Source organism: Bidens hawaiensis, unplaced genomic scaffold (genome assembly GCF_021521415.1).
Source record: "Bidens hawaiensis isolate Kalapana, Puna unplaced genomic scaffold, B.hawaiensis_p1.1 tig00025633_1, whole genome shotgun sequence".
Classification (NCBI taxonomy): Eukaryota; Viridiplantae; Streptophyta; class Magnoliopsida; order Asterales; family Asteraceae; genus Bidens; species Bidens hawaiensis.
The window spans coordinates 134,116-206,204 of NW_027494105.1; the positions used below are offsets into that span (position 1 = coordinate 134,116).

Consider the following 72,089-nt stretch of genomic DNA (forward strand, 5'->3'; position numbering starts at 1 on the left):
GTTTTCTCTTCTAAAACCTCGTAGCTTAGATCGATCACATCAATTTTCTCAGCTAATTTTGTTTTTAAACTTTTAACGTCTTTTTCACAAGCTTTAATTTTTATTTTATAATTATTTTCTCTTGTCTTTGTGAAGTGATGATCTTCTTTCAAGGTTTTAAATTCGGCATCCAATTTAACATACTGATCAGTAATTGTAGCAAGCTGTTCAGACAAGTTCTCACATTTAGTACAGATAGGTTTAGTACATACCTCGGAGTTCTGGTCATTAGCCATGAAAGCTTTTTCATTTTCAGCAGCTTTCATACATTCTTCAGCTGCAACCTTCGCCATGTGTGCCTGTTCAAAGAGTTCTCCAGAGAACATGTTCCAGTTGTATTCACCAGCATCAGACATCATGGCATTATCCCTATTGTTATTTCCACTTTGCTGTGTAGTCCTCCCCTGACTACGTTCTACATGTACATTAGTGCACTCCTTTGCAAAGTGTCCATTTTGTTGACAATTGTAACACCTCACCCTTGACTTATCAAATCCTGGCTTTCCACCTACGAACTTTCTGCCAGTCTTCTTCATGAAACGCTTCACTCTTCTGACTATCATCGCCATCTGCCACTGCAGATCCATCTCCTCCAGATCATCAGGATCGATCTGGTCATAGTCTTCTTCCAAAGCAGCAGGGTCCACAATCTTCCCTTGTATGTAGTTCTCGTAAGAAGCAATAAAAGATGCATAGAGTGCAAACTGCTCTTCAGCAGATTTGACACTCATTGGCATCTTAGTGTAGTTATTGCTTGAAGCACTGGGAGAGAAACTACTCTTGGATGCTTGAGGTTTCGAAGCACTTGATCCTCCAGCAACAAAGCAAACATCACCGTTCATGTTTACTGACACATTTCCTTCATGAGAAGAGTTAGAACCTGACTCTCCTTTGGAGTAGTAAGCAGCAGATTCAGACTTCGAACTTGAGCCTGAGTTAACTTTGGCACCATACATACCAGGGTCTTGAACCTGATCCGTTGGTGTCTCTTTACGAACCATATTAAGCTCAAAGGTTCTGAGCTTGTTTACTGCTGTCTCCAAGTCATAATTAGGAAAGTCTTTGTCTTCCCTCATTAGAACAGTGTACATTTCCCACTTTGGTGGGAGAGCATCGAGAAGCTTCTCAACTATTTCCTCCTCTCTGTAAGCAATAGAATAGTTGTTCAGCTCTGTCATTAGATGATAATATCGGGTGATAATATCATCGAGCGATTCGTTCTTCAAATACTTGAAGACAGAGAACTGGGTCTTTAACAGCTTAATCTTCGAGGCACGAATACCCACGTTCCCTTCGAATCTATTCTCAAGAGCATCCCAAAGCTCTCGTGCAGAAGTGTACTTCCGGAATGTATGGAGAATCTCCTGAGGAAGACCCATAGTAATTGCAGCATGGGCCTTGCTCTCGGCCTCATACATCTTCTTCTCTTCTTCCTCCATCTTGCTGTACTTCTTTATCACATCCCGACCTTCGTATTCCATTGTCGGTGGAATATATCCATCCTGGATGCACACCCACATCTTTGCATCCTGGTATTTAATATACTGAATGAACCTATCCTTCCACGCCACAAAGTCGGTTCCTTTTATCAACCTTGGGGCCTTAGTAGCCGACCCCGCTTCAACTTCCATTTTGACTAACTCTGAGATGTTAATTGACGACATCTTCTCGAAAACACGAAAAACCTGAAAAAAACAAAAATTCTTCCAAACAGTACTATAGGCGAAGTTAAGGATAACTTCGCTTAAGTGTTAACTTCGCTGGAAAATCCTTAAATTCGCGTGACTTGGCGAAGTTGAGAATAACTTCGCTTAAGATAAGCGAACTTAGGAGGTAAGCGAAGTTGAGGATAACTTCGCTTAGGCGAACTTATGAGGTAGGCGAAGTTGTGGTTAACTTCGCTCAACCTTATATCTTCGCCGAAACCCTACTTCCAGTGACGGCAACTTCGCCTGAAGAACAACAACTTCGCCCGAAGAACACTGAAAATATTCAGATCTGTTTTCGACGATTTAGCAGTTTCCGGTCGGTGTGACGGCTTGAATATGACTGTATAAGGTGAGTATAACACAATATCAACGAAAACGCGTCCCGCGAATAGGTCAAACGAGACGTTTTCTACACCCGCGTGAAATCCCGAACCACACAATCGAGCCAAAGCTCTTATACCAATTGTAGGTTCCCGGACGGATCTTACACGGGATATCGCTATCTACGTAGGTGCGGAATCCCTGCGTAGGTAGTTACGAGCGTAGAATACGTAAAACAATCACACGCGATACAAACGAACACGTTATATATTATCACTTGAAACACGTCTATTACAGACTCGATCTTTCGTCTATAGACTTACTGAATTACACGTGATTAACCAAAACTCTCACCTACTAACCATAACCTGTAGGCTATATAAATACACGACAACTTCGCCTCAGGCGAAGTTGTCAGTAACTTCGCTCGTTGAACAAGTTCGCCTAGGCGAACTTGTCAACAACTTCGCTTGTTCAACAAGTTCGCCTAAGCGAACTTGTTGACAACTTCGCTTACATACATAAACATAAACTTAAACATAATTACATTACAGACTCGATTACAAACGCTAGACTATGAACTACTGACATTTATGTACCAACATTACCCGGCCAGAAACTTCAATCAATCCTATGGCATTGTGAAATCTCTAATCGGAGGCATTAGCAGTTCAACTATAGGGACAACGCCAAGCGGAGGAGTCGGTTTCAACAACAACCCGTGAAGACGAAGGTCTGCAATAAGACTTTATAACTCTCAATTTTTTAAAAGAATAAATTAGCGTATCAAGTCTTGCTTACTTTCTCCTAAGCTAAGTGAGAAAGGATTGCAGGCTAGATTCAAGGTATGCGAGTTTATTGATTCCACTCCGCTTTCAAGCAAGATTGGGTGAGTGTTCGGTGGAACCGAATCATGATGCTGGAGTAGGAGGTCTCTTTACTGGTTCCTGCGGGTATTCCTGGGACTTTGTTACCTGCTTTACTAGCTATAGCCCTTGTTGCTGGAATGAAACGAAGCTTTGGAACAGAATTATGCTTCTTGCTAGGCCCTGATGGCCGTAGGAGGCCTTCCAGTTTATCTCTAGAATGGCGTAGCCAACCATCCTATTTGATCGTAGGGCGCCATCCTATTAGTCGTAGGTTGCCATGCCTTTGTATGCTATAAGGGCTACCATCCTGTTCTGCTCTCTTCCGTTTGAGGGCGTCAGGTACCACCGTGCAAGCTTAGGACCCATCCGTTTACCTCTTCTGACCGGGCCTCTGTCCTATTCCTTTGTTCTGCTGCCCGAGCTCTCCGTTCCAACTACTAGCCGATCCTCTTTTCGTTGGTACCGTGCCGGCCTCCATTCTGCTGCCCGACTAGCACTGTTTGATTAGTTCATCAGTCCCCCCTCGCTGCCCAAGTTGTAATGACTGATGTAGACATCGGAAATAGCCTATCAAGTAGACAATTCTCTTATACCCCCTTGTCTTATTCGATTATTGGGTTATCTACTGTTCGGTTTTTATTCTATTGTCTAAAGAGTGCACTTCATGTACTGCGTAAAAGTTCTTCTCTTACGAGATTTCGAGTTGGATGAACAGATCGAGCAAGTTCGAATTGACGTAACATGAAACCTATTAGTCCGAAAGCGCCGTGGAGAGCAACAAAAGTCCACAGACCGCCTAATTGACACCAACGAGTAAAATCTCCCTGTGCTTCAGGACCCCATAGTAATAACAAAGAATGTGCTAAACTATTAGCAGGAGTAGAAACTGCGGCAGTTAAGAAATTGCAGCCTTCCAAATAGGAACTGGCTAATCCATGGGTATACCATGAAGTTACAAAGGTTATACCCGTGAACCAACCCCCTACGGCGAAATAGGCACAAGGAAAGAGCAATAGGTCGGACCAGCCTACAAAAACGAAACGGTCCCTACGTAACCAGTCATCCATAATATCAAACAAATCATTTTCGTCGTTGGTAAATTTACCAAGGGCTATAGTCATCGTAATCCTCCTATTCAACTACTTCGACCATTTCCGTACACCTCATAGTATTTTCGGGGCGTCCAAAGAGTCGATCATTTCTGCATGATTTTTTTCTCGTGCACTACCCCTTACAATACAATCCCTTACAATACGATGAGAGACATAGTCGATGCCAGTATAGCTGTAATTTCACACTTGAGCTTTTCCCTTCGAAGAGTTGATCTTTCATTTCAAAAGTGGTATCTCCCCAATGGAGAAATGATGCTAGCCCTTTTTCCTTCGATGAACTGATATTTCATTGCAAAAGTGATAGCTTATATAACTGCATTTTGATACTTTTTTGAAGACGAGAAAGAGTTAGCAAAAGCACTTTTCATCTTCGTCACTTCGGGATGGGGGGGGTGCTACCCTATCTCTCGAGTAGTAAGAGTATGTGAAGCCTCCTACTACTAAACAAAATAAGTATACTACTTCGTAAGGTGCCAGCCAGTTAGTTATACCCTTTCAATAAAAAAGTTCAGTAAGTCAGTTTTATCTTTCGCTTTCAATAAAGAAGTAAGAAAGTTCGACCTTTGTCGGCTAGCTAGGAAGGGTAAAAGCTAAAAGCAAAGTCCCCGTAACTGCCTGCGAATGAAGAGCGTTCCGTTCTTGCCAGTTCGAGTACGAGACTTCGGTGTAGTAGTACTATAACGGTTTTGACACATACTAAGGACTCCTTTTGTAAAGCAACTTATTGTGCTTTTATTCCAGCCAACGAAGTCCTTTGCTGGGGGCAGAGCGCGTCCATTCTTTTTTAGTCGAGTCAGGAGATCCGCTGCTCAGTCGTACAGCTTCCGTCAAATCGTGAGTTCGGACTTTAGCCCTTGATTCGGACTAGCAATTAGGAGATCGTCCTCGGACAAAGAGCTCAAAGCCTTAGATTTCATGCCGACTTTGGATCAAACCGCTTTCTTTGGCAGAGCACTAAAATCAGTAGAGACACAGGGAATATGGCAGCTAAAAAGATCTATTTTTGTGTGAAACATACTTGTCTGATCCATTTGAGGAAGACTTCTCTTCTTCCGCTGTGAACAAATCCCCGGCATCATGATCCGCTGCTCAGATGCATCTATAATAACGAACAACGCTTCCGCAAGCCATTGGGGGAAATCCCAGAACTTCCATTTTCTTTCTTCTACACTAGGAACATAGCCGCGGTTGTCGCTTCGCTTCCTTTGCCACCGGCCATCAAGATCAAATCAGAGCTCAAACCTAGATTGCGTGAGATCTTTAAACGAGGAAATTCAATGATAGAGCAAGCGCGAGCCGAAGAGAAAAAGAGCTCTTCCAAATCGAATAAAGAAGGGGTCCGGAGGTCCGACCAGACTACGGCTACGGCTCCGAGTGAGGAGGGGGCTATCTAGCTTCAATCGAGATCACATTTCACTAGGCAATCCAGTTGCCACTTCACTAGCAGCCGCGAAGGGCGAAGGAAAGTCAGTGATAAGCAAGAAGAGAAGAGAAAGAATAAAAGGTAAGTCCCGAGAAGTACTTCACTTAGCCTTTCTCTAGTAGTGAGGAAGTGAGTTGGAAGTCCTTATTGTTAAGCGTGTAAGGCAGGAATTTATAGTTATTATCCCCTTTGAAAGCAATACAAGATAAAGCTAGGAATTAGGTCAAAAGGAGAATTGAAAGGAGGGTCTTCCTATTCCCGCTTATGACGGCATATGCCGTATATATGGCCATCACTTATATTTATCGGGTGGGTGGGCGAAGGTATCTTCTCTCTTCTTTCAAGGGGTCTCCTATATAAATCTAGCCCTAAACAGGCTAGGTTATTTCATAACCGCAACTTTTCCTCCCTGACTTTACTATATTGACTCCCGAACTTTTTCTTTTCAAGCTTGGCTCGCTTACTTGCCCGAGTGAGTGGGCTTCCTGTACTGCTTAGTTGAGACTCACCTTGTCACTGACTGTGTTCGCTTAACCTCAGAAATAGCCGACTACTTACTTCAATTGCTCCCTGCTCAAGGGCTTGGGTCAGAAGTGTATTGCTACCATCCGACCTCGAGACTGAACTAAGGCAATCCCTTCTTTGCTTAGGGGTTTGGTTCGGGTTCAGTTTTTTGCTTCGCTTCAGCCGGTCAAAGCTTCCTACAACTGGTCTTTCTGGCTTACTTGGTTGACTTCAAAACTTCAACAAGGCTTTCTTTTTCCTGACCGCTACGCGTCTGGCTTTAGTTAGTCCAACCATCTTCATATCGAGGGGTAGACAATAACTGGATATATGAGATAAAAGAAAGAAGTGTTATGTGAAAGAAAGGGCAAGTACTAACAAATGATACGCATACACAAGGGAGACACCTTTCACTATACCTGAGCGGAAGAGCTCTTAAGTTTCGTTTTGCACCGACGACTGGAAAACTCATTCTAACAGTAATGATTTAGCATCCTTTGGCCCCTTTCACCTTCTTTGCTCAGGGAAAGCCTCTCAGTCCTCCCATAGAAGAGTAGGCGAGAATGGCACTTGTGCCCAGAAGTCATTCAAACTAAAACACCGTTCGCCAACTACTCTACTATTGATCACTCGTTCAAAAGCGGAGGACGAAGCGAATGTAGAGGACACGGCAGATCCCCACAGGGAAGGAAGATGGACTGGACTCACTCTCATTCATGGCATGGGCAAAAGAAGCCCTAATGACTTTCAGTGAAGATATGCTTATACGGCGAAGTCAGTCACAAAGTCTATGTTCGTATACTTTCACTCTAAGCCGACCATCCAAAAAGGATGTGCACAATTGATCATTAACCGCAGTCTTCTCTTTTATCTCCCAATGTGGGGAACTTTTTTCGGTTTTTTTCTCTTCAGCACAGCACTCAAGGGTGATGCATGGCGTCATTACTGAATCCTTTCTTTGACCTTTCTTTTCTATAACGAAAAAAGCCCTCCTCTCGGTGATGTGGGTGAGAAACCCAAAGCAGAAAAAAACACACCTAGATGTGATCAAGTTATACATAGATTGGTGATCTTCTTTGGTATTTTAGCTTTATTTAAGTTTTATACATTTGAGTAGTTAATATTTTAATTTTCTTTTGCTTTATTAAATTCTTTTGCGTTCACATTGATGGAAACAAGTTATATATATTTTTTTCACATCATCACATGTGTCACGATTTGGTCAAGCTTCAGTGCAATTTGGACTTACTATTCATTTTGTCTAGTCAAGATTTGTAATTTACGCATAGTTATACTTATCCATATCTAAAAATAATAAAATGACAAAATATGTATTTAATTACATGGTTTGGTATGACTATTACAAACTTGCAACACATGACTTCTATAAAATTTGAGGAGAGTGGCACTAAAATTTTCATAAGTCCAACTTGTCAAATTTTATATCTTTAATCTGTTTCCATATCATAATAAAATCATATAGTTGGGAAGCTTCTAACCCAAAATTTTCCAAATTTTTTCCATAGCTAAATATAGTTTAATTCCCTCCTAAATTTATATTCTTTTATAACTTTTGGTCAAACAAATAACTATAATATGACTATAAAATGAAGTTGGTATTGTTGTATATGTCATTAGAAATTGCCAAGCAACCACATGCTTAACTTTAGCTTTTCAAATGTTGCAATGACTTTGTAAAGTCTTTGTTGAATCATTTTTTAATTGCTACATGACCAAATTTCATATATATGTTCTTCAAGTAAGACCATCCGATACATTCGGGATCAACTTTCATCTCTCTTCACCATGGCATCTCCGTCTCAGGTTGAGATCATCGATAGTGCGATGTTTTGCAACACTGAATTCGCATTAGCGTATTTTGATCCTGACCAAAAGTGGTTGATACGAAAACACTTGCTTTCTCTTCACAAGGAATTTTCGTTCTTATATCCCTCAATTGACACGTATATCCACCATGATGGAACCGCGGTAAAGTTATTAAAAGTTTATGGCTACCTATATATCTCTCACTCGTTACCTTTGATTCATATAAACATTTGGGTCCATGAGCACTACCCTCATGTGGCACCTATGGTTCAAGTGCAAACAGACATAACCAACCCAATACGTCCAAACCACCCGTTTGTGGACCCTTCGGGCTTGACCACCTCGTCGTATTTACACACGTGGGTTCCTTTCAGGCACGATCTATTAGGCCTTGCACACAACTTGGTAAATATATTTTCCTTAGACCATCCTTATGTTGTGAGTGCGCCTCCTAGCATGTCACACCCCTCATACGTGTCAAAAATGGAATGTATGGATCGACTTTGGTGTAGGCTTCACTATGAAATCATCGGGTTGAAGGAGAACACCAAAGATGAGGTAGAAAAACTTGCTTCTCTTCAAGAGGAGATGAGGGCGCGTGTTGACATAACCGACAACTTGATCATTGGACTGGACCATGAAAAGACCGAACTAAAGCAACGAATCAAGGAAATGATAGAGGCGGCGGATATCTTGGTAAACTGGTTAATGGTCAATAAAGTTAACTTAAGCGTAACTACTGGTGGGAGAATTGAAGACGCGTTTGAATGTGTAGATGTGATCTCAACATTGAAGATGGAGTGTAAGGCCGAGGAAGAAGCTTTGGGAGAGTTGATGTTTGTGCTCAATGATGCTTTTGCTAAAGGCGTTATGAGTCACGAAGCATACTTTAAACAAGTTCGGCTTTTGGCTAGGGAGCAGTTTTTCGCTCTGGCCAAACTCAATAAGTTGAACTCGGAAGGGTCCTCAAATGTGAAGTTTCTTGCTTTGTAGACTCTTTAAAACATATGTGCATTTAACCTTAAAGAACTCGTTTATCTCCTAGAGTACATCAGCCTGTATGATTGCTCTTGAAATGAATCATGTAACTAAAGGAAACCTTATCTTCTAAATTCAAGTGTAAATTCAATTTTGGTTAACTAAATACTTGAATAATGCAATTTCAGCGTTATAATTAGTAAATGTCGCTCGATTATAACAAAAAAAAAGTTACTCGTTTGGTCTATTATGCGCTTTAGAATATGCATATATAATAACAATGTAAATATGAAATAAAACTAACTTTATCACCTGTGGATGACCAACTTTATTTTTACTCGGTTCATAATCAGATATAAGGCTGTAAATGAGCAAAGTCTTGTTCATGTTCGTCCATTATCAAATCTATATGATAAGATTAGAAATGTCATTAAAAGGTACTAAATACCTTTAATAAACAAACGAACGAACATGCCTTTTGTTTGTGTTCGTTCATTTAGTTATTCGAACGAAGTTCTTTGTTCATGTTCGTTCATTTATTAAACAAACGAACATAAACAAACTTCCCATCGAATAGTTTGCTTTGATTTGTTTATAGCCCTAGTCAAATATGTGTCATGATTATAATCACTCTTCTTATATGAAAACAAGTTTTCAATGGTCAACTGAATTGACCCTGATATCAACACTTTATTGATTATTGCTAAAAACAAAATTGAAATTATAAAACATGAATAATAACAAAACATATATGTCCAAATCATAAGTAGAAGTTAGTAATATTGTATATGTCATTCGAAATTTCCAAGAAATTCTTAAGAAACATATTGACATTGACCTTGGGAAGTCAATGATAAAATTTTTACGTATGTACAAAATACAAATACTTTAGTGAGCAAAACACAGATGTACGGAACTGTCTTTCTACAACATGTGTTATTATCCTATGAACTCAAACAACAATGCATAATTAAGGACTTAAGGTGGATGGCAGAATAATGACTTTTGGTCGGAGGTTATCATAACTCGTAAGAGTTCTTTCTTTGCTCAGAGTTCGTGGTCCACCTTGCGTTACTACCAAAAAAAACTTGTTTTAATTTCGTGACTAGAGGGTCAGTGACCCCCCTTGGTACTAAAGGAAACACAAATTTGATTTCAACGAGTAACATAAATCTGTTTCAACGAGTAGCGGGTAAACGAGCCAAGCCTAATTTGTCAAAGCTCGGTATACAAAGTTCGGGCTTCTTTGTTAAATGGGCATTAAACTCTATTTCACTTTTTATAGTGGAACGCTGGAACATCTATTGAAATTTGAAAGAATCAACTATAAGTTATTGGAAAGTATTTTAGAGCACACATAACTCAAATAGGTGCTCCAGTTCAATAACTATAACGTTTAAAGCCCACTAATTTTGAGGCGGTTGTGGGCCTTGGATCAAGAGGTCATGAACCCAAATGATCACGTTCACTGATTTCGTTTAGAACCCATATTCACACAGCAACAAAAGTTATAAATCAATGTTTTTATAAATTATAACCATACAATTTTTTTGGATGCTTTTAAATCTTAAATAATATTTTAAACTTCAACTTTTAATATTTTTCATAATTGTTCTTCGTCTTTACAATAACTGGAAACTCGTTAGAGAGTCCATATGCTTAAAGCTCGGTGGACACTATTTGATACTTAATGTTACTATTAAAATAACCAATATAGTATAGAGTGAATATAATTTATGAGGAACACCAAGGTTGTAAAAGTCGTTAGGTGGTCCTAGGCGGTTGACTGGGGAGTTGCGAGTACTCGGGAGTAGTCGGGGATTACTCGGAAAATACCTAAGGAGTACTCGGCCGAGGTGGGGAGTACTCGAACTAGACGGGGAGTAATCGGCCGCCTACTCGGGAGTTTTACAGCATTGGAACACTAGTATATGTTACCTTTAACCTCATGACCCCTTTCGTTTTCGAACAACTTACACTAATAATCATTTAATAGAAATATAAGCATAAAACAAAAATGTAAATAGTCTAGAAAACGGACTTGGCTATTCCAACGCCATTTTGCTATCCACACGCCCGACCCCATCTATACAAGTCCATTGACCACTTTATACCTTATGAGTAGCATTGGGCAATACAAGATCCAGTTTGAATTATACGAGTCAACCACATACGAGTAGTGTTAAAGACAATACAATACCAACTCGAAGGACCCAGGTGGTTAGTACGGGAAAGCATATATAAGAGTGGTACGGTAATCTGTATAGGGATGGTTGGAAAGTCCTAAGTTCTAATTTATTGAATTATCAATGTCTAGATTATTAGTTTATTATTATTAATCCTAGTTTGAATTGTATTGTATTAATATGTCACGTTTTATATAAACACTATAAGTTATGTTTATTTAATGTTTTTTTTTTCGATTTAGCAAAAACAAAAGAGTCGATCGGGTGTTGATTCAATCCTTATGTTCGTGCACAATTCTTGCTCTTATAGTTTAACAAGATGATCGTGTGTTGATCACGTCCTTGTGTTCGTGTGTCATTCTTGCTTTTAAAGTTTAACAACTAGTACCGGACCATACAAGATCTATTTGAATATACGAGTCACACCCACGAGTAATATGATGCCATATAAGATCCATTTGAATTACATCCTATACGATATTAGGTCATGCAAGCAGTACAGATCCATTTCACAATCACATTTTTGATATCATCGTCAGAACACATCACTAACTCCATTTTTTATTTTTTTTTTGAATTTCAGTTTTACGCTATAATTGCATTACTTATCCCAACAAAAATAGTTTTATGAATAAAACTAACAAACATGTAGTCCACTATATATTTCTTTCGTCCGAGTCAGGGCAATCTCTAAGAATTTATATACCTCGACCGAGCCGAAATAAAAAGACCCATAGGCCTTAACGAGTAAAGAAATATATGGCATATAAGCTAATCTTTTTTAAACGAGATAAACGTTATAACAACAAAAATATAGTAATAAAACCAAATACAATAATATCAAACGGTTTATGCATAAACTTATACATAGCACCGGCTTGAGACATTTTCATTTGCATCATCTCGTTTTTTCTTTTTACGTTTTTGAGCACCGAATAGTTGTTTAGGATGCATAATTGATTAATCGATTGCTAAAAACCTAATATGCAAATATATACCAATATAAATAGACTATCAGCTTTTTCACAATTGACCTAAATCCCTAATACTAATAAAGAATATATATACACTCAAGAAAAATAGACTAAATGACTAATAACTATTAACTCAATTAATAATTAAATATATATCCAATAGTTCAACTTAAATAATTTAAGAAATTTTGTATCATATCAAATAATTGACAAAATATTATATCGTGCAAAATAATTTATGTCACTCGAACACGTGAAAATCTTGGTATGTACCAAATAGTTACGTTGTGTATGCGAGGTGCATGACTCTATACTATTCTTATAAACAACCAGTCATATAGAGTCACGCGACTCACGTACAAGTCTGGTCAAAAATATGTAAAACCAATGTTTTAAAACCGGTATATTACTCGTACCGGATTTAGTTCAAAAATGGTACAACTGGTTGCACCGGTAGTCTCAATCGGGTTGAATATTTTACCTTGTAATTTCATATAAATAAAATTTGAACTCAAAAAATAATCCAAAAGTATATTAATAAATATCAAACTTGAACCAAATATCACAAATGAACAATGATCGAGTTAGATAGAAAGTACGTATTTTGTATACGAAATTAGTCAAACAAAATATGTAAATAAACCAACATTGAATTTGCATGACACAAAATTGGTTGATTAACGGATCGTCGTTTAGCATGTTTAGTCATTTCAATTTTATCCGTTATGTTAAAAATCATTTTAAAAAATACGGGTCGCAAAAAGTATAAAAAACTTTTGGATTTAAAAATGGTTTGCCGGTGTAAACCGGTATTTAAAAAAAAAAAAAAAAACAGGCGGCACGATTTTCTAACAAACCGCCTGAAAATACCGGTACCTAAATACCATTTTCTTACGAAAATCCAGTATAACCGGTTTAACCGGCCGATACGTACGATTTTTAAAAGATTGTGTAAAACTCGAACCGTAAGTTGGTCACCTATTCGACGTCACTAAAGATGTACAAATATTTAAACCAAAGCATCGCATCGTTTGCTGAAATATTCTCGCAAAACCCTTATCGATAAAATCCAAAGCAGCAATCATGTATCTGTTATTGTTGTTGTAATTAATATAATATAATATGGATACACGTTCATCTTACTTAACGGCAACACTCCGATCACACCCTGCCACGTCATCCACCCACAAACGGAAACTTGACGACCATGACGATTACTCGATGACCAACTTTACTGTTTCTCGTTTGGAGAATAATAATGCGGCTTTGACAGCGGGGGTTTCGACTCGGTTTATGATGATGCAGGTAGGGGTGTGCATGGTTCGGTAAGTGAACTCAAACTGAAACTTTGGTTTTTGAAAAGTGTTTGGTTTCGGTTTGTTGGATTTTGTTTTGGGTTTAGTTCGGTTTCTGTTTTGCCATATTTGTTTAAAAAGTTTGAGCTGAAAAAAAAATTATTTGTAGTGATTTAATTAAAACGAAAAAGTGAATTCCACGTCACTGACACGTAAGCAAACGACTCACTTTTTTTTTTTTTGCTTCTGTGTTTAATGGTTTAACTGCGTAATTAATAAAGAAGAAAAGAAAGTGAAGTGTGTGTGACTGCGACTGGTGAAAAGTTGGTGGACCCTACTCACTACGCCTTCGCGCCTGTTACCAGCTTCATGGAATAAGGGGTAATAATGGTATGGCGGATGAGGTGGCTGGGGTGCCATCCCAGTACATATAGGCTAATGGATTTGTGTCTAAATCATTATGTTAATTAATAGCTAATAATTGATTGTTATTCAATTGGGTTAAAATAAATGAGTTAGATATTTATTAATTTGTGATAAATTAAATAAAGGATAAATTCAGTTCGGTTAAGTTTTTCAGTTATTATTACATGCACAACCAAAACCGAACCGTAAGTTCGGCTTTTACAAAAACACAAACCAAACCGTCGATTTTTGCTTTGGTTTTCTCAGTTTTGGATCGGTTTTTTTCTGTTTCATGCATGCAGGGGCTTATGGTGAAGGATGATGCAGTAAAGAGTATATTCACTGAGAATTTGCAGACACATGGAGCTTATTGTGCCAGAGAAGAGGGTTTAAAAAGAGAGGTAATTCAATTTGTGAAGCTCGTTCTAACCTCAATATAATGTACTATCAGTTACTTTGATTTTGATTCATCTTATAGTTATAGATTTAGTGAAACAAGTTATTGATATGCGCAGGAGGAAGCAGGAAAGATCAAGTTTGTATGCGTATCGAATGATAAAATTGATGAACATATGATTTGGTATCACTTAATATTTTTATTCGTTTAACCAATGTTTCTGTATTTAAATGATAACATTGATGAATATATGTGTTTACAGGTTAATTGAATTGAAGAATATATTTGCAAGGCAACTGCCTAACATGCCTAAAGAATATATTGTTCGTCTTGAGATGGATCGGTATGCATACCGTCTGCAGTGTATTATATTTTTTTAATAATAATATTTGAATTGTAGACACGCTCTAAATCACAATGTAATGTTATTATTATCTTATGCAGAAGGCACAAATCTGTAATGGTTATCAGGCACAACACTGTTGTTGGCGGGATTACATACCGCCCTTACCTCAGGTACAGATGCTACACGCGTGACATGTTTCAGTTTCGTTTTTATATTTTTAACTGTTGTTTATGTGACATTTTAGTCAGAAGTTTGGAGAGATAGCTTTTTGTGCCATAGCTCCCAATGAACAAGTCAAGGGTTATGGCACTAGATTAATGAACCATTTAAAACAACGTGCACGCGATGTCGATGGGCTCACTCATTTTCTAACTTATGCAGACAACAATGCTGTTGGTTATTTTATTAAACAGGTTAGATAATATTTAGCTTCTTTGTAATATACATATATTTTTTCTATAATTTTGATGTTGTAGGGATTTTCGAAAGATATATTCTTGGAGAAAAAACTATGGCATGGGTATGTAACATGTATATTTGAAATTTTACAAAAAGTTATGAGTGAACTGTGGTTTGTTTAAATCTGCGGTTTTAGTCCAATGGTTTCAAAATTTGCGATTTTCGTCCTTGTGGACTCATTTCACTTGCAATTAAATCCGACCCCACCAACCCCGTTAAGTCTTGTCGTTAAACCTATCAGCGTGCCCCTCACGTGAGGGGCGGTTTTGTCCTTTTTCTCCCCAAATAAACCCCAACCCTAATTCACAAGCCCCCTCACGGGAGGGGCTGGGGTGTATTTGGGGAGAAAAAGGACAAAATTGCCCCTCACGTGAGGGCACACTGATGGGATTTAACAATCAGATTTAGCGGCGCTAGTGTGGTCGGGTTCAATTGCAAGTGAAATGAAACCACATGGACGAAAATCGCAAGTTTGAAACTATTGGACAGGGACGAAAACCGCAGTTTACTCAAAAGATATTAATATACTTGTAATAATTAATATGTTACTGCAATATAATGTTAGTGGTTTTTTATATAGGTATATAAAAGATAATGATGGAGGGATACTTATGGAATGCAAAATTGATCCAAAGTTTCCATACACTGATTTATCAACCATGATTCGCCGTCAAAGACAGGTAAATTGATCGAAAATAATGGTAGATCATTTTTTTTATGTAACTTTATATTTCATTTTGTATATCAGGCGATCGATGAGAAAATAAGGGAGCTCTCAAATTGCCACATTGTGTACCCTGGTATCGATTTCCAAAAGGCATGTTCAAATGTTCATGATTAATATACATAGTTGTGTCTGTGTGTGTATACAAAACTGATATAATATTTGCACTTTGTTTTCTAGAAAGAAGCGGGAATTCCAAAACGGATTTGTAAACTTGAAGACATTCCTGGGTTGAGTGAGTCCTTCGAACCCTTCGGTTATAATGATTAAACAAATCTGTAAATCGTTCATATTATTATTATTGTTATTATTATTATTATTATTTTTTTTTTTTTTATTATTTTTTTTTTGTAACTGAAATTGAGTTGCAGGGGAAGCTGGGTGGAGTCCGGATGAATGGGGACACTCTCGGTTTAAATACTTCAATGCTTCTACAGATGGTACCGTAAATCCAAAGTTGACCGGATTCATGCTTTCAGTTTTAAAGGTAAGTTATTAGTTACTAATGTAACTCCTTATTTATTATTTATTAGTTATTATATAAACTAACCTGTAATTTCTTTTAATTTGATGTAAGCAGGCAATGCTTGCTCATGCTGATGGTTGGCCTTTTGATAAACCTGTTAATGTTCGTGACGCTCCGGATTATTATAACATCATCAAAAATCCCATGGGTAAGTATATATAACACAAACAGTAAATTTAAGTATTAAAATTAATATTTACATTAACGTAAACGCTTAACTGATTGTAGATCTTATGACGATGTCAAGACGGGTTGAATCTGAACAGTATTATGTAACACTTGAGATGTTCATTGCTGATGCAAGGAAGATGTTTGCCAATGCTAGAAAATATAATTCTCCAGAAACTGTTTATTATAAATCTTCCACTAGGTAATTTTTTTTTTGTTCATATATGTTTATGCATCTATTTCCTGCAAGTAATATAAAGGTTGCAATTTTGGCTCATTTACTTCTATAAATCAGTTGTAAGTTTTCGTTTGCCTGATTTCTAATATTATTAAGCGCTGAAATTTATTATGCAGGCTAGAAACGTTCTTCTCGAGTACAGTTCAAGCGGGTGTTCAGTCATTTCTGCATTTTCAGCAGTAAGAAACGGAAATCGAAGGATATGTAGATGACACACATTCGTTATGTTTTTATGTTGCAATTTAAATTATTTGTAACATGACCATAGATATGGTTAGACTGGATTATGTTTTGTTACAAAAATCAGGTTCGGCCTGGTGCATCCATCGTTGTTCAAACCAGGCCAGCCTGGTCCTGAACCATCAACATATCGTGGACTTTAACCTTGTTTAGTTACTTTAACTATGTCGTTTTAGATGTTTGCTTTTTCTAACATATTTTGTTTTGATGTTCTGCGCTACCCTTCAACTTTCTTGGCAAAAGTACATTTTTATGTGCAATTTTTTTTTCTTCTACGTTTTATGTATTGACTACCTCTAAACAAAATTTTTTTACCCCGCATTACCCGTCATCTGTTACTTCTCGAATGTGTCTCTTGATATTCATATTTCCTTTTATATAACATCAAAGGAAATGCATTATATGAAACATCACTTGACACATTTTGTGGTTCACAACTATTAGCATTAGAAGATGCAATACAAGTTATAACCACGTATAGTGCCTTTGAAAATGATTTGAGACAGATGGCATATTTAATGTGTGTAAACAGTACACTTCAAGTTGGACATGTTAACGTGGAATCATATATGATATATAACCAAAACTAAAAATTAAATAGCCATAATCAGAAATAATTGTAAGCATTTCTTGTTACGAATATCTAGAGCGTGAAACTAACAATGGACGGTTGGATTTCATCTTAGGGCTCAAAGCTTCAAACTCGGGTTTGATAGGTCTTGTGGCTTACTGCGGAATCAAAACGCCGTTATTTGTGGATTAATGTCTCATTCAATAGGTCCAAATTCCTATCCTTCACAATCAAAGTTTGAAATTGAACATATCTTGTGTTTCCTTGAAACTATGCCATCCTTTGAATTATTAAACATTATTATAACTGGATTCCTTTTTACTTTACCTTTTTAAAAAGGTCAAGTGGGAACATATAAATTCCAATATGCTATAGTAGTTGCAAGTGTGTAACCGACTATTCGTCCACCACTTAGGATGCAAGAAGCAAATATAAAAAGAACTATTTTATTCACTGATTATATATATTATATGATTGATAAATAAAATGATTCTTAAATGTTCAATTATTTTTTAAGGAAATATGAAAAGTTAAAATACACGAGATTATTCTATTTATCAGTTAAACATTGAAATTACGTCTATAAACTAACACGTGACCTATGTCCGTTAATAACTTACGCGATTTAGGTTAAAAAGGAGAATGATTGAAAATTGTAAATTTTGGAAAAAACCATGGCTGACAAAATTTGAACCCTAAAATGCAATTGGTGGAAATCGCCAAATCGGGTCTAACAATTGATCAGGTTTGGCGAGACTTTTATTTTTTCTTTTAAACAGCAAGGCTTATATTAACCAAAAAGAGAGTATATAGAAGCAGAAACTCAACAAGAAGCTGAGAAAAAAGTTCAAAGAGAACAAAAAACTAAACCAAAACACATAATACATCATCAAGTTAAAATCAAACCATAACCTCCACTCTCTTATAGATGTCTTGGACCGTATAGAGAGCTACAAAAAAGTCAATTCTTTTATATCCTCCACTACTTTATGAAACAAAATAGCCTTGGACCGGCGAGACTTTTTTGTCAGCTAGTTATGGGTCTTGTAGCTCTAGTACTCTACTCTAGCCGAAGTTATGCTCGTTTGAAGTTCAATATTTTTCTATCATTTTCCCCTTACTTGGTATGATGTCCAAGTAAGACTTAACTCTTGGATTAACTCTATGTCAATAGTTGTGCTTTGCTTTTTATCCGTAGAAACACATTCACCTTGATTTCCTCATATGCCTTGGAATGAGATGAGGATTTGTTGTGAAGACTTCATCATTACAAGTTCGCCAACTAGCTTTAATTATAAACACTTTTTTCATTTTTTAGAAAATGAACGGAAAATTTATCAGTTGTCTCTGCTTATGAATAGTTAATTACTTTTGGGTGGTGATGCACTTGCATGAACGGAAATTGGAAGGTGGTATCTGTTAGCCCTTCAACGTAGGGCTGGCAATTTATATCTGATACACGAATACACGACACGTGCCTACACGACTTTAACAGGTACCAGGTAAGGGACTTAATAGGTTTCGTGTACTAAACAGGTAGACACGAATCTACCTGTTAATTTTCATGTCTAAACAGGTAAAAACCTGTTAAGTACATGTTAAGTACCTAATTAGATTTTTATATCTAAATATATATAATTATATCTAAACATATATAATTATAAGTTATCCTAAACCCTAAATTTCTAAAACATTCTCACTTTCTCTTAGCCGTCATATTCTCACGACATTCCCAATTAGGCTAATACGAATAATTTGACTGTCGTAGGATTCATTTAAGCTCTTATCGTGTATTATCGTGTATATCAGGTATTAGCAGGTTCGTGTTCGTGTTTGGAATACAGGTACACGATAAGTTTTCGTGTCGTCTATAGGTATACACATTTCGTGTTCGTGTCTTATCGTGTCCGGGTATACACAATATGCCAACCCTACTTCAACGGGCCAACCTTTCTAGTATAAGAAGGTACCTAATACAGTAATACATAGTCGCTTTCTTTTAGCATGTCAAATGGAAAATCCATAATCGAGTTGAAATAAAGTTTTAGTTCAACACATCAAAGCATAGAAAAACTTAACAAACCGATCAAAACACAAAGACGCACTCATTCAAAGCCATAATTCAAAACCTAGTTTAGATCAGGCTTACATGACTTCCATTTTGTGCTTATGATCTTAGAATCAAATCATGCATAAAAGACACTATAGATCTGCAACAATTTTGAGAATTCGTAGCCATTAGTTGCAACGAAAGAATAACATAAATTATCATCAATCGTGAATACTAAAACTTAATAAAAACATTAACCTAACAAATCATGAATACGCAATCTTTCCACGATTGTGATATTTCTTGTCCGGATATTCACAAATAGCCGGACAATTATCATCCTATCACGAATAATAATATACTTCTTGTTTGGATAACCAAGAATGTTCGGACAATCCTCTAACCTAAGACGAATATGTAACTAACTACAATAAGCGGGACGAGAACCAAAACAAATAACAAATCTTGAAATTCAAACAAGTGTGATAAGTGTATATATCTCTGTTCTTGTTAAAACATCATAAAACTATATAAAGAAAAATTACATGATCATATGTACACATATAGTTTTTCTTCTTATTTTGTGGTTTTATTTCTTAAAAAAAAAAAAAAAAAAAACCTCTACGAGAGAGCACTCAACTCTCTATAACTTCAGAACTTTTCATGATTCTAAGTCTTTTACAAGAGGTAAGAAACATATCCCATGGTACATCTCCAAGAAGCATCCAATCACCATCTTTATCTTCATAAGTAGGTGCATATTCAGACTTGTACCCTTCCCTCTCAGAGTACAACCCTATAATGCACTTGAACATATCTTGCAAACCCTTCAAGAGTTCACCATAGCTTTTGTACACTTTTAGGTCAACTTTTCTCAAGTATGGAGCCCCATCCATGCTCACTTTCACATAGATCCCGGAACCCATCTCCGGTTCACTTTTCTTGCCCTGAAGTATGTTTTTCCGGTAAGATCTCACCGGCGGCCATCCCACAACTTGTGCCCTGAAAACCATTTAACAATTTACATAAGTCCAATTTTTTTTAAAAAATATTGCTTTTTAATATATTATAATGGATCAGCTATACGCACACCAGCGTCTAAGATCTAGTCTCATACCGTTCTAAAGGCTCTTTTGGCCAAAATTTTTTAAAGTTAAAAACTGTTTTGGTTAGAACGCATGTCCAGATATTTGAACAAACGGGCGTTCTGATCAAAGATTTTCAAAGTTTGGCTCTTATATTGTCTAAACGTTGTTAGGGTATCATTCAAATAGCAGTTCTAATAAATAATTCTTTATGTTGATATTTTATTATTGTTTCATTTTTTTTTTTTTAATAATTATAACGTCTGTTTGATCTAATAAATAATTTTTTATGTTGATATTTTATTATTGTCTCATTTTTTTTAATAATTAAAACCGTCTGTTTGATGGTGTAAAATCAAATAATTACAATTTTCATGGGTTCGATAACTTACTTGGTGGGTGGTGGAGATCTCGACAGATCGTTTTCATCCGAGACACCCGAATCCATCTCTGGTGAGCTTCTTTTGTTCGTATTCACCGGAGAATTGGTTGACTTTACTTCCCCATCTTCGGTTGAACCGGGCAACCCTAACCTTAATTCGGTTGCTTCAAAGTTAATTAGCTCCATGTCTTAAACAAGACCCAAGTAACAATCTTGATTTTCCAGCAAGTGGTTTTTGATAGAATAGAATGGGATGATATGTGATGGAAGATGGAGTTTTATATAAAAGATTAGGTTCTTTTTCCCCAAAAAAAAATAATAATAAATAAAAATAAATTTAATAATATAATAAATGAAAAGATTAGAGTTGGGACATGATTATTCTGTTTGTGGATGAATCTGACAGCACACCCGACAACTATACATCAGAGTCAAAAGCTTTTAAGAATAGAAGACAAGTTGGTGTGGATCCGGTGTGGGTGGAACAGGGAGCATACAGCCTGTGTGGGGAGAAAACCAACGGCTGTGATGAGTTGTTTGAGGTATCAACGTTGGATCGTGGACCACTTGCGTGGGGAGAATACCATGTGATGTGGCCCCGGGTTTTGTCTGGGAAAGATGGTGACATTGCCCATGTGTGGACTCTGATTGGTGGGACCCCCTCGTCAAAAATATTTTGTTTTGCTTTTTTTCTAAATATTTTATTATCAATAATATTATTCTGTATCGATTTATAGCAGTCCATGTTGACGGGTTTTCTTTATATATTTGGGGTGTGTTTGTTAAAAATTTGAATAGAGCCTGAGCTTGAGTTCGTAAATAAACTTGTTTAATAGGCGACCTTGCAAACATTAACGTCATATTATTAATACATTCTTATTTAATATAGATGTATATTTATATAACTAGTTTTAGAGCCCGTGTCACACAGGGGATAATTCAAATTATAAAATTATAAGTAAAACAAATAATTACATAGCGTATATGAAAAAAAATATATTACATCTATGCTTATATCTATACAATGTGTACATAAATTGATTTTATTTATATCAAAAAATTATTTTTTAAATGAACTTAATAAAAAAATGCTCGTGCAAAAACGTACCCGAGAATATTTCTTTCTATTGAAATTTCATTCTCGGTGCCATATATGTATAATTGAAAGGCTTTTGGTTATGAACCAATTTCGGAAATAAAACTTCTCATACAATAGTAGTTCTAACGACTCAGTCTAAATACAAAAGGAGCGTTACCTTTATTGATATATTTATCAATTTACCACTCATTAAAGGAAAGTAGAACATTAAATTGTAACAATGGATGTTCTTTAAGAGCTATGTTTTTCTAAGTTACACCATGAAAAAAATTTTGATAAGTTTCAAAGGGCTTTTCGACTTTGTCATAATGACAACATAAAAAAAATAACATGTTATTTGAGCATAGTTTTCCATAACATGCTTCTCACACAATGTTCTGATCACCATTGATGAAAAAATTAATGTTGACATAAATATTTCAAAATTGATAAAAGTTAGAAGCATTAATAGGCATAGGGGTGGTATGTCGAAAGTGTTCGCAATCTTTTCTTACATTTTAATAGTTGAAGGAAAAATAGTCAGTTTGCTAAATCCTGAACCTTTTGATTATTTTAAAAAATGCCCTTAAAAATAAATTTGAAACCCGAATCATGTTTAAAATTCTAACTTTCATACTTTTGACATTTTAAAGTCAACACTTTGAACCCATAACAAATTTGACGATAAATCTATTTTGCATTCTCAAAAATTTTCATTTTTGACCGTAACAGATTTTGACCTAAATGTAGTTAACTTGTACCAAATAATCTATTTACCAATTTTTGACCCATAATATCAAATTTAAGTTCCATAAAAAACCAGAAACAATTTTCATTTGAGAAACATGATTTGTTGTTGATTTTTGAAATTCACCAAGTATTTTGAAATATGTAGTAAAATAATATGTTAATATTTATATTTATAAAAATATATAGATATTATATAAATAGAGCGTAAAAGGAAAGTGAATAATTATTGATTTATTACATATATTATGGTATATTAGTTTTGGAGGGAAAAAATTGTGAGAATTAACCAAAACATGACAAGTGTTTACATTTATTTTACTTTATTAGAATTGGTAGATAATAATTATTATATATTAACTATGTTAAAATAGCTAAGTAATATACATTAAGTTACCACCTATGTATTAAAGAAAACCAACGATGGCACTTTCTGCAGTAGACTATATGTTTGTACAGTTTTAGTCTCCGTTGTTTGTGTTATACGGTTATACCTATTCTTATCCCTGTTGTTAGTTATACTATATATATGTGTTATTTTTAGCACTTTGATTTTGTCTATATCTGATTTAGGCCCCTACCTTTTCATGTTTTTTTTATCTTTAACAGGACGGACGTGTTATGTTCTATCTCTAATGGGATGAAGTTTGGTCATATTTTATCTCTTAATGGGTCAAACTCAGGTTAGGTATTATCTCTAACGGGTTGATTGGGGTTATGCTTTATCTCAAACCAATACCAACCGAATTTCCTTTGCGTACATCTTGGACACACGATAAAATAAACGCATACGTTGGACAGCTACGGCGCAGCGCGCGGGGGTTTACTAGTATACATTAAGTTATAAAAAGCTTTAATTTTATGAAAAAAAATACTTATAAATGTAAACTAGTTAATATATAACAAACGGTCATAGTCTAAGCAGAGCTCGAGCTTAGGAGAGCTACTTCAGGTCGTTTACACCCTGTCAAAACCATGCTAAAATCTTTTTTATTTTTTTTTTGAACTTGGTTGTTAAGTTTCTTTTTATGTCAAAACTATCCTAAAATCTTTTGTGTTTGTGTTCCTTGATTTTTTTTCTTTTTTGGAACACCTAATTTCATTGAACACAAACTAGCAAGAAGCTAGAAACCAAACAACAAAGTAGGTTACAACTCAAATTTATATTAATTTTTCCAAAGCAAATTTGTGGGTAATAAGTAATGATGTGTGTTCAAATGTTTTAGGGGTATCCACAACTTGTGGGTACTTTATATTTCGGGATGGTAATGGATCGGGTTTGGGTTGTGTTTAGGTATTTCCAAACCCATACCCGGTTATGAAAGCCCGTCTTAAACTTGCCAAATTTTAATCAGGTAATTGCTCGTTGGGTTTCGTCGGGTTTTGTCAAAAGACCCGTTGGGTATACTCGGCCCAAAACCCATCAGGTTTTGATAAAATATAACTAATCAATTACAAATAATGATTACTATAAAAATAAAATGTATCAAATAACTATCATAAACAAATTTCAACAAATAATATATTTAAAATATTTGGAGTATACTATATATAAATATAAAAAAAGTTATGACAGGTACATCGGGTATATCCGGTAAATGGGTTAAATTTATCGGGTAACCGGCTATATTACAAATCCCAAACTCGTCCCAAACCCATGAAAAATTTCGAAACTAATCCCAAACCCATGAAAAATTTCGAAAGTAATCCCAAGCCCGTCCCAAACCCTAATGGGTCGGGTATTACCCGTCCCAATTATGTCCGGTTTCGAGTTTTCCCATCAGGTTCAGGTTTCATTGTCATCCCTATTTATATTAAACACATCTCATAGTGAATCAATAACTTCTTGTAAGAGACACATAGTTTTATGGTTTTAAGTACCTATCAATGTAAAATTTGCTTTTCCATAACACCTAAATCCATTCTAATAAAGACGAAAACATGCACGAACACAGATGGGACATGATTGGAGGGGTATGCACCCGCCTTAACATCGAGCGGGGCGGGTCAACCCACAAGATATAGACAAGAGGCTTGAAATCAGGATGTCATGAAGACACAAAGCCAAAACCTATGCGCGTGGCGCATATCACATATGCTCACGCATATCACATATGCTCACGCATCACATATGCTCACGCATCACATATGCTCACGCATCACATCTGCGCGTGGCGCATATCACATATGCTCACGCATATTACATATGCTTACGCATATCACATGCTCACGCATATCACATCTGCGCATGAAACATCTGCGCGTGAGAATAAAGAGAAGACCTTGCGCATCCCCGGGATAGGCGCATAAAGGACAACACAACAAATGAGACAATAGTCTAATCCAAATCAGAATAAGGACAACCATGATTGTACTCATCAGACAACCTTCCAGAAGGTATCTTTTAAGGAATAAAGAATGTGCTGATGTTGACAGCTGCCAATGAAGGGTGGACAACTCAGCAAAACCCATGTGCCACCACGTGATGGCACATGGGTCAGGTAAAATACCTTGGTCAGAGAATAATCAATGAAAAAGCACCAGGTGTCCTAAGTACACGTGGCGCGAAGCAATAGGAGGAGGCCAAAAAGGCCCTAATTGGGTCTGAGCCCAATCATTGGAAACCCTAATACTATAAATACCACACCACCTCCACAGTTGGGGTCAAGCAAGAAAATATATTCTAAGTCCTTACTCATTTTCACATTCTTATCTTCTCCTACAATATCTTATTCTCACACCGGGGGGTTACCCCAAAGAGGACCCCTCTGTCCCTTTCTGAGGGGTAAGCTCACGGTGCTGTTCGTTTTGTAGGTGGAAGAACTCGTATCTCGGAAAACCATCGGTGATATAGCACACTCATACCCGAGGAACGTAGATCGAATACAAGTAAGTCGATCCACGCTTCTTCATTGGCGCCATCACCTGTTACAACGGCAACAAAACCACTATTTCATCAATCTTCTCTCTGAAAATCTTCACCATGGTTTCCGGTGTTCGAAACAACGATCAAGTTCTGGAGGATAATGAGCTTGAGGAAGTTAATGAGGGACATCAGGTTCTGGAGGCGCCGCGTGACACTGCGCGCACCACCAGTAACCATCCCTTCAACACAACACCTCATAGTCAAACTGAAACTCCCCCAGACGATCTCACGTTCCAAAATCTGACTGGTACAAAACAAAAAGGATCAATGGGCCCGGAAGTTGAAACCAATGACCCTAAAGAATGGCTCATAAACGAACAACGGCGTTTAATGGACAAATACAATGAGTTGGTAAAACACAAAAAGTTAGCCGATTTAATACAAAGGCTCGCATTTGATAAACAAACCATTCAGGGAACAACAAAAAAGACGCGCGCGCCGGAAGACGGTCATTCTGTTCACACCGAACAAGCTGATATCAGTGATGAGGAAGAGGTGCACATCATGAAGAAGACGCGAGATACTCATGCAGGAGGTTCACAGCTTCGCGCACACATGCACATAGCACCTGGAGCCAAAGCTGATATGGATTTATACACACCATACAACCCACAAGCGAAAGCGCAAGTGGACGTAACCACACCATATAGGCCAGCCATCTTGGTAAAACATTCAAAATTCACTGAGCGCATTGCGAAGGCTCCCATTCAACACAAAACCAAGATGCCAAGTGGTTTAGGCAAGTACGATGGTACAACAGATCCAGACGATTTCTTACAAGGTTTTTATAACACTGGAAACCTAGAAAGCTGGACGATGCCAACATGGTGTCACATGTTTGCTCGCTGCCTCACGGGCGCAGCGCGTGTCTGGTTCGAAAGCTTGCCGACAGGACAAATCGATGGGTTCGAAGAGCTATTGGAAAAGTTCCAGGCTCACTTTGTACAGCAGCGCAGACACACGCGCGACCCTGATGATATCATGCACTGCGTGCGCAGGAATGACGAAACCATTGAAGACTACATAACTCGTTTCAATCAGGAATCTCTTGCAATTGGAGGCATCACCGAACAACTCTTGCGCGTGGCCTTTATACATGGTGCGCGCAGTGATCAACTCCGCAGAGCTCTCGTGAGCAGAGAAGGCATGCCAACCACTTGGGCTAAGCTTATGGAAGCATCGCGAGTCTTCGCGCAAAATGAAAAACAAATTGCCCAAGACAGAGCAAGAGATAAAGGGCATCAAACAGAAGCACCACGCAACAATGCAAGAAGGGGCAAACAAAACTCCGTATGGTCCAGGTTGCAACAAACCAATTATTCTCCCGCAGAAAATCAAGCGCAACAAAGTTCACCCCAACCCCAAAAAGACATTCTTAATCGCGGAGAAGGTGACAAGAAGGAAGGCGGCAAAGAACCTAACAGACCTCTACCAAGAATATGGACTCCCCTCACCAAAACGCCTTCGCAAGTGTTAAGCACAGAGAATGTCCAGTTTAAAAACCCCAGGCCATTACTTCATAAGGGACCACCGAACAGTGGCAAATATTGTGAGTTTCACAAATCCACAGGGCACAACACCGATGCATGCCACCATTTAAAGGATGCGATCGAAAAAGATGTGAAATCAGGCAAGTTGGCTCACCTAGTAAAAAACCCAAGACCAGAGAATGAACAACCAGACGGAGCCTCAGCCAGTAAAAAATTCAAAAGAATCTATGTAGTTGAAGGAGGAAGGCAAGGGCAAAGATCGAGGAAGAGAAGCGCGCAAATCCAAGGGGATTGGCGCGAGCAACAAGTAATCTTTCCAAGAATCAGAGGAGGCCCGTCTATCAGTAGTCCTCTAGTCATCACTGCACACATCGCTCATTATGAGGTGTCAAGAGTCCTGGTGGACACCGGTAGAGAGTCAGACATCATGTATGAGCAATGTTTCAGGAAGTTGGATCCAGAAGACCAAGCAAGGCTCGAAGTTGTGAGTACACCAATCTCGGGTGTCTCAAACGAAATTATTCACCCCCTAGGTCAGATACAATTCGAACTAACTATGGGGGATGAGAAGCACAAGCGAGCTGAAATTGTCAACTTCCTGGTCTTGCCCACCACTTCATGCCATAGTATGATCTTGGGTAGAGGAACGATTGCCCAATTCAACGCCATACCGTCACCAGCGCATGGCGCGTTGGGGTTCCCAACACCAACAGGAGTAACATTTGTGTATCGAGATCATTTATGCGCAGTAACAAGTATACCTCGAGAAGGGAGAATGAAGCTTCCAGTGGCAAACAACGCGCCAGAGGAATGGATTCTCAACCCAAAATTCCCAGAACAAACAATCACAATCGGAGCTACGATATCAGATGACACAAGGGTGAGAATGAAAAGATTGCTCACAACGTATACGCCAGTCTTCGCGTGGCAACATTCTGATATGACTGGGGTTCCGCGAGACCTGGCGCAGCACTCTCTCAACACATTCAAGTCTGTAGAGCCAATTGCTCAAAAGAAAAGAGTCATGGGAGACGAGAAGGCAAAGGCCATGAATGAGCAAGTAGAAGATCTACTGCGCGCGAATATCATTCGCCCAATACGATACCAAACATGGGTAGCCAATCCTATGATGGTAAAGAAGAGCAATGGGTCATGGAGAATGTGCATTGATTTCAAGGACCTCAACAAAGCGTGTCCAAAAGATTATTACCCCCTCCCAAACATTGACGCGAAGGTGGACTCTGTGGCGCCATTTAAGCTCAAATGTTTCCTGGATGCCTATAAGGGCTATCACCAAATTCAAATGGCACCACAGGATGAAGACAAGACTGCTTTCAGAACTGACAAGGGTGTTTTCTGTTACACAAAAATGCCCTTTGGTTTGAAGAATGCAGGAGCCACTTACCAAAGACTCATGGATGCAATTTTCAACGAGCAGATTGGAAAAAACTTAGAAGTCTACGTGGATGATTTGGTGATTAAAAGCAGGGAGGAAAAACAAATGCTCAAAGACATCGAAGAAACCTTTCGGCGCCTAAAGGAAGTAAACATGAAGCTCAACCCGAGCAAATGCACATTCGGCGTGGAAGAAGGGAAATTTATCGGCGTAATGGTCACCATGGATGGTTTCAAGGTGAACCCAGAGAAGGTGGAGGCTATCCTCAGCATGCCCTCACCATCCACCATGAAGGAAGTTCAAAAGTTGAATGGTAGATTGGTATCAATTAACAGGTTCCTAGCAAACCATGCAAGCAAATCTACCCCATTCATTAACACATTGAGAAATTGCCTAAAGAAAAGCCAATTCAAATGGACGCCTGAGGCCGAGCACGCTTTCAGTGAGATAAAAAAATGTCTGATAAATCTGCCTGCGCTCACAGCTCCACTACCTGGTGAAACTTTAACGTTGTACTCGTCAGCAGGAGAGCGCGCCATTGGCGCAGTATTATTGGTGGATCGCAAGGGAATCCAAACACCAATTTATTATGTAAGTCGGGTGCTGATAGATCCTGAGACGCGCTACACTATCATAGAAAAGTTAGTTTTATCACTAACGCATGCGTCGCGCAAGCTTCACAGATATTTCAATGGTCATCCTATTGAAGTCCTGATTGATTACAACATCCAGCAAGTCTTGCGACGTCCCGCGCTCTCAGGAAGGCTGACAAAATGGGCGCTGGAATTAGGGGAGCACACGATCACCTATAAGCCTCGTCCAGCAATCAAGGGACAAGTCTTAGCTGATTTTATCGCAGAAATCCCTGAAGGAAAAGTCGAAGAGGCTCAGCGCGAAGTAGACCCTCCGCAAGCCAATAATGAAGAAAACGTTTGGAGATTATTCACTGATGGAGCTTCAAACAACGAAGGGTCCGGCGCAGGCCTCAAACTGGTGGATCCAGAAAATCATGAGTATACCTACGCAATCAGGTTGGATTTCAAGAGCACCAACAATGAAGCTGAGTATGAAGCCCTGCTGGCTGGTTTGTGCATCGCGCACAAGTTCGGAGTTAAAAAGCTAGAGGCTCATGTAGATTCATACCTGGTAGCAGCACAAGTCAATGGCCTTTATGATGCCAAGGAGAACACCATGCCTCTGTATCTAGAGCAGGCGAAGAAACTCACCGAACAATTTGACTTTTTCAGAATCATACACATTCCGCGCAGTGAAAATAAGTCTGCCGACGCGCTAAGCAAAATGGCATCAACCAGCTTCGATCATTTTGGCAAAGATGTCAGGGTGGAAGTAATGAGCAACCCGTCAGTGGGAGCGAAGTCTGTTCTTGTAATTCATACAACACCTTCATCATGGATAACTCCAATAATGGAATTCTTGAAGGAGGGAAAGGTACCAGACGATCGCGCACAGGCGAGGAAGATAAGACACAAGTCGCAGAACTACGAACTACTCGATGGTACGTTATATCGACGCTCTTATCTTGGACCACTCAGCAAGCTATGTGATCAGAGAGATACACGAAGGAATCTGTGGAATACATGCTGGCCCGCGCATGGTGGTCGCCAAGGCAATGAACGCAGGTTACTATTGGCCAGGCATGTACTTGGACGCGTTAAAAGAGATCCAAAAATGCAAAGCGTGTCAGAGCTATGCGCCAAATACCATGCGACCAAAGAACAGCTTGATTCCGGTGACCTCTGCATGGCCTTTCCACAAGTGGGCAATCGATATTGTGGGTCCCTTGCCGCAAGCGCCAGGGCGAGTAAAGTTTTTGGTAGTGGCAGTAGACTATTTCACAAAATGGGTTGAAGCCAAGCCACTGGCAAAAATCACAGCCGAGGCAATGAAGCAATTTATTTGGAGCCACATCGTATGCCGTTTTGGCTTGCCCATGAAAATCGTGAGCGACAATGGCAAACAATTCACTGACAGGAAGATATCCAGTTGGCTCAAGGAATTGCGCATCAACCAGGTCTTCACTTCAGTATACCACCCTCAAGGGAATGGCCAAGTGGAACGCGCGAACCAGAGCTTGCTGAATGGGCTGAAGAAAAGGTTGGAGGGAGAGTCCCATGCATGAGTCGAGGAGTTACCTAATGTCCTGTGGGCGTGTAACATCCTAAAATTTATAATGTTGAATAAAGAAAGTTATGTTAGTGATTTCGCGTTTTTAATTATTAATATCGGGTAGGAGCGGATCAGGGACTTGGATTAATTGAGATGGGTTAAATGAGAATGGGATTTAAGGGATATAAATATCCCCTAAACCCAAAAATATCTTCATTTACATCTATTCCTTCACACTTCCAAAACACACACACACCCCATACACAAGCCGACCGGCGACCGAGATCCGAGGAGAGAGAGAGAGAGGCCGAGAGCCGTAGAGAGAGAGACCAAGATCCGAGAGAGAAGAGAGAGCGGTTGGTTGTGATTAAGCAAGGAAACAAGATCCAACAAGCTCAAAAAGGTAAGATTCTTGAACTTTGAAGTTTAAAGATCCAAGCTTTTTAGTGTTAAGTGACCGGAAATGGTCGGGAAGCGTAGTGGGTGATATTGAACCATAGCGGGGGTGTTAAAATCGCTCGAAATGTTGGACAGAAACCAAACAGCAGGCTGTCTGGGAAACTTCGCCTTCATCTGGGCAACTTCGCCTTCAAGCGATGAACTTCGCCTGCAAGCTAAGTTCGCCTGATGAACTTCGCCTGCAAGCTAAGTTCGCCTGATGACAAGTTCGCCTGAGGTTTAAGTTCGCCTGATGACAAGTTCGCCTGAGGTTTAACTTCGCCTAAAGCTAAGTTCGCCTGAGGTTTAACTTCGCCTAAAGCTAAGTTCGCCTGAGGTTTAACTTCGCCTAAAGCCAAGTTCGTTTAGAAAATAAATTAAAAATCTAACGAGAAATGTGTTAAGACAGTTAATGGAAATAAAATTTTTCCAAGCTGACCTGGCAGCTCGACCCCAGCCAGGGGCTCTGCCCCTTGGACCCTGGTAGGGGCTGCCGCCCCTAGACCCCGCTGCCAGGGGCGCTGCCCCCGGACCCCCGTTCGTTGTGGGTCATATAAAGATAGAAATACATTATGAGAAGTGATAGTTAATTGATACGTATACTTGTTATACAGTCAGCCGTGCACAACTGAAGAAAGGAATTACGATTAACGGTGAACGTAACCGTGTTCAGGTGAGTTTCTAGCCCCATTCCTTGTTATGTTTTCGGGGCTGTGTGCATACTTGATGTGTTGTTAATACATTTATCCTAAGTGATAAGTGTATGCCCTATGTGATATATGTGTTATGTAAGAATGATTGCTTGATGGTACGTGAACGATCTTCGGATATTGCACGTACTGTCAGGTTGTAACGCTAGGTATAGGTAAGAATGTTATGTATGTTATGTATATGAGCATGGTAGTGATAATAGAAGAAAGAAATGATAATGTATGGTTGTATGGTTACGAAAAGGGTACCGAGCCCTAATAATACTTGAGGTATGATGTATGGTTGTATGGTAACGAAGTGGGAATCGAACCCTTCTAATATTCGAAAACTAGGGACCAGACCCTTATAATATCTGTGATGATAGGGACCAGACCCTTATAATATCTGTGATGTTAGGGAATCGAACCCTTCTAATATTCGAAAACTAGGGACCAGACCCTTATAATATCTGTGATGATAGGGACCAGACCCTTATAATATCTGTGATGTTAGGGAATCGAACCCTTCTAATATTCGAAAACAAGGGACCAGACCCTTATAATATCTGTGAGGTTATAGGGCGAAAGGCTCTTTAAAAAGTATGATTATGTATGTAAGGAAAGTATGAAGGTAAAAATGAACGTATGATTATGTATGTAAGGAAAGTATGAAGGTAAAAATGAACGTATGATTATGTATGTAAAGAAAGTAAGAAAGTAAAAATGAAGGTAAGAGCACTTAGGTGTATATGAAAGAAAGTTAAGAGATTAAGTATGAAATTTAAGAAGGTATTGTATGATTATGTGATTAACTAGAACTCACTCAGCGTAGCTGACTTTTAGTATGCACGCAGGTGAGTAGGATGAGGCAGCTCGCTTGAGGAGACACATGGCACTGAACAGGAGTCTGGCATCTGAAGACTTACGTTGTTTTAATTTTAATGTTTTAATGTGGAAGATAAGGGATGTTTTGGGACAAGTTGTGAAATATTGTAATGTTTTATGAAAGTTTTATTTTCCGCGTAAATGTTTTAATCAACTCTGATAGTTAGAACTGTGTTTATGAGTAAATCCAACACGAAAGTAGGGTTACCGGTAACGGGGCCTTACAAGTTGGTATCAGAGCATAAGTTCGAGAGATTTAAGCATCCTACATGCTTAGACTCGAACAGAGTATGGGATTTAAGTAAGAAAGGAAAGAAGATGCCAGTTCAAGAATGCCATGTGTCGCTCAAGCAAGATCAGTAAAGGTAAATGGTATGATTAAATGATATATGTTAATGGGAAAGAAAAGATATGTGAACGACAGGGATAGGAATAATTGATTGTTTGATTTAACAAACTGCTTAAGTAGAACCAGCACAAATGGACTCATAAAGGGAAGTGTATAGGACACGAAAAGTAACGTGATCAGCTAATCACAACTGGCCACTGTTATTACCTGTTAGCCTTGCTATCCTTGTACTAAATAGTTCCTTGAGTGATGATGTTTGTTCCCTTTTAGAATACGATGACTGGAGCTGGAGACATTGTTGGAGCTGGAGGTCGCACTGGACGACGTGGCAGGCCTCGTCGTGTCCGGCAACCTTCGGTTGAGACCGCTTCCAACACCGAAGTTGAAGGAAGCGCAGCGGGAAGAAGCCCGGGAAACAACGAGGAAGTTCAACTTAGCCCTGCAGTTCAAGCAGCCATTGTTCAAGCTGTGGTTGCTGCTGTGAAGAACCTGAATCCCGAAGGATCTGCTGGAAGCCGTGAACGAACTGCTGAAAGGGCGGGTGGTGATGGTAGAATGGATGGGGAAGGAGAAAGAAGGACCTCGAGTGAGGATAAGTCTGTGGAAGTCGATGACAGGAGAAGAGGCCAAGGTGGGTGCAGCTATAAGTCCTTCAAAGGATGCGACCAGCCGAAGCTGACTGGTTTAGGAGACGCGATCGCTACTCTTCAGTGGATAACCGCCATGGATAAGGTTATCCGCATTAGCGAGTGCCGTCCCGATCAAGCGGTAGGTTATGCTACCCAATCATTCGAGGATGAGGCTATGTATTGGTGGGAGAGTGTGGAGCAAAGAAAGACCCGAGAAGAGATCAAAGAGATGAGGTGGGAAGATCTGAAGGAGTTAGTAATGAAGAAGTTATGTGCTGACGCCGAGGTTGAAAAGGCGGAGATGAAGTTCCTGAACTTGAAAGCTGGGACAATGACACATCGTGAGTACACTACCGAGTTCAATCGAATGTCTAGGCTAGTACCCGATATGGTCAACACTGAGGCTAAGAGAATCAAGTGTTATGTGAGAGGATTACCCCAGAGAGTCCGCATGTTAGTCAGGACAAGTAAACCTACTACTTTCGATTCTGCTGTCGAACTCGCAGAAATGGTCTATGCAGACCTGACTGCGGATGATGTGGTGGTGGAAGACGAGAAGAAGGGGAAGAAATGGGCCGCTCCTGCTAAACGACCCGGTACTCAGTTATGGAACCCCAAAGATAAGAAGCAGAGAGTGTGGGAGAAGAGATCGTGTAAGACCTGCGGAAAGATGCATGGTGGTGAGTGCAAGTGGAGTAAAAGTCCTGGTGTTTGTCTCAAATGTGGGAAGGCCCACGGTGGGGAATGCCGGATGGGGTCTAATGTGTGTTACAAGTGTGGGAAGGTGGGGCATTATGCCAATGAGTGCAGTGCAAAGCCAGCATGTTACAAATGTGGCAAGCCAGGCCACATGGCGAGAGAGTGCACAGATGGTGAAGCTGGAGGTAGTGGAAGGAAGGATGCCGATCAAGCTAGGCCAAGAACTAGAGCCTACACGCTGACCCAAGAGCAAGCCAAGCAGATTCCGGATGTCGTCACAGGTACGTTTTTAGTGAACGGTGTTTCCGCTTCTGTGTTATTTGATTCGGGCGCAAACAAAAGTTTCGTAGCCACACCATTTAGTAAACTAGCTAAAATGAAATGTTGCCGAGTGTCTGAAACTTTTGCGGTGGAAACCGCCAGTGACACTTCGGTTAAAATAACAAAAGTGGTTAAGAATTGTAAGATAGAATTGGAAGGACATGAGTTCCCGATTACCTTGTACGTTATGACCTTGGGAGGGTTCGATGTGGTTTTGGGTATGGATTGGTTGTCTGAGTTTGAGGCTCAGATAGTATGTAAGAGTAGGATTATAAGGTTAAAGTCATTGGATGGTAGCGCGCTAGCGGTCTATGGTGATAAGGAAAGTTCTGGGCTTAATGTCATTTCGATGATGAAAGCCGAGGGTTTGCTAAGGCGAGGGTGTTGTGCCTACCTGGCGTATGTCGTCAACGCTACGGCCGAGACGAAAGAAATAAAAGATGTTCCTATTGTGCGCGACTACCCAGAAGTATTCCCAGAGGATCTTCCGGGGTTGCCACCATAGCGAGAGATAGAATTTCAGATAGATTTAATACCAGGAGCCCAACCTGTCGCGAAAGCGCCTTACCGTCTAGCACCGTCCGAGATGAAAGAATTGATGTCACAACTGCAAGAACTCGTCGACAAAGGTTTCATAAGACCGAGTGTTTCCCCGTGGGGCGCACCAGTTTTGTTCGTGAAGAAGAAGGATGGAAGTATGAGAATGTGCATAGATTATCGTGAGTTGAATAAGCTGACGGTAAAGAATAGATATCCGTTGCCAAGGATTGATGATCTGTTTGACCAACTGCAAGGTTCAAGTTGGTTCTCACGAATAGATCTCAGATCAGGCTACCATCAGCTGAAGGTGAAAGAGGCAGACATCCCTAAGACAGCGTTCCGAACGCGGTATGGACACTACGAGTTCCTCGTAATGTCATTCGGTCTAACCAATGCTCCTGCAGCATTTATGGACATGATGAATAGGGTGTGTCGACCGATGTTGGATAAGTCGGTTATCGTCTTCATCGATGATATATTGGTTTATTCAAAGAGCGAGTCTGAACATGCTGAGCATCTGAGAGAGGTACTGGAGACTCTGAAGAAAGAGAAGTTGTATGCCAAGTTTTCGAAGTGCGCGTTCTGGTTAAGAGAAGTGCAATTTTTAGGTCACGTGATTAATCCTGAAGGGATTACCGTGGACCCAGCTAAGATTGAAGCGATAACGAATTGGAAGACTCCGCAGAATCCGACTGATATACGAAGTTTCCTAGGGTTAGCTGGCTACTATAGGAGATTCATCGAAGGTTTCTCCAAGATAGCCGCACCGCTGACCGGTATGACCCGAAAGTCGATAGTATTCAGTTGGGGAAAGTTTCAGGAAGAAGCCTTTGAAGAATTGAAGAAGAGGCTCACGCAAGCTCCAATCCTTACTTTGCCCGATGGCGACGAGGATTTCGTTGTTTGTGCTGATGCCTCGCATCAAGGGTTAGGTTGCGTGTTGATGCAACGGGGGAAGGTGATAGCTTACGCGTCTAGACAGTTGAAGGTCCATGAAAGTACTTATCCGACGCATGATCTGGAGTTAGCAGCTGTAGTGCATGCTCTTAAGATATGGAGGCATTATCTGTACGGTACTAAGTGTACTATCTATACCGATCATAAGAGTTTAAAGTACTTCTTCGAACAGAAAGAACTGAACATGAGGCAGAGAAGATGGTTAGAATTGATAAAGGATTACGACTGTGAGATTAGGTATTACCCCGGTAAAGCTAACGTGGTCGCTGATGCGTTAAGTCGTAAGAATGAGGAAGTCCTTGCAATAGTGAAGTCATATAAGTTGATCATGAACTCAAGTCTTTTTGAAGAAATCATCAAAGTGCAGTCAGAAGTGTTAGTAGACGAAGGGTTAGTAAAGAAAGAAAGGATTTATGGCCAGCAAGATGAGTTGATGGAAAACACTCATGGAGTTAAAACTAGATTTGACCGTATGTGGATTCCACGCCATGGTGATCTTAGAAGTCGAATCTTAGATGAAGCTCATAAGTCAAGGTACTCAATCCATCCTGGAGCTACAAAGATGTACCAAGACCTGAAAAGAGATTACGGGTGGCCAGGAATGAAGAATTATGTAGTGGATTATGTTAGTAAGTGCTTAACTTGCTCACAAGTCAAGGCCGAGCACCAAAAGCCTTATGGGAAGATGCAACCGCTAGAGATACCTGAGTGGAAATGGGAACACATCACCATGGATTTCATAACTAAGCTACCTCGTACAGCTAAGCAACATGACACCATCTGGGTGATTGTGGACCGTTTGACCAAGAGTGCTCACTTTCTGCCCATACGAGAGGCCATCTCGTCAGAAACGCTAGCAAGCTTGTTCATCAAGGAAGTGGTAACCAAGCATGGAGTACCGTTATCGATCGTGTCTGATATGGATACACGGTTTACTTCGAGGTTCTGGAAGAAATTCCATGAAGCTATGGGGACGAGGTTGAACATCGGTACGGCGTATCATCCTCAAACCGATGGACAGTCTGAACGGACGATCCAAACCCTTGAGGATATGCTACGTGCTTGTGTTTTAGATTTTGGTGGAAGTTGGGATGATCATCTGCATCTGGCAGAGTTCTCCTATAACAACAGTTACCATTCAAGTATTGGTATGCCACCGTTTGAGATGTTGTACGGTAGACGATGTAGAACCCCGGTGTGTTGGGGTGAGATTGGTCAGAAGGAAATGGGAAGCCTAGAAGTGGTTCAAGAAACGTCTTCAAAGTTCGATCAGATCAAAGCAAGAATGAAAGCCGCGCAAGACAGACAAAAGTCTTATGCAGATAAGCGGCGACGACCAATTGAGTTTAACGTTGGTGACAATGTGATGCTCAAGGTCTCGCCTTGGAAGGGGATTATCCGTTTTAGGAAAAGAGGAAAGTTGAGTCCGAGGTACATTGGACCGTTCAAGGTTGTAAAACGTGTGGGTGAAGTAGCTTATAAACTGGATTTACCCGATGAGTTAGAAGGAATTCATTCAACCTTCCATGTTTCTCATCTGAGGAAGTGTCTAGCTGATGACACGTCTCACGTGCCATTGATGGACATTGAGGTTGATGAACAATTGAACTACATCGAGCAACCGATAGCGATCGTTGACCGCAAGGAGAAGCAGCTTCGTCACAAGATTATACCTTTGGTAAAAGTGATATGGAAACACCGTAAGGGATCAGATGCTACTTGGGAAGCCGAGGATGAGATGCGCAAGTTTTACCCTAGTTTGTTTATGTAATAGTTAGGTTTCGGGGACGAAACCTCTTTAAGGGGGGAAGACTTGTAACATCCTAAAATTTATAATGTTGAATAAAGAAAGTTATGTTAGTGATTTCGCGTTTTTAATTATTAATATCGGGTAGGAGCGGATCAGGGACTTGGATTAATTGAGATGGGTTAAATGAGAATGGGATTTAAGGGATATAAATATCCCCTAAACCCAAAAATATCTTCATTTACATCTATTCCTTCACACTTCCAAAACACACACACACCCCATACACAAGCCGACCGGCGACCGAGATCCGAGGAGAGAGAGAGAGAGGCCGAGAGCCGTAGAGAGAGAGACCAAGATCCGAGAGAGAAGAGAGAGCGGTTGGTTGTGATTAAGCAAGGAAACAAGATCCAACAAGCTCAAAAAGGTAAGATTCTTGAACTTTGAAGTTTAAAGATCCAAGCTTTTTAGTGTTAAGTGACCGGAAATGGTCGGGAAGCGTAGTGGGTGATATTGAACCATAGCGGGGGTGTTAAAATCGCTCGAAATGTTGGACAGAAACCAAACAGCAGGCTGTCTGGGAAACTTCGCCTTCATCTGGGCAACTTCGCCTTCAAGCGATGAACTTCGCCTGCAAGCTAAGTTCGCCTGATGAACTTCGCCTGCAAGCTAAGTTCGCCTGATGACAAGTTCGCCTGAGGTTTAAGTTCGCCTGATGACAAGTTCGCCTGAGGTTTAACTTCGCCTAAAGCTAAGTTCGCCTGAGGTTTAACTTCGCCTAAAGCTAAGTTCGCCTGAGGTTTAACTTCGCCTAAAGCCAAGTTCGTTTAGAAAATAAATTAAAAATCTAATGAGAAATGTATTAAGACAGTTAATGGAAATAAAATTTTTCCAAGCTGACCTGGCAGCTCGACCCCAGCCAGGGGCTCTGCCCCTTGGACCCTGGTAGGGGCTGCCGCCCCTAGACCCCGCTGCCAGGGGCGCTGCCCCCGGACCCCCGTTCGTTGTGGGTCATATAAAGATATAAATACATTATGAGAAGTGATAGTTAATTGATACGTATACTTGTTATACAGTCAGCCGTGCACAACTGAAGAAAGGAATTACGATTAACGGTGAACGTAACCGTGTTCAGGTGAGTTTCTAGCCCCATTCCTTGTTATGTTTTCGGGGCTGTGTGCATACTTGATGTGTTGTTAATACATTTATCCTAAGTGATAAGTGTATGCCCTATGTGATATATGTGTTATGTAAGAATGATTGCTTGATGGTACGTGAACGATCTTCGGATATTGCACGTACTGTCAGGTTGTAACGCTAGGTATAGGTAAGAATGTTATGTATGTTATGTATATGAGCATGGTAGTGATAATAGAAGAAAGAAATGATAATGTATGGTTGTATGGTTACGAAAAGGGTACCGAGCCCTAATAATACTTGAGGTATGATGTATGGTTGTATGGTAACGAAGTGGGAATCGAACCCTTCTAATATTCGAAAACTAGGGACCAGACCCTTATAATATCTGTGATGATAGGGACCAGACCCTTATAATATCTGTGATGTTAGGGAATCGAACCCTTCTAATATTCGAAAACTAGGGACCAGACCCTTATAATATCTGTGATGATAGGGACCAGACCCTTATAATATCTGTGATGTTAGGGAATCGAACCCTTCTAATATTCGAAAACAAGGGACCAGACCCTTATAATATCTGTGAGGTTATAGGGCGAAAGGCTCTTTAAAAAGTATGATTATGTATGTAAGGAAAGTATGAAGGTAAAAATGAACGTATGATTATGTATGTAAGGAAAGTATGAAGGTAAAAATGAACGTATGATTATGTATGTAAAGAAAGTAAGAAAGTAAAAATGAAGGTAAGAGCACTTAGGTGTATATGAAAGAAAGTTAAGAGATTAAGTATGAAATGTAAGAAGGTATTGTATGATTATGTGATTAACTAGAACTCACTCAGCGTAGCTGACTTTTAGTATGCACGCAGGTGAGTAGGATGAGGCAGCTCGCTTGAGGAGACACATGGCACTGAACAGGAGTCTGGCATCTGAAGACTTACGTTGTTTTAATTTTAATGTTTTAATGTGGAAGATAAGGGATGTTTTGGGACAAGTTGTGAAATATTGTAATGTTTTATGAAAGTTTTATTTTCCGCGTAAATGTTTTAATCAACTCTGATAGTTAGAACTGTGTTTATGAGTAAATCCAACACGAAAGTAGGGTTACCGGTAACGGGGCCTTACAGGGCGCACAGGACATTAAGCAAAACCAGCAATGGCGAGTCCCCGTTCAGCCTAACCTATGGAACGGAGGCTATGATTCCAGCATAAATTGGATGCCCATCCTATAGAGTGCTCATGATGAGTAAGACGGATAAGGAGCAAGAAAGGAGGTTGGATCTCAATTTACTTGAAGGGCGCAGAGAGGCGGCTATCATCAGTGAAGCCAAATACAAGAAAAAACTAGAAAAATATTACAATCAGCGTGTGAAAGAATGCCACTTCAAGAAGAATGATTTTGTCCTTCGAAACAATGAAGCTAGTCGCGCAATACCCCCGGGAAAGATGTCTCCCAACTGGGAGGGACCTTATCAAGTCTCGGAAGAATTGGGAAAAGGCACATACGCTTTAAAAGATTTAAATGGAAAGAAGATCCCGCGCACATGGAACGCAGCACAACTTAGAAAATGTTTCATGTAAAAGTTGTCAAGTTTGTAATCAAGGCTTTTTAAGCCATTATGAATAATGATACGCGCTATTTTCTCTTAATATGCGTTTTATTACCTTTTGCATACATGTTTCACACTTCCCTTTATTAATTTTGAGCATTATGACAACATTGTATTGACATCAAACTAAAAATAAAACGAAGTAAAACATACATGCGCGAGCTTCAAGCTCAAACGCGTTAACGAGTTTTAACTCTAAAACGTCAGGGCCTTAGCCCAATAATATGAGCCTTAGCCCAATAATATGAGCCTTAGCTCAAATTACTCATAGCATCCATCCTACGTATTGCGCAGCTGGACCATAAAAATACCTAAGCACAACTAAGGCAAAGCACATTCCAAAGCATAGTTGTTAAGGTCTTAAGTCGGGGCCGCGCATGGGATTATAATGGATATAAGCAGAGTAACACATACTGACACGTAAAGGCTAAAAAACTCATTCATAATTCCCTATAATAAATGCACGATAACGTCGCGCAAAAGAGGAACAATGAAATGCTAAGGCACGTGTCAGCATATTCAGAATATTACAAAATAACTTGAAATATGACAACTGTTAAGGATTAAATAAAATAATTTCCTTACAACCTTGTTCAAGTTTCAATGTGTAAGCATACCTTATATTCAACGAGCACAAACATGCAATATAAAGAGACGAATTGGGAATGCGCAAGATGCGAATAAGGGAAAAACAAAATTTCATTCCAAAAACATAGAAGTTTACAAATTTACAAATGATGAGGTAAAAACTACAAATACAAAAAAAAAACAAAAAAAAAACAAGAAGGGCTTTTCAAGTCTCTATATCAATATCAGCCTCTTCATCGTCTTCATCATTACTTCCTCCCTCAGCATCTGGCGCAGCCCGCTCCTCGTCATCTCCAAACTTACCATAATCAAGCTGTTCGTCTTGAATATAGTCGTATTCTATTATGATAGCGTCAGGAGTAGGTCCTTTGGCCACGCCAGAGCCGCTGGCAGAGGTAGCGTTGCCCGCGCCATCATCATTGCCACCAGTCCCTTCACATTCATCAAGTAATTTCTTTAAAGCGCCAAGATCGGGCTGGTCAGCAAGCGCGGCTATCTGCAAGTCACAAGGAACAGTATGAGTACAAAAGATTAAGAAAATAAGTCAAGTAAACTCATTAAGGTTAAAATACCTGCCCAAGGATGGGAATTGGAGTATTCAGGTACTTCTCCCCCACCTCAGCCATGTCAGCGCAGACAACGTCGAGCTGATAAGGGTAGTCGGATGGATTCTTCTTTAGCATGCCATATTCATAACCATCCTTAAACCCTTCAGCTCGACCCACCAAGCGCGACGCCGCATTACAATCCATCACAAGGGTCTGAAACTCGTCTGAGTATTTCATCGCATAAGCGCAACGAGTCACACCCTGTGAAATCAGCCATTGACGGTCCTGCGCGAGGGAAGAAACAGACGTCTCAAGAGCAGGGATCTGAGAGTTTAACAACTCAACAGTTTCCTTGGCTTGTTTTAGCTCTTCTTTGTCAGACGCCGCTGCCGCCAAGGCTTCATTCTTTTCCGCTCGCGCAGCATCGAGCTCTTTCTTCAGGCGCGCAACCTCACTCTCCAATAAAGATTTGTCAGTATTAACCTACGCAATAGTTTGGTCACGCGCCTCTGCTTCCAACTCCAGGTCACGCGCTCGACGCGCGTACTTGGCCGCGTCTGCCTCTGCCGCTTGCAGCTTCTACCGCGCAGCTTGCAGCTCAAGACCGCGCTTCACAAAAGCAGCGTTGGCACTTGCCCGGTTCTCGCTAAGTTCTGCTTGGAGTTTCTCAGCCCTCTCTCGGGCATCAGAAAGATTCCAAGCAGAAATCTTAGCCTCTTGTTTGGCCTCCGCAAGGGCATCACGTACCATTATATAATCACTGCGAAGCTCTTGGGAGGCAGCAAAAAACGCAGACCCGGCAAAAAGGTGGTCATTAAGCAAATCCATGCGAGCGCGGTCCTCTTGAAACCTCCTTTCAGCTGGAGGAACAGAGTGAGCCCAAAAGTCTTCACATACGCCCATGGATTGGAATGAGCTCTTGTAACGATTCCGGCAAATTCAGGTATACCCTAGCCGGAATATACTATTTACGTGTTATTCAATACTGAATATATGAATTATAATGTGTTTATACGAGTATATAAGATTCACAGTACGAATTATACTCGAATATACAGCTAGTCGTATTGAAATTACGATTAATCGATGAACGATTATTGAAACCCGAACGAATCGGGGATTACATTATAGACGAAATATATAATGTTTAGTGATGTGTACGAAGTATTAAAGCTTCGGGATAAGTGAATTATAGCACAGAAAAAGGATTTCGATTTATTAGTACGTCGGTACGATAAACGAAACCTTTAACATCAAACCAAGCAAGAGACGATCGATCAAGCCGAAAAAGATGCACAATTACCGACAATATGATGTGTTAAGTTAATAAATGTCATGGTTTAAGTTTTTAAAGTTTTTAAATCAGTTTTATATAAATTTAAATTTTAAGCTGAATTAAGTGTTTAACCGAAAAACGAACTGAACCAGATTATCCACAACGTTATCCGGATTACACAATCCAAATGTGTGGCCATGGTTGGAGATGTGGGCCCCCCCCCCCACACCATACATGGACCGATCGGTCCATGTGGTGCACACACACAATCCATTTTCTTTTTTCTAACACCCCAACTCCAAAATCCTCTCAACACTCTTCAACCTTCATCCAAATCCTTGATTTTTAACAAGAATCATAAGATAAAAACATGGTTTTAATGGTTGATTCATAGTTTTGATTCCATGATCTTAAGTTGTTTGCAAGAGAATGAAGTTTCAAGTGAAAAATGGGTGAAAACCCGAGATGAAACCGATTCTTGCGTGATCAAGTGATGTATACAAGTTATACAAGGGATCTTGGTCCAAGAAAGGATTTAAAATAGTCAAAAACGAATTTTTACGGTTAAAATCTTTGTTTTGATGTCTTAACCGAAACCATGAAAGAAATGGCTTGATTGTGGGTATAACTTGCTTGGTGTGGTGTTGTTGTGCTTGTAGGTGTTGTATCTAGTTGCTAGCAAAGTCTAGAAATCAAGATCTTTGCGATCTAAAGCTAGAAACACAAGGTAGTTCGGTTTTTCGTATGATTTGTAAGATTTGGATAGATTGTGGTAGACTTAGAGTTGAGTCATGAAATTTCACAGAGATGATCTACACATGAAAATGTGAGATCTGTGAAATTTTGGTAATTTTTGGATAAAGGATGAATATTTGGTGAATTTAATGCTCGGTTTTGGCTAAAAATGGTGAAAAATAGCTAAACATCATGAAAAATTCTGGAAAAATTTAGATAAGCTTTTTATAACATATAAAAGTCACACACAAAATTTCAGGTCCATTGGAGAAGTCTAAGTAGGCTTTTCGGTAAAACGAGATCTAGGGTTTTCTAGCTCGGTTTTGGTAAAAATAGCTTGAAAAATGAGTTTTTGGTTCTGTAAAAATTACTGGGAACTATGTGGATGGCAGGAGTCATCCCAGAAAAATTTGGGATTTTTCTAAGGTCGTTTGATATTTTCGACATATTTGGTGTTTAAATGACGTTTAAAAATAGATAAATAAATGTTAAATATAAAAATTAATTCTGGAAATATTTTTATAAAATTCCTTACTGTCAAAAACTGATTTTTGCAAAATTTCAAGATCCGAGACTAAACGGATAATTATTTGTGCTAAATAGAACATAAAAACAAACTTTTAAAGCTTAAAACGCGTAAACCGGCAAAGTTCGCCTAAGCGAACTAACTGGTGTGTAAAAACCCTAAAATGGACTATTTTCATGAAACTAAGTTAATCAAGTAAAAATAAGTCATCCGAAAGTAATTCGGATGATTTGGGTAATTTTACCCGATTTAGTCGTTTCCGGTATATTAAAGACGGAAACGGGCCCTGCGGCCAAACGGGGTGTCTAAACCGAGCTCTAATTTCACCACTTTAATTAAAATATCAATAACAACTATTTTCGGGTCGTATGTGGCCAAACTCATTTTTTTGAAAACATAAAGACGAATAACCGTGCTAGGCACGCAAAACGAGAAAACAAACTAATGGTAGTTTTGACTAAAGAACTCTAAGTGATATCACAATCTAAGTCCTGAGAAGTGTATCGGGGTTAACATTGTCCCCGGATCGTGTACGGTACTGGGTTAACAGTGTCCCCGGACGTACCGGTTAACACGAATTTAAGTTATATTAATAGAAATTGTGTAGTAACGACTTAGGGATCGTATTACAAATCCAGGCCGGTAGCTGTTCACAGTATTACATCTTGCTCACAAAAAGGTGAGTTTCACGAGCCCCTTTTTATTGAACTGTTTTAAATATTTTCCCGGGGCGGAAAGCATGTTTTTATCAAAGTGTTTAAGTACATGCCGATCGCATGGAAATGAATGCATTTATATAATGTTTAATGTACGGGAATCGTACGGTAATGTATTAAGATGGTAATTGTCTGAGTTGCTAATATTGTAAGGCCCGAAACAGTGTTCTGGGTTAACAGTGTCCCCAGAGGTTATTAAATGTATTTCTGGGTTAACAGTGTCCCCAGAGGCTATTAAATGTATTTCTGGGTTAACAGTGTCCCCAGAGGTTATTAAATGTATTTCTGGGTTAACAGTGTCCCCAGAGGTTATTAAATGTGTTTCTGGGTTAACAGTGTCCCCAGAGGTTATTAAATATGTTTCTGGGTTAACAGAGTTTTCACTTGTAGGCTCAGCATAATTACATCATTAATTGATGATTATTAAAATGATTTGTCATGGTTTATTTAAATTAGTGAAACTCACCAACTATTCGTAGTTGACCCGTTTTCTTTACATGCTTTCTAGGTACACCCAAATTGGAATGAGTGATACGTGCTTGATGATGTGTGCTATTTTGTGGAAGCTTAAGGGTCTATATTTTGTATTAAACATGTTAACATACTATTGGTAAAACTTATGTGATAACGCATAGTCGGTAACGAAACTTGGAACAATGTAATACGTTTAAATTATTGTAATGGTGTTTTCTTTATAAGCAATGCTGTTGATATCAGATGTGTCTGTTGCATCCCGTGTACGTTTCCGCTGCGGTTACGGGGTGTTACAGCTCTCTTCAGTGATATTTCAGCTCGGGCGGTATATGTGATCGGCTCCCTACAAACACAAAGCAACGCAAAGAAAGGTTTTAGTTATCTAAACACTAATTTGGAAGTCTGCACAGCGGAGCAAAATAAACTTATACCTGCGGAGAACCGGCAGAAAGGTTAGCGCCAGCTGGTGAGCTCCTGCCCGCCCCATGAGAAAAAGGCTGCGCCACGAAATCTCGTGGCGCTATAGGGCGTACGCGGCCACCATCAGAATCTTCAAAATTAACCTCCTCATCATCCTCTATAACAGGTCTCTTCTCCTGCAACTTGGAAGAATCAAAAATAGTCTCACGAGGAGGGCTGGGCGCAGGAGGAGGTGAGGGAGATCTTGACGCTGTTAGAGTAGCGCGAAAAATAGTCTCCTGCTCCTTAGTGATCCCAATGAGGGGAGATTCAGTACTTGTGGGAGCAGGAGCAGAACTAACGGCGCCAGCACTAGCAGTACCACTAGCAGCTTATGTGCCAGCTATAATTCCTATGAAAAAACCAACAAGGAGAAATGATTCATGACTTGAACTACAGGAAAAAATCAGACAATCAAAGCGCAATAGATACCTTAGCGCACCGCAGTCCGCGAATTAAACATCGCCATGAAGTCCATTTTCCCCCTTTTTGAAGGCAAAGCAGAGGACTTCAAAACAACCTTCGGCATAGCCTTGGCACCTTGCTGCGCCTGAGGTTGAGCCACCAACGTTGCCGGCTCTACAAACATTTGAGTGAACAAAGCTTTATTAATAACTCTATCAGAATCACGCTCATAAAACCACAAAAAATAAACAAAGTATACCTGTTGGAGAAGACGAAACAGCAGGCACAGCACCGCTTCCCTTGTCCGCCGCGCGCAGAGATGAGGTGGCGGCACCATACCTCGTGTGGACGGGAGGACTGCCCACACCTTGAGGCAAAGAAGACGAGGAAAACTTGGAAGTAAAACCCTTGGTTTTCTCAAGTCCCTTCGCCTGAGTAGGAGGAAGATTCTGGGCAACAGAGGCATCATCTTTTTTCTGTTTTTTACTGGCCCCTGCGCCAGTTTTGCCTTTAGCCTTGCGCTTGAGTTTTTGCGCTTCAGCTTCTTCCTCCTCCACTTCCTCTTCCACAAGCTCCAACTCATAATTAGCGAGCGCATCTACAATACGCGCAACAGAAATGTTAAAACCAAATTCGGTACTCTAAGGGCCTAAGCACAAATACAAAGGCTTACCAGGCGCATCGCTGTCAAAACAAAATTCTAAATCGACAGGGATGAACATATCATCGAAGCGATCAGGGAAAGCAACTTCCCCAGCGCTCAGCGCGACAGAGCCACCTTCCGTATGCTCGTCATAGGCGGCGTGGATGTATTCCTTGCTTTCTGCATAAAACAAGACAAGTGATATCAGCAAAACGAATTATACTCGCGCAAAATTAATGCAATGAACAAACAACCCAACTGAGCCATCAACATGGATGACAGGCTCAGTCCCGCTGTCAATCCACCTCTTGCCCATGCCAACCCCCACCAACGCTTCCTCGCAAATTTTCCTGGCGGGGGATGGTTCAGCAGATAACTTCTTAACCCACGCGCCAGATGGATTCTTAAGAACGTCATCATCCGCAGGCGCGGAAGTAATCGCACGCATAGTCATGCGGATGGGAATCACACCAGCCTTGATATAAAAGAATTTTTCAGCCCAGTCATGAAGGCTTTTGAAAGAAACAGTGCAGCACTTAACCTTCTGACTGCGCGGTATGAATGAGAACCAAGAATCTTGGATTTTCGGCTTATAAAAATATTGAAAGCGCCGAGGGGTGGGCTCCTCGCGCTGAGCTTTGCACATGAACTCAAAATGAGTCATGCGCACTAATCCACAGGGATGAACCTGAGATATATGAATCCCGTAAAACTGGAGGAGCGCACCTATAAACCTCGTCATTGGAAGACGAAGATTACAGTGGGTGAAAAAATGAGAGTATAAAGAGATATAGCCGGCGGGAGGATCCGCCGCCGTTTGCCCGGTCGCCGGGAGCAGACAGCCATACTCAGGGAGAAAACCCTGAGAGGCGACGAGATTATCAAAGTCAGATTGTTTCAACTTGCAGGGAATCTCATCCCATCTCTTCACCACCTTGTTCTTCCCTCCCTCCTCCGACGAGGCCTCGGCAACCCGTTTACCCTGCCGGTCTTCTTCAAAGTAGACATAACCACTGATTTTACACGGCCTTTACTAGGGGAAATTGTGGTGTCTGGGTTATCAGACATACAATTGCGAATAGAACAATATGGTTACTTTAAGCACGGAAATCTGGAAGCAAAGATAAAGGCTCTTAATCGGAATGTAAATTGAAAAAGCAAAAGCTCTGAAAATGACAATGGAGATGAAGAAAAAACCGTTCAAAAGGTTTGGTTTTATAGGCCCAGGGAGAGAAAGAGAAACAAGTAATAATCAGATCTACGCTCACGCGCCCCCACGCGCAGGCGTAGGCCAACATAAGCGCGACACGTGTTCCTGACACTGTATGAGGAGACGTGAAAGGCAACTGTAGCACCTCGAGCACGCGAAAGGTCTGACACATAACGTCTCCATCTCTGATGCATGTCAGCATCAACCAACCACGTGCATTGACGATTCGTTTTAACCAAAGGGATAGAATTTCGCGCAACGCACATATGAGAAATGAAAAAGAAAAGACAAACCCTATTAAAAGAGCAAACTATTAAGTCTAATATCTATCTTACCTCGCTCGCGCGAGACAAGACACACATTAGACTGGGGGGGCTTGAAGGGGTATGCACCCGCCTTAACATCGAGCGGGGCGGGTCAACCCACAAGATATAGACAAGAGGCTTGAAATCGGGATGTCATGAAGACACAAAGCCAAAACCTATGCGCGTGGCGCATATCACATATGCTCACGCATCACATATGCTCACGCATATCACATATGCTCACGCATCACATATGCTCACGCATCACATCTGCGTGTGGCGCATATCACATATGCTCACGCATATTACATATGCTTACGCATATCACATGCTCACGCATATCACATCTGCGCATGAAACATCTGCGCGTGAGAATAAAGAGAAGACCTTGCGCATCCCCGGGATAGGCGCATAAAGGACAACACAACAAATGAGACAATAGTCTAATCCAAATCAGGATAAGGACAACCATGATTGTACTCATCAGACAACCTTCCAGAAGGTATCTTTTAAGGAATAAAGAATGTGCTGATGTTGACAGCTGCCAATGAAGGGTGGACAACTCAGCAAAACCCATGTGCCACCACGTGATGGCACATGGGTCAGGTAAAATACCTTGGTCAGAGAATAATCAATGAAAAAGCACCAGGTGTCCTAAGTACACGTGGCGCGAAGCAATAGGAGGAGGCCAAAAAGGCCCTAATTGGGTCTGAGCCCAATCATTGGAAACCCTAATACTATAAATACCACACCACCTCCACAGTTGGGGTCAAGCAAGAAAATATATTCTAAGTCCTTACTCATTTTCACATTCTTATCTTCTCCTACAATATCTTATTCTCACACCGGAGGGTTACCCCAAAGAGGACCCCTCTGTCCCTTTCTGAGGGGTAAGCTCACGGTGCTGTTCGTTTTGTAGGTGGAAGAACTCGTATCTCGGAAAACCATCGGTGATATAGCACACTCATACCCGAGGAACGTAGATCGAATACAAGTAAGTCGATCCACGCTTCTTCACAGATGATATACGCCGGTCGTGGACTCGTGGTGGCCATTCGTTTTTAATAGAGTGGTCCAAAGCCAAGCATGCATGTAAGTTAGGGTCGGGTGTTGGTGATTGGTCAAACTAATGTGGGTTAGTATCGACCATGGTTTCTAAGTGAGTAAAGTCCATGGGCTCTCAACTAAAAGCCCGTACCAAAGTAAGTCTGGACCATATACACAAGAGTAGAGGTGTACAAAACCGGTTTTAAACCCAAACCAAACCGGTTTAATTCAAACCGGTTTTGACTAGCCATTGATCAAACCGGTTTGGTTTATAAACCGGTTTAGAAGCAAGATAGGCCGGGCTGGTCTAGGTTGGTTCGGTCCAGTTTAGAACCGGTTTTTCTCAAACGGTTCGGTTTTAAAACCGATTTGGTAAAACTTAAGTGGAACCGGTCCTGAAACTGGCGGTTTGAGAACTGGTTTGGGTGAAACCGGTTTTTTTTAACACCTCTATTCAAGAGAACACAACCCACTTATTAATTTATGAAGCTTTGAACACTAAATTGTCTGCATGTTCAATAATGTTCTTGTACCTTGTGGACCACTAAATGTATCTATTGGTTCCAACCTCATATCTAACATCACTGTAAAATATCACTGTAAAATCTTTTAAGAAAAACCAAAAAAATTAAGAAACAAATACATTATATATACTATATTAAAAAAAGGAAGATGTAGAATCAGACTCAAATTAACTTTGGATGAATGCGTTATGTATAAATTATGATTTGCTGGAGTTACACATCTTTGAAGACATGGTTCATGATAAGAGTTTGTAAAGATGTGTGATTGAGGTTAAGGAATTTTCAAAGACGGTATTGTTGTTGTTTTGTCTTAGCTTTGTCTTGGGACTTAGATTCTCTAAACCTTAGGTGGACTCTACAAGTGAGTGTCTTACTAAGTATATGCCTCTATGTTGGTTATAATCAATTGTATATGTTTCTATTTTACTATGTTACTTTTGCACTACTTTGGTTATTGGTAGCTTTCTAATTCTATAGTTTTAAATTTTGTATGTTGTTTGTTTTGCAACTGGGTGACTATCTGAAAACATCTCTATAGTTTTCATTTTCTTTCAATAACTTTGCTATTTATGAGATTTTTTCAACACGGTTATTGTTATATACTATTAAAAGGAAACCTAGAGTTGTTCATTTTTATTAATGTGCTTTTGTTTTTTCTTTTTCTTTTTTTTTCCTTTTTTGATTAGTTTAATTTATATTATTCTTTTATATTTTTTTATTAATTCACATATTTACCTAACTAATTAATCATGCATGTTATATTTTTTTGGGTTTTAACATCCGTTTGGTACCCATAGCAGCTTGCGAACTGGGTAGCACGAGTTTGGACGCTAGATAATGATATCGTCTAGCTAGTTATTATAAAAGAACTTAAAGTTCAACCAGTTAAATAGTTTGTTAATTGTATTAAGGACCTTCGTTATTTGGTTGTCTGTATCTTGACATGTTTGGGCTTCTTTCTTCTTGTGAGGTTTTTTTTTCCAGCTTTATAATATTGGTCATTCAAGTGCAAATAAGAATTAAATAATGTAAGCTGATTGATTTTATGATTGTTTATTTTATGGTAGATAAATATGAATGTATGATAAGAAGATAGATGGGTACACACGTGCGAGGCCTTAGATGCTAAAGGGGTCTTGAACCTGGACTTTAGACTTTTTGAGGGTATGTGAACTGGGCCGCATTTAGAGCATTCTCAGCCCGTTGCCTAAAAATATGTAAGAGAGGTTTGTAAATTATATGGTATGGTTATGAGTGGTTGTGAATAAAGGAGAGAGAATTTTATATGGTAAAGTTAAATTTGGGATTTCATTGTTCATACCGTATAATTTTTTAATATTTTCTAAAAGCGGGTGTGAGTGGAGTAAAGAGAAAATGTAACGATAAAGGTATAAGAAGTACTATTTAATTAAACAATAGAGAGAAAAAACAGTAATTTTTATTGTAATTATATGATATATATGGATATATGGTAGAGCATGGGTTAAGAATGCTCTTACATTGGTTTATATCTCGTTTTCTGGTAACAATCATACATCTTCATTGCTTCATATTCCTACAAAACGTACATGTACTCATGCATACAGTACAATCTCGTTCGATAGCACCATGTAATGTTCTTCGGGTCCTTCGATGAAAGGACATAATTATGAATGACTCAATGAATAGATCGATTTTAACATACATTTTTAAAGAACAATTAACAAACTCGTTAACATGCATTTTGAACGCTCTGTTAGCGATGTGCGCATATAATGTGTGTGTGTATATGTGGTCCATCAGATGGGCAAAAGTGAAATTGCACTTAATTTGACGTTAGTTTACTAATTTCGTGAAAATAGCGTTAAAAGTGATAGAAGGTTAATCATGCATCATGCGGTGGAACGATAGCCGAAAGGCAATGGTGCATGCATCAATCAGTCTGGGTCCCAATGGTTGAGTGTTATGTGTCTTGTGTCCAAGGCTTGATGCAAAACTACTATCGGTTTTACTGGAAGAAGCCTTTATATTCCTACTGGGTAGATGTAAGATTGTCTACAGCTTATCCTTCGCAGACTCTATCATAGGTTTGTTATTTGTGAGATTTAGTTAGTACGATGATGATGACGACGACGACGATGACGAACATGCATTTTGAGAGATGAATGAGCGAGGGGAGCAAAAGATGTAGAGAAAAACAACAAAAAAAAACATTGAATAAATTTAATTTGAAGTCATGCCCTTCATTATAATTTCTCTCACTGTTTGTATACAAAGGTTTTGCGATATTTCATTTACTAGGTTTATATCCTGTGTTTTAGACGGGTGGAAATTATAATAAAAATAAAAATTATTATATATAATACATAAATTCAGTTATTTCATATAATAAGTTTTATTTATGATTTTTATTTTATATTCATTTAAATCAAATTATAACTTAAAATATTAAAATTGAAATACATGTATATAAAAAAAATTAAAAGATTTGTCCATGATTTTCACCATTTAATAATTTTCTAAGATTTTAGCCATGGTATTGATTTATATAGTCAAAATTTTGGTATTGATTTAAATGATTATAAAATAAAATTAATGAAGAATTTTATATTGAATTGTAAAAGGTTAAGGATTAATCTTTTTAAATTTATATGAATAAGCTAATATAATTTTAGAAGGGTAACTAAAAGAAAAATAATAGATAAAGGATTTTATGCATTTAATGAATTGTTATACATTTTAATAAATGTTAATTAGATGAAAAATGTATTTAAGGGAATTGCATATGTGAAATCAATGTAAACACTCTATAACGGTGACATGTGGAATAATCTTGCTTTAATTGTGTTATAGTTGGAAGAAAAAAACTAAGGTTGCTAAAATAGTAAAATCCTCAGTTGATTGACATTTAAAACAGAAAAAAACACACACACCAAGGATGCTAAACTATAACAAAGTACATCAAACTTATCTCATATTAATGCATAATAATTGTATATTTAAGTTTTCGTGAGACATGATCATGTGATTGTTAATGAAGGGGCATACATGTATTAGGTTTGGTCGGTTCATGTATAATTCATAATGTACATTTTGAATGACTTTAATTCTAATGAAGACAGATAGATATTGTTCACATTTAATAATTAGGGTTTTGATGTTATTTATAAATTATAAATTAAGCTTTAACTTCTGTAACTAGAAGTTTAACATTTTTTAAAAAATTGGTAAATTCGTGAAAACAAGGTAGATAACATGTGAAAAAAAAATATAGATAAACGTAATAGTTACACACGTAAATAATCAAAGTTGCCGCTTCACACAAGATTATTAAAGACAGACAGTTATTATATCTGTGGGTGAAAAAGAAGAGTAAGAAAGTCATTTTAGATTTGAATTACTTCGTGTAATTTTACTTATTTATCATTTTCATTTATTGTTTGGTTGCTTCTAACTTCTTGCTAGTATTTTTCGTTTTTAGTATACCCATACCGTTAGAAAAGGTTTTAACCTTAGTTTTAAGAGCATATAAAATAGAAGAAAAATCAAGAAAAAGATTACAAGAGCTTTTTACCATCCAACAAGACGCTTTATTTTTATTGCAATTGTGAAGTAAAGAGAGGTTTTTTAGCTTGCAAACAGCCAGCATCACAACAATTGGACTTGGAGAAATGATGGAGATAAATAACATACAATTATAACCTATCCACCCATGAATGTTAATCTACTGCATAGTTGTAAGTTTTACAGCAAACAATCTACATCTCATTCAACCACCACCGTGCACCTTCGCTTTCGAATCTTCCAACTGGTTTTGTCATAATCAGGCATCTACACCACAAACAAACAAACAAAAAATTAAGATTTATATAAAATATATGAAGGTTAAGACTGAATATTTATTTGTTTGTTTGTTTTGTAGATTACCTGTTGGCTGAAGGAAAATGGAATTCCAACTCTCTTTGAACCGTCAGCCATCCTCTTACAAGAATAACGGCTCTCTAAAGAAGCAGAAGCATCGGAAACCTGACAACAAATCCACATTAATTTTAACTCAAAATCACCCAAAAAAAAAAGTAATACACACAACAACTTGAAAGCTAAAAATAAATCACATAAAGATTAATTTACCTGAGTTTGAACTGCTTGGATTAACACGTCTTCACAACCAATAGCATGCACGTGTTCCAGCTTCGAGCATTGAAGAACTAAGTTTTCTGAAATTAAGCAATGAAAATTAAACTCAACGATTTATCAACTTATATGATTATACTAGTATCATGTTTGTGATGTCTAGATATTTACCTGGAACCAAATTTTTACACGAGTTCAGATTCAGATCATTTAGATTTGGGCAGCTTAAATATAAGGACTGCAAAAAATCAGATAATCAGAACAATTAATGATTAATATGTAAAATACAAAAATAATAATAATAATAATAATAATAATAATTTCAGATCTTACATCTAGGCCGGAGCAGCCCCAAAGGCTTAGCTTTTTCAATTGGGTGTGTTTTATAAACAACTTCTGTTGCATAAGATGTAATTTGCTGTTTGGTGATATTTGTAATTCTGAATCATTTTTCTCAAATTGTGCATCTGAATCACATATTGTCATCCCACAATCCATAAGTTCCAAAAGAGGTAGTTGGGCGGTTGCAAACTGGATGCCACCTGATGATTGATTGATAACAAAAGCAAATGTTAATAGTTATCAATTTAAAGAATATCTAATTATCTTAAAGTATGTTTTAGACTATGGATTTGTAAATTTACTTGACGTAATGTTGGGACATAGAGCAACAAGGAGCCTTGTTAGAGTCTCAGGGAATACATTGCATATCATCCCAAGACCACTGTCACTTATGCTAGACCTGCAATTAATGACATGTTTAATGAATAAACCGGTCATCAATCTGGAAATCACCAGTGATATATACAAATATATCAACTTACCCACTGAGATCAAGTAGTTCTAGATTTGAGTAGCATTTAGAAATCGCTGCAACCGATGCGTCTGTTATTTCTGATCCAAGGACAAGTGATAGCATGCGCAAGCCCCTACAAAACAATCAATAGGGCATATATTTAGGCAAAACAGTCAAATATTCCATAAAGTTATTTTGTTACAAATGCAATACAAGTAGGGTGGCTTAAAAAGCTCGTGGATCACTCAAAAAAAGCTGGTTTATAAGCAAGCCAGGCCCAAGCCCGCATCAGCTTGGCTTGTGGCTTACTCATTAACTGGTCAGTTGCTCAGCTCGTTTGGCTTGCTCAATATAAACCCCAAGTTTAATATAGTTTACAATGACGTGTGTGTGTGTTATATTTATAAAACAAAGAAAAAAATCAAAAATACTACACATCACACTAAAAATTCTCTAATTTATTAATTTTGCATACGTAAAATATTGTTTTTGTCTTTATATATCAATGTGTGTAAAAAAAACTAAAATAAAAGTAGAAAACAGCATGCATCTTAATAGTTCATAACAATGATTCCAGTCTACTTGTCTAGGGGTATAAACAAGCCATGTGTGTAAAAAAAATTAAATAAAAGTAGAAAACAGCATGCATCTAATAGTTCATAACAATGATTCCAGTCTACTTGTCTAGGGGCATAAACAAGCCAAGCCAGCTCATGAGCTAGGGGTATGTTTTTTAACCATACCCGAAGCCACCCGAACCCAAAATAGAGAATACCCAAAAACAATCAGAGCCCAAATAAACTAAACCCGACCAACCCAAACCTTAAATGGGTCAGTTATCGGGTCATTTTTTCTCAACAAAAACCCGAACAACCCGACCCGAAAAACCCGAAATACAAAGCCCGAAACCAACCCGAACACTTATTGTCTTTTCTTTATAGATGTGCTTTGGTTTAGAGTCTTAGGTATTTGAAATATTATGTTTTCTAGTTTGTTTTAGGACTTTCAAACATGGTCATATCATATTATCATATGCTGTTTAAATTATTATGATATTTATTTAGCAGTATAATGATACTTTGTGAATAAAACATTTTTTTTCGTTCTACATGTAAACCCAAAAACCGGACAACCATGCCCAAACCTGAATAGCCCAGACCCGACCTTAAATGGGTCGGTTTTCAGGTCACTTTTCCCTGACCAAAACCCTGAACAACTCGACCCAAAAGACCCGAAGAACACCCCTATCGGGAGCTACTCCGGATCAACTTGTTAAAAGCTCTTATTAAGCCAAGCGGATCTTAAACGAGCTCAAGCCTCAAAATAAACTTTTTTACTAAATAAGCTCGAGTTGGCTTGCGAGCCTATTATATATTTATATAATAACTATTATATATAAGATTATAATAAAAATAACTAATCAATGTACATTATGTTATATATAAAAATTATTATTAAAATATATATAAAAATAAAACTAAAAAAGTATTAGATTAATAAAAAAGTAATGTACAAGACCAGGCAGGCAGGCCGAGCTCAAACTTGAAAAAACTACGCAGAGCCAAGCTCAATCTTTAAGAAAAAACCTCAAAACAAGCCGAGCTTGGTCTCGAGCTCTTGTAAGTTAAACGAGCCAAGCTTGAGCCTAGTCAAGCTGGAGCTCAGCTCATTTACACACCTATTCCAGACACAAATATAACAAAAGTACCACTGGAGATACCTTAAATTTGCAGCGGTGAGAGAAAGCACAGCAGAATGAGAAAGTTGAAGAGAAGCAATGTGAATGTTTTGTAATTTAGGGCAGGTTCTTCCAAGAACATCAATCATTGAAGCAAGATCAGTGCTATCGTTCTCTTGGCGGGAAAAATCAAGGGACACCTCATTCAAATTGGGGACATTGAAAACCTAATTAAGATAAAATGAATGTAAAAGTAAGCACCAAATATGATTACAAGGTAATTCATCAACCATCATGGAGCATAATAAAAATTTTGAAGATGTATACCATTTTTGAAAGTGAATGAAGATCTGAAAGCCAGAGAGTGGAGAGTGTGTTGGAACAGAGAATAAAAGATCCAAGGTTAGAGCACCCCTCCATTTTAAGAGTTGTGAGACAGCGTTTATCAGCAACAAAACGACCCAATTCATCCCTAAAATAAACAAATTCAAATTTAGAAGCAAGCAATGGCTGCTATTGAATATTGATTAAATGTAGCAAGCAAAAATGCGGTTTCTATCATCTGAAGTTGAAATTATATAGTAAATTTAGCCCAAAAATCATATATTCTAACATATTAACATTGGCAGCAGATGCATTTCTTTATTGCATACCAATTAAAAAACCAAATAAACCATTAGGATGATGAGGACTAAAAAATTAAATCTAGTTGCAACAACACATGTTTATTATGAACAAAACATTATATCTTTATCAACGTGGCCATGTACTTTAAAGTTCAAAAACTCAAATCACATTTAGCTCATTCACATGTGTGTTAAAAATTTTAGAAATGAATTGCGTAGAATAAAGAATATGCATCAAAGTGTAACTGATAAACAGGTGATTCTAGCAAAGCCCTAATTTAAATGAAAGGCTAAATAATACAATCCAGAAATCCAAATGCAATGCAGGTAAACTTCAACCCAAATTCATATCACATAATCACCATTCAATCCCAATAATCAAAAGCATTTGTTCAGTAGAATAAACATAACACCATGTATGAGTCAGTAAGCATACCCTGTAATCCGATTGATTGAGCCTGCACACATAACAATCTCCAGAGATTCAATATTAGGGCAAGCAAACGCAATGCAGGCCAGCATTGTTGAATCCATATCACTGCAAACATAAATCACCACAAAATCAATCCCTCAAGTACCAATTTCATTATATTTTCATTTAAATCCAATTAAAGATGAACAAAACAGGTACCAGCACCGATTCAAAACCAACTTTTGTGTGTTTGCCTTTTAGGTACAAACCAGTATTTCCCAAATTTTGCATTCAGAGAAATCTGTACCCATTCCCACTCATCCCTAATTCTAATTATTAATATCAATTTAGTGTCAATTGTTCACTCTTAAATTTTATTAACATTTTAGTTCCATTATATTTTCATTTAATTCTAATTAGAGATGAGCAAAACAGTAATAGTATTTCCTGAATTTTGCATTCAATACCGGCGAAACTGGTACCCATGCCTACTCATCATTTAGTATCAATTGTTCACTCTTATATTTTATTAACTTTTTAGTGTTAAAATAAACCATCGTTGACCGGTCAAAATCAAAGTCAAAACACTAGATCTAAAACAATCCAAACCTCTCCATAATAAGCGTAAGTCTACCAAGCTTATGACACTTCTGCAACACCGATCCAACAAACCCGACCCGAATCCCCTTCCGAACCCTAACCCTAACCTCCTCCGCCGCCTTCCAAATCATCCTACTCACATCTCTCCATCCCGTACACACCTTCGCCGCCGACAACAAATCCACCGGCGGCAGCCTCCTCATCACCTCCCATACACAACTCACCGGCAACTTACCAGATCCAAAATCAACCTCCACGTCATCGTCAGATTCCAAAACCTCATTGACATCGTCGAAGGACAACGCGCGGCGTAAGTTAGGGCACGGCTGGTGGTGCCGCTTAACCGGAACGAGTTCGGATAACGGCGTTATAACGGCGGAGTCGTCGGGAGTGACGGAACGTGAGGTTGAATCGGTTGATGGTGGAGGTAGGTGGCAGACGTGGCCTTTTTTGGGTAGGCCGCAACGGCCGCAGTTGTAGCTGCCGCGGCGCTTGCCTTTTTTGGAGAACATGGCGTCGGGGAAGGTGGTGGTGGGTGGGACGGGGTGTGGTAGGTGGCCGTGCATTGTTGTTAGGGTTTTGGATTATATAAATGAGAGTGTTGGATGGGTGAGAGAGATAATAATAATAATAATAATAATAATAATAATAATAATAATAATAATAATAAGGAGGTGAAGGTTGGTGGGGCGGGAGATGGGTGAAAGTGTTGGCGCCTTGGTTTTAAAATTTGGAGGAGCGTAGTTTTGTTTTGTTTTGTTTTGTTTTGTTTTGTTATGGTGGAGTGGAGTGTTGGGAGTGTAGACTAATTAAAAAGCACGTCATGTGGAGTTCTTTGTCTGGTTGTCGTAATTCCTGTTTTGCCCTTGGAGCGTCTAAAACTTTAGCTATAAATAAATATCTTCTATATATCTATCTATAATATATATAAACGAAAACCCAAAAATCCTATGTGTCGCGATGTGGTCGCTCCCCCCTTTTATAGAAGTCACCAAATTTCTTGATTTTTAAATGGAGGCATCTCATTGATTTAACCCAAATTAATGGGTATGGGTCTTACCAAATTCAAATAGCTATTAAACGGGTTATAACATCTCATTAAATTAAAAATTAATCTTACCAGTTATTTGATATGAAAATCCTACAAAATAGGAACATACTTAAATTTAATATCCAATTTAAAAAAAAAGATATTATTTATAATTAATAAACAATTTTATAGTAAAAAACATAAGCGGGTCATGGGTCACCAAATCCTGATAGTTTTTAAACGTGTTATAACATATCATTTATTTATGAAACCCTTTCATCATCAAACCCTAAGTATATTATTAACTTTCTTACAATAAAGAAAATTAAAATCCAAAAATTAAAATATTAAAAAATAAAAAATGTAAAACAACCATTCTCTCAAGCCATCAGATTACTTTATTTGTAAATGAAGGCTTCTCACGCATTTGACCCGAATTCATGGGTAAATGTCTCACCAAACCCAGATAGCTCTTAAACGGGTTATAACATCTCATTATATTAAAAAAATAATCTCATCAAATATTTGATATGAAAATCCTATAAAATAGGAATTTACTAAAAATTAATATCCTACTTTATTTTAAAAAAATATATTATTTATAATTAAGAAACAATTTTATAATAAAGAAAATAAACGAGTAATGGGTATCACCAAACCCAGATAGCTTTTAAACTGGACTATAACATATAATTTATTTGTGAAACCATTTCATCATCAAACCTCAAGTATATTAATTATTAACTTTCTTACAATAAATAAAATTAAAATACAAATATACATATATAAATACTAAAAACGAATAATATAAAACAACCCCCGTAATACGGGGGATAAAATCTAGTATATTTATGAGAAAAGTTAAAATAAAAAAGATACAAAAATGAGAAGTGTGTGAAGAATAATTTGTGAGCATATAAGAAAATTCATAAAAAAAATTAGAAATATAATAAAAAAATCATAACTTAAAATGTAAATAGAAACTGAAAAATTTTAAAAACTAAAATGTTTCTCCCATCATTCTCGTTCCAAAAAAAGGGACTGAAAAGACGCAATGACGAAAATGAACAAAAAACACAATTATGACGAAAAAGACATAATAAATCGTGAAATATAACACAATGTTGAGTAATACAACACAATATAAAAAAAGAGGACACAATATCAAGGAAAAAGACAAAATCAATGACGGAAATAAACACAAAATGCAACGATCTTTTTCCCTCAACATTGTGTTTTTTTAAGAACATGGATAATGGTGAAAATGTTTTTGTGTTTTTATTTTTTTTGTTTTTTTATTAAATTTTGAGTTATGATTTTTTTTATTTTTATTTTTTTTAGGTGTTTTTCGTGTGGCTACAAAACCTTCTCATTTTTGTCCATTTTTATATAATAAAATGATCCTATATTTATATCTTAATCCTAAATATATATATAAAAACGAAACATTTAAAAGTTTTCTAGCTGCTCTCCATTTCATCAAAAGTTACCAGATTGCTTTATTTGTATATTGAGGCTTCTTATGCCTTTGACCTAAATTCACGGGTATAGGTCTTACCAAACTCAAACAGCCATTAAGCGTGTTATAACATCTCATTAAATAAAAAATTAATCTTACCAAATTATATAAAACAGGGATATACTAAAAATTAATAAAATAGCGGGCATATGTCTCGACAAACCCAAATAGCTTTTAAACGGATTATAACATTTCATTTATTTGTGAAGCTCTTTCATCATCAACCCATAAGTATATTATTAATTTCCTTACAATAAACAAAATTAAAATTCAAAAAAATATATAAATATTGAAAACAAAAAATGTAAAACAACCCTCATAAAACGGAGGATAAAACCTAGTTTAATATATAGATTGGCATTTGTCAGTACCTGTACTTGACGAATTTTTGTCTACAATATATATACTAAATCGAGTATTTTCAATACCAGTATCAAGTTTTAATAATTTTGGGATTGTCCGGTGCTGAGATCATCCTTAGTATTTTTTATATCCACTCCCATCATCTATTTTTCTCTTATTTAAGACACATTTTTATTGTTAATAATTTTTTAAAAACAAGCAATACTTATCATGTGAGGGGTACTAATTATCTAACATTTAGTGATGTTAATGTTAAAATTGGCTTCAAATTAGTTTTCTTAATCGGCTCACTGGTTTGATGTTATTGATCTAGTTTAGGGGTCGTTCAAGGGTCAATGAAATGAAGCTAAAACTTCAGCTCTTCACTTTTTAAGGCCATCAACTTTCGAAACAAAATTATTAATTTTACAATTAATTTAAGATATAGATTAATGTGTGTGAGTAACAACATTTAAACTGAATTACGTCTAGGAAGGTGTGAGGAATTGCATTACTTATGTATTTTCAGGAAATGATGACAACATCTTAATTTATTTCAAATGAAAGCAAGATAATTTGTTTTACAACAAGGCATTGTTTTAGACCGCCAAAGTGGTTGAGCCGACTTTGTCTAGTTTTTTTCTTTTTTCATTAATTTCGGATGTGGTGACATACATTGGCGAAGCTTTATTGGGGCCGGGGAGGCCCCGCCCCCCCGGTATTTTCGCGTGGTAGTGTAAATTTATCTGTTTTCGTCCGAAATTTTTTATGCGTAGTGTAAATTTAGGCGTTTTCGGCCAAAAATTTGAGTTCGACCCCCCATCGTTTGTGAATTTTTGTTTACATTTTGAGCCCCTCCGATATCTTAATCCAAGCTTCGCTACTTGTGACATATAATTGTGTTTTTATGTCGAATGAGAGTACTTTAGTTTAAAAGCACGTGATGTGATGCTCTTTTTCTTTGTCATAATTCATGTTTTACCCTTGGAGCGTGTAAAAGTGTATATACAAAAGTGTTACTATATTTTTGTGATTGGAGATTTGGAGCAATGTTATAATAAATGTTAGCTCCAAACTAGTTACTTTTTAATTTGACCCGGTTACAAATAAGCTAAGATAGTTTGAAGGTTGCTCGAAATCGACTAAGTTGTAAACGAGACGAGTTCTCGATGACCCTTGTCTTAGGTTGGTTTATCTCATGAGCAGGGGCGGATCTACGGGTAACCCAGGAGGTGCCCGGGTTACCCCTCAACTTTCACGGCAAAGTGTAAAATTAGTGCAAAATTATTTTTTTCTTCTTCCTTTTGTGTATTAGGATACCACTGAGCAAATATTAGGATACCCCTGAGAATATATAAAGAAAGAAAGTTAGTAAGGTTTGATCGGATTTTATTTTTTTCCGGCGATATATAGTTGGAAAAGGAAGAAGAAGATAGCATATATGAGATTTGTTTTGTAGTTACTAGGGTCTACGTCTTTTAAATTCACATGTAAAAAGTAAAAAAAACATAAAGCATTCAAGTATTTCTTTTGTCTTTTAATGTCTTTTAATTTTTTAGTTTTTAATAAATTAAAAACGTAAGTATTTAATATTGATGACAGAATTACAAATTTTGTCCTTTAAAATAAGACGAATTACGGTTCGTGTCCTTTTCTAAGTTTCCTTGCAGGCGGTGTACTTTAAACTTTTTTTTCCTACAAGTTTTGTCCTTTACGCTAACTGGGTTAGAAAAAGTCAGTTAAGTATGACATGTGCCAAACATGTGATGGGCATAATTGTAATTTTAATAGGGGAATGTATTATATATATTTTCTTTTCTTTCTCTCTTCTTTCTCTCTAAGCCACCACCATCACCATAAATTCCGGCCACCACCGCTACTCTCACCGATTCCGGCAACCTCGTCCTCCGAAACGACACCGTTTCAATCTGGACTACCTTCGATAACCCCACAGAATTTTGATTTTATTGACCCGATGGACCGACGGAGAGGATGCTATTAAACACAGATAACCGACAATTGCCAACCATGACTGACAATTGCCAACCATGACTGACCACCAAGGTTCCGAAACGGAGCTGACGATAGACGACGACCAACCCACCACCACGCCATCGTCACCTAGGGTTTGGAAAGGGAATCCGGAAAAGGTAAATCCGCCCACCAAACCACACCACCGCCACATACGTTTCCCAAAATAGTAATACCGGTGTCCACATCTATAGGTAATACCGGTGACAGGGTGGTAATATCGATCATAACCCTGCAACATATACGACCGACAATGAGATTCTTCCTTTTCAAATATTCTTATAGAGAAACCAAAAGTCCCTCATCAATGTCAAATTATCCAATAATTGCAAAATAGAACTTTGCAGATAACGAAACCGAACCTTTAGGAGAGAAACGAAACATTCCAATTCAATTTGAGACACCACAGTTCCAATCCGACAACGGTAGACGAACTACATGATGAGGGACTTTTCGAACCACAGTTCCCCACAGAAGTTTTGACCGGGGGAGTATAGTATCGGTGGGGTTATCGAAGGTAGTCCAGATTGAAACGGTGTCGTTTCGGAGGACGAGGTTGCCGGAATCGGTGAGAGTAGCGGTGGTGGCCGGAATTTATGGTGATGGTGGTGGCTTAGAGAGAAAGAAGAGAGAAAGAAAAGAAAATATATATAATACATTCTCCTATTAAAATTACAATTATGCCATCACATGTTTGGCACATGTCATACTTAACTGACTTTTTCTAACCCAGTTAGCGTAAAGGACAAAACTTGTAGGAAAAAAAAGTTTAAAGTACACCGCCTGCAAGGAAACTTAGAAAATGACACGAACCGTAATTCGTCTTATTTTAAAGGACAAAATTTGTAATTCTGTCAATATTGATAGAATGAAACAATGATTCAGTGAAAGTTCATCTACAAATCGGATTTCTAAATATTATTTATTTATATATTTGTTAGTATAGTTTATTTAGTTAATTGTATTTTATTTAATTTTCACTTTATTGTTTTATTTATATGTTTAATATATTCTAAATTCACAGGCAATAAATATAAATAAATATATATTATGCTACTCTTGTTAATTTTTTTTGTTTTAGCCCCAGTTATACACATTTTTACATTTATTCTTTTATAATTAAAGTGTTTTCTATCCTCGAAATAAGTTGTTACGACGTGATTATATTTGTCTACGTTTCGATACATATTTTATTAAAAATAATCAGTTCTACGTTCGACATAAATTTTATTCAAAATGAGCGGGGTCAAATATGTTGTTACAATTTACAAACAAGTAGAGTTATTAGACATTGAATCCGTTAAATTAAAAATTTGGGGCCCAATTTCCCACTCGTATAGGACGCCCCCCCCCCCCCCCCCCGTTGTCTTGTAAATTATTATAGACGGCTCTGTATCAATGTATAGTAAATAAAATTTGGGTTACCCCTCAAGTTTTATCCTAGATCCGCCACTGTTCATGAGCAGTTATGTGTTGTACGAAGAAAACTTAGCATCTATCCTGAGATCGTAATTTTATTTTATTTTTATTATTGTTTATTGCAATATAATAAAAAAATTAACAACTTGGCATGAAAACAACTATTTATTTTATGTCATTTAATTTGTTTTTATATTACATTTAAGTATTGAATAATTACAAATAAATTAATAAAATAAAATTTAACATCATAAAATTCGGAGGAAATTTAAAACTTCATTAAAAAATGACATAAATTTAACATTGCAAAAGGTAAACCCATTTCCATGTCATATTCTTCAGAATCTCACAACATTTTTACTAGTGGAACGTGTTGAATACCAACCTTTCTGGCTTCCATCTATAGGTCGTGGGGTATACCTTCAATTGTTGTATGTGAGTATGCGTTAAAACATTTTAACTCGTCTTGCTTTAACGCCTTTAACCCACAAATGAAGTGGTGTCCCACTCGTTAACTCTTGTCCAATTAGTTTTAACACCTTATAGGTTGAAGAACATATTTATTTTGGCAATTCATAACCTATATTTCGTAGTCATCAACTGACATATAGTTCAGGCGTTAGCATTAGAAGAGCTAATACGATCACATGAAGCACCTGTGTTGTTTTTCATTACCTTTTGGGTTTGATGAATGTGTTTTTGCAATTTCCACCAATGCTCGTATTTGACTAAATTCCGCATGTGTTTATGGAGCTATATGAGCAGCATAGAACTCCACACAAGCTCTCGCATCTACCATTGTACCATCTAGGGAAGCCGAGTTTATAATAAAATTGCTGAAGGTTTATATACAAGATTACTTTTGGGGTTGAAACAAAAGACCAACGATGACTATCAGTACTTAACCACAAAAATACTTTATGACATAACATGCATCAACTATATCACGAAACATAATAAATACACAGGTATGTACTAGTTTCAATCAATAAACGAGTCCAAATCGAGTCACTAAAAGTAATAACATTGTGAAATATGGTTGACCTTCATCAGTAGATCTTGGAATATGACCATGCCTCTTCATGTCAACAAAAACATCTCAGCTCACATATAAGGCTCTCTCACCTGTAGGAGTTTGTGCTTAACCAATTACCTATTGAGATATTTTTTAAGATCGAATTTTTATCATGGAAATGATATAAGCATATGAATTGTATACATTCAAGAACACAATGATAATTTAAATTAGAGGTGGCAAGATGAGCCCAACAGGGTAACGGATCAAAACAGCTTTTGGTTAAAATGCAACTGTTTATTACCTTATAAGCATTGAAATGCAATCAGCTGACTCGTCTCTTGTTAAACTCCTGCAGCTGCTTTAGCCTCAGAATCTGTCTTACCCTGAATAGATTTTCATTTTCAATAAGGATTTATAAAAATTTGTCAAGATAGAGGCGGTTCGAATAAAAATCAGGCAATTGTTTGGTACACGTCAAAACGGGTTGGTGAGTTGATGGAAAACACTTAATGGCCAAATTTCTTTACAAGCGAAACGGTTAGTGAATCAAACATGATTTTAAAAAATATATTATTTCAATAATAATGCAATGCTTTGAACAAAAAAATGTCCTCTTTGGTCATTTGATCTATATTTTCTTAAAAGTCAGAAAGCATCAAACAATATCATACCCCAGATGAAGAATTTCTAATTTTCCTTGTAGGTGTCCTCATGGTGACAAATTCCTCTGCCGATGTAGGATGAACACCAACTGTCGAGTCAAACTGCGCCTTGGTCAACCCAGCTTTAATAGCAACAGCAAATCCCTGTATTTTTTTTTATCATAAATTAGACCATAAATAAAAATAAACAGTAACACAAACAGAAGATGTAACTTGTAACCAACCTGAACAATTTCTGCTGAATCTTCACCGCACATGTGTAAGCCGACAACTTGGTTAGTTTTTGCAGACACTACAAGTTTCATGAAAACTCTATCTGGAAGGCCCGATAAGGTAGCTTTTAAGGGCCTGAAGTTTGCTGTATAAACATCGATGTCGCCGTATTCTTCTATTGCCTGCAAATTATGTATGAATTACAGAATGCCCGTACATGTATTTTTGCTAATAAATACCGACGTCGGATGAAATTCAACCCGTTTACTTGAAACGGGTTCGGTCGATTCTGGCTGTGTTTTAGGTCAATAAGTAAAATATATTGAGTGTCACCTGTTGTTCATTAAGACCGACCTGACCGATTGGTGGCTGGGAGAAAACTGCAGAAGGTATAGCCCTGCAAGACAATAAAAAAAAAGTCAACCACGAGGCACATATTCTAAACAATCGATCAAATAAAAATTTAACAATTACCTAAAATCGGGTTTTGTGGGTTCATTTGCAAAAAGAGTTTTGGCTAATGCCCCACCTTCCATCAAAGCAACAGGAGTTAGATTCATTCTATCAGTAACATCTCCAACTGCCCAAATTGATGAAACGGATGAACGAGAATATTCATCGACCTGATTATCACCAAATACACGAGTAATATGCAAAGTGACCCACAAACATAAATTATATTATATATATACTACAAAAGGTAAAAAAGAAATAAAAAAAAATACCAGTATCGCTCCATTTTTGTCCAGTTTCACACCCACAGTCTCCAATCCCAAATTCTGCAATGTCATACACATACAAAATTACAAAAGTCTTTCATCAAAGAACAAATAGTACATAATGATAATAATAATAGGTTTTATGATAAGTAAATACTTGGAAACTTATTATTTGATTCATCTTTTACTTGAAAAAAAAGTACCTTTGTGTTGGGCTTGCGTCCTGTGGCAAACATAACATGTGAGAAGCCATCAATTGTTCCTTTATTAGTTTTTAAGGATAATGACCCGTCTGCAGATTTGATAACCGCTTGTGGCGACTCCTCTGTGTGGAACTCAATCCCTTTTAATGACATCTGTTCGGCGACAAAGTCTCTAATCTGTAGTCAAAAGGTTAGTTTTTTTAACACAATAGCTCCCATAAAATACAAGACAATTATACTATTCAGAGACTAATTTTTCATTTGCATTTTACGCAAGAATAATGGTTTGTTTGTAATGAAAAGCCAAACATGTAAGTTTGAAACATCAACTCGCTTTTATATAACATATAACTCTATAATATAACATATAACTATATAAGTCTAGTTTGCAATTTCTCACCTCTTCATCAAACCCACGTAAAACCTGCTTTTGACGAATAAATACATGCACTTCACTTTGCAAACCATTGAAAATACCAGCAAACTCAAGTGCAATATAACCGCCACCAACAATTGCAATTTTTGTAGGTTTTGATGGCAAATCAAGAGCTGCATCTGAATTTATCACATATTCTTTTCCAGGAATATCTGGAATGAATGGGCGTCCACCAACTGAAACTAAAATATTTCTTGCAGTGTAGAGTTTCCCATCAGCATCGACAGTGTGCGGGTCCACAATCTGTTTGCAAAATTATACAAATACATATTAAATAATTGTCCCTTCAAACTTTTGGGGTACGGATTTCACAACATAAAAAATTAAGAAAATTCAGTTTTTTTCCAAAATAACCCAGCATGACTTCACATCCGTGTCGTTTAGTCGTTGTACTTCTTTATTTTTTTTCCTTAATACATTCAAGTCATTAAACATGGTCTTTTAAACCATTTAAATCATTTTGTAAACGGCTGTCGGAAATGATGTCTTATTATACAAAAATGTTAATCTATATACAATGTAAGTTTTCATATAGATATAATAAATTTACTGGTAACAAAGTGACCCAAACGGTACACAAAGACATCTTTTAATGCCCCAAATGCAAAAAAAAAGAGCACAGTGACTAAAATGACAAAAACTTGAAAGTAAGTCGGTATTTTATGAAATAAAAAACACACAACACAGTTTATGTTTCAAAATCAATCTCATTAAACTCAAAATAGTCAACGTGTGTTCTTTTTGTTTACTAGTTTTGTAAAACTCTGAAAATATCAAAGTCAAACGAACAATTTTTACCCGTCGATTACAAGATCCTGACAACTAACTTTGTTTTCTACAAATAAAACTTCATCATTCTTCAAAACAAATCCAAAAACAAAAAAAGAAAAGAAACAGAAACATCACCTTTCCTCGTCCTTCAATCAATTTGACACCTGCATTATTCAAAATGTTTTTGTAGATTCCAATAAGACGTTGCAGCTCAGCATTCTTATTAGCCATTAAAGTGCTCCAATCATGTGTTGGTTCAGAGTTGTATGACCATCCAAAACCAAGGCTCTCCTCAAATTCATGAGAATATTTAGATGCATAAACAAGCAGTTTCTTTGGTACACATCCACGAAGCACACACCTTTATTCCAATTTTTAGTTTATTATCGCCAGAGTAACATATTCATACCACCATAAATAAATACAAATCATCAATTACATTAATGAAATGCAGTTAAATTCACCATAACTATCATAGTCACTCATAGGGCTGTAAACTAACCGAACGTTTGGTGAACTGTTCGAGAGCTGTTCCGCAGAAAGTAGTTTATGTTCATTTATTTTAATTAATGAACGAACATGCACAAAGAATTTTGTTCGATAAACTAAATGAACAAACACGAACAAAGGCCATGTTCGCTAAGTTGTGTTCGTGAACGTTCGATAATATGTTCGTTCACGTCCGATTCTGTTCGTTAATGTTTGTCTGTTCATCATAGATTTTTAATATTTTTTAATGACTTCTCTAATTTTATCATAAAGATTTAGGCAAAATTATAAGCTAGAAAACAAATATATATATACATATATAGGGTTTGGATCAGATACAAATGAAATTAACGTGCCAATTGTGAGAATCAAGTAGGGTAATTATATGTACAAGTAGAGTAATTATGCAATTACATTGTAGAGTAATTAGATAATTACTCTACAATGTAATTACATATTTACTCTACTTGATTCTCACAATTAGCATGTTAATTTCATTTGTACGTTAACCTTCCCCTATATATATATATATATATATGAGTATTGTGTGATTAGTTTATATATGTAGATTAACATATGAATATGAATGTTAAAAACACCACCATAAATTTGTTAGCCGGACCGAACTGTTGAAACTAACCATTCTGAGATAGCAAATCAAATAAAACATTGTTTGTGTTCATTTCCTTAATGAAAGAACACAAACAAACAAATTGTGTTCGGTTAGGTGTTTGTGAACCGTCTGCTTGTCCAATAAAAGCTTAACAGACGACTAGGGGTAACAGGCCAAGCCCAAGCTCGGTTTGTTTTGACTTATGCTCATTTCGAGCTCTTTATCTAAAGCTCGGGCTCGGTTTGTTTACTGCTCATTAATAAACTTATATACGTTTTAAAATATTTTTATCTATTTTGAGAAAAAAAAAACTTAAACAAGTCTAAGCTCGGCTCGAACTCATGTAATACATATATTAAACGATAACAACCTCTGCTCGAGCCGGACTATGTAATGTGAACTTAATACATATAAGTCCAAAAGAGGTAAAACTAAAAAACACACAACGCTCATTAAGGCTCCACGAGCCTAAATGAGCTTCCCATGCAAGACTCAAGCTCGGGCGAGCTTTATTTGAGGCTTAGGCTCGGTTGGAGCTCAGAAAAGCCAGGCTCGTGATTTCAAGTAGCTCACAAGCAGCTCAGCTCCTTTGCACACCTACATACAAACATGAACAAGAACTGGCTCGGTTCAGTTCACTTACAGCCCTAGTCGCACGAATTGCGTTGTTTCTAAGCATCATAAACCTAACAGATCATCAATTTACGTCCATTTAAATATCACTAATTCCGTACCATAACAACCCTAACTGTAATAACAATAACAACACCTAACCGTAATTCAAATCAAAATTAAATTATACAAAATAATAATAATAATAATAATCATAATAATAATCCAATGAACATGATTGTTTTAATTAAAAAGTAAAATAATAATAATAATAATCATAATAATAATATAATATTAATAACTTACGTTCCACCTACACCGCCAGTAGTCTCAGACGATATAGTCGCAAACGGCAGCTCACAAACAGCAACCGACGCGCCAAAATTAGCCGCAAACCGCGAAGCCCTAACGCCGCCGCTACCGGCGCCGATAGTAAACAAGTCGAAGTCATAGCTCCGCGGCTCGGCGCCGTTAGCCGACTCGGCTCTGGTGGCGACCCGACGCGACTTAATTGCGGCTTGACGGCGGCTGTTTTTGTTCGATAGAAACCCTAGGGCTTTTGCGGCTGAAGATGATTGAGGTGTGGTGATGAATGGAGAACGGTTGAGGATTGAGAATTTGTGGTTGCGTAGTAAGGTTTGGAGAGTTGAAGGTGAGAGAGTTAGCGTGGTGGTGAGTTTTGGTGTCGTGATTGATGTCGCCATTGTTGGTCCGTACAAGTTTTGCTGCTAATGGTTGTAACTGTAGATGACAAGTTTTATCATCGGTAAAGTAGTATGTTTAGTCAAACTCGATATGCGAAGCTTGGACCGGTGCTCAAGCTCGTTTATTAAATGAATTTTAGTCTGACCTCGGTTTAATTCAAATTATTAACAAGATTATTTCAAGTATCTTAAGAGCACGGTGTCTTAAACATGCTAAAATTAGGCTCGGGTACGGCTATCATGAGGCATTGACCATGTCATAGAAGTCCTAAGGACATGGCACCCGTTTACATATTTGAGGCTAAACAAGGGAAGGATAACTCATGTATATGCTATGCACAATTTAATCATTGAGATTGACCCAGCCGTGGATTGCTGGCCCATCTATGACTCTATGGGTAACAATTTTTATGTAACTAACATTAGACAAATATAACCATGTGTGATTAACAATTTTTGTTAAATGAGTTTTAGTATAAGTTTGGTTTGATTCAAACTGTTAACGAAATGATTTCGAGTATCTCGTGAGTGAGTTGATGTGTTTACTTGTCTACTGGCGGATATGTAATGATTATAGGGTGTGAAGATGTAGGCTTAATATCAATTGCCAAACATGTTGGAACCAACGAGAAGACCGTCCTTGTTAAGAGCATGGCCAGTGGTTTGGTTTTAGAGAAAAGAGATAGGTGAGGTGGACGTGAGAATGAGTGTGGTGAGGTGAAATAGGGTAATTGAGTTCTTGATCAAAAACTTAAAACTTAGAACTTAGTGGTGAGAGTGAAGAATGGGTGTAAGCGAGCTAAGTCGAGCCCAAGCTCGACGCGTTATGACTTATATTAACTTGAGCTTGAGCTCGACTCATGAGTTGTTTTTTCAAGTTTTGCCTCAGCTGGTTTATTATTTTTTAACCAATTCATATGCTTTTTTATTATTATTTTTATACATTTTGAGGAAAATCTTAATGAGCAGAAGCTCATATCGAGCTGGTTCACGACACCTTAAACGTGCCACAGCTTGGCTGTGCGTGTGATGTTA

At 37.9% G+C, this 72,089-nt stretch overlaps 5 protein-coding genes across 5 annotated transcripts; 2 read left to right on the plus strand and 3 right to left on the minus strand.

The window, feature by feature from the left end:
- The first annotated feature begins 7,603 nt into the window (after positions 1–7,603).
- LOC143571941 (protein ELC-like) lies at positions 7,604–8,797 on the plus strand. Its single transcript, XM_077057238.1, has one exon. The coding sequence runs from the start codon at positions 7,784–7,786 to the stop codon at positions 8,795–8,797; it is 1,014 nt and encodes a 337-aa protein (XP_076913353.1). The 5' UTR covers positions 7,604–7,783.
- Positions 8,798–13,927: 5,130 nt separating this feature from the next.
- LOC143571933 (histone acetyltransferase GCN5-like) lies at positions 13,928–16,764 on the plus strand. The gene is made up of 13 exons (XM_077057230.1): positions 13,928–14,043; positions 14,158–14,222; positions 14,302–14,382; positions 14,484–14,555; positions 14,630–14,798; positions 14,862–14,905; positions 15,425–15,524; positions 15,593–15,673; positions 15,749–15,803; positions 15,940–16,055; positions 16,146–16,242; positions 16,323–16,464; positions 16,617–16,764. The coding sequence occupies exons 1-13, from the start codon at positions 13,939–13,941 to the stop codon at positions 16,681–16,683; spliced, it is 1,194 nt and encodes a 397-aa protein (XP_076913345.1). The 5' UTR covers positions 13,928–13,938; the 3' UTR covers positions 16,684–16,764.
- A 3,199-nt stretch (positions 16,765–19,963) lies between these two features.
- LOC143571934 (auxin-induced protein 22D-like) lies at positions 19,964–21,079 on the minus strand. The gene is made up of 2 exons (XM_077057231.1): positions 20,839–21,079; positions 19,964–20,363 (listed from the first exon to the last, which is right to left on the minus strand). Exons 1-2 carry the CDS (start codon positions 21,012–21,014, stop codon positions 19,997–19,999), a joined length of 543 nt encoding a protein of 180 aa, XP_076913346.1. The 5' UTR covers positions 21,015–21,079; the 3' UTR covers positions 19,964–19,996.
- Positions 21,080–53,769: 32,690 nt separating this feature from the next.
- On the minus strand, positions 53,770–58,839 carry LOC143571935 (F-box/LRR-repeat protein 17-like). Its single transcript, XM_077057232.1, has 11 exons — positions 58,283–58,839; positions 57,698–57,799; positions 56,963–57,107; positions 56,678–56,862; positions 54,986–55,090; positions 54,806–54,903; positions 54,495–54,703; positions 54,333–54,399; positions 54,159–54,244; positions 53,955–54,053; positions 53,770–53,858 (listed from the first exon to the last, which is right to left on the minus strand). The coding sequence occupies exons 1-11, from the start codon at positions 58,837–58,839 to the stop codon at positions 53,793–53,795; spliced, it is 1,719 nt and encodes a 572-aa protein (XP_076913347.1). The 3' UTR covers positions 53,770–53,792.
- A 6,731-nt stretch (positions 58,840–65,570) lies between these two features.
- On the minus strand, positions 65,571–71,055 carry LOC143571945 (glutathione reductase, chloroplastic-like). The gene is made up of 11 exons (XM_077057239.1): positions 70,657–71,055; positions 68,772–68,997; positions 67,830–68,108; positions 67,430–67,606; positions 67,233–67,286; positions 66,982–67,130; positions 66,841–66,904; positions 66,519–66,689; positions 66,304–66,438; positions 65,934–66,015; positions 65,571–65,767 (listed from the first exon to the last, which is right to left on the minus strand). Exons 1-10 carry the CDS (start codon positions 71,052–71,054, stop codon positions 65,974–65,976), a joined length of 1,695 nt encoding a protein of 564 aa, XP_076913354.1. The 5' UTR covers position 71,055; the 3' UTR covers positions 65,571–65,767; positions 65,934–65,973.
- Between the last annotated feature and the right edge of the window lie 1,034 nt (positions 71,056–72,089).

What these genes read in the sequence shown, in the direction of transcription:
- LOC143571941 (XM_077057238.1), top strand. Translation starts at nt 7,784, where the DNA reads ATGGCATCTCCGTCTCAGGTTGAGATCATCGATAGTGCGATGTTTTGC.
- LOC143571933 (XM_077057230.1), top strand. Translation starts at nt 13,939, where the DNA reads ATGCAGGGGCTTATGGTGAAGGATGATGCAGTAAAGAGTATATTCACT. An exon ending in TTGGTTATTTTATTAAACAG is followed by an intron (nt 14,799 to 14,861) that starts GTTAGATAATAT and finishes TTGATGTTGTAG; the next exon opens with GGATTTTCGAAAGATATATT. An exon ending in TCATGCTTTCAGTTTTAAAG is followed by an intron (nt 16,056 to 16,145) that starts GTAAGTTATTAG and finishes ATTTGATGTAAG; the next exon opens with CAGGCAATGCTTGCTCATGC.
- LOC143571934 (XM_077057231.1), bottom strand. Translation starts at nt 21,014, where the DNA reads ATGGAGCTAATTAACTTTGAAGCAACCGAATTAAGGTTAGGGTTGCCC. An exon ending in AGATCTCCACCACCCACCAA is followed by an intron (nt 20,364 to 20,838) that starts GTAAGTTATCGA and finishes AATGGTTTTCAG; the next exon opens with GGCACAAGTTGTGGGATGGC.
- LOC143571935 (XM_077057232.1), bottom strand. Translation starts at nt 58,839, where the DNA reads ATGCACGGCCACCTACCACACCCCGTCCCACCCACCACCACCTTCCCC. An exon ending in CTTACGCTTATTATGGAGAG is followed by an intron (nt 57,800 to 58,282) that starts GTTTGGATTGTT and finishes TTATGTTTGCAG; the next exon opens with TGATATGGATTCAACAATGC. An exon ending in GTGTAAAAATTTGGTTCCAG is followed by an intron (nt 54,245 to 54,332) that starts GTAAATATCTAG and finishes GCTTAATTTCAG; the next exon opens with AAAACTTAGTTCTTCAATGC.
- LOC143571945 (XM_077057239.1), bottom strand. Translation starts at nt 71,054, where the DNA reads ATGGCGACATCAATCACGACACCAAAACTCACCACCACGCTAACTCTC. An exon ending in TGATTGAAGGACGAGGAAAG is followed by an intron (nt 68,109 to 68,771) that starts GTGATGTTTCTG and finishes TTTTGCAAACAG; the next exon opens with ATTGTGGACCCGCACACTGT. An exon ending in GACGCAAGCCCAACACAAAG is followed by an intron (nt 67,287 to 67,429) that starts GTACTTTTTTTT and finishes ATGACATTGCAG; the next exon opens with AATTTGGGATTGGAGACTGT.